This window comes from Brassica napus, chromosome A5 (genome assembly GCF_020379485.1).
Source record: "Brassica napus cultivar Da-Ae chromosome A5, Da-Ae, whole genome shotgun sequence".
Classification (NCBI taxonomy): domain Eukaryota; kingdom Viridiplantae; phylum Streptophyta; class Magnoliopsida; order Brassicales; family Brassicaceae; genus Brassica; species Brassica napus.
The window spans coordinates 11,413,424-11,471,223 of record NC_063438.1 but is presented as its reverse complement, the minus strand read 5'-3'; the positions used below and the strand labels follow the sequence as shown (position 1 = coordinate 11,471,223).

The following is a 57,800-nucleotide window of genomic DNA, read 5'->3' as shown; positions in this document are numbered from 1 at the left end:
TGAAAATAGAAACAAAAACTTAACTAAATAAAGTCCAGTAGCAGTTCCAATGTCCAGTAAGACATGGGCTACCAGTCCAGTAGCAGTTCCAATGTCATGGGCTACCAGTCCAGTAGCAGTTCGAATGTCACACCTATACGTAAGCAGCTCCTGTAAACCGAAGTAAACTGGGTACAAACAAAAACCCTAGAATCCATGCGGCTGCAACTGTCCTCAAGTCGTGTCTTCGTTTCTTCTGGAGATCCTGTTCGCTGCCTTAAACAACAGGTGTCTCGAGCTCTCCCGGTCTGTTGAAACCACTCCAACGTCAACCACAAGAAGACGATGCGGAGCGAGACCCAAAGAAGAGACCCAAAGAAGCCTCCTATGAACCTCGCCGGAACTGTAGAGGTTATCGGGACAAACCACCTCCACTGGCTAAACTTAACGCGCCGTGCATACCCACCATGACCAACGAACCGAGACCATGAACCTTGAAATCTGCAACAACCGAAAGATCCAGATCTGACCAAACTTCCTCAACTCTCACCGTCCTCTAGCGAGATCTGGAAGAGAAGAAGCCGGATCTGCCATCCACTTCTGGGAGCATACATCTAACCGTCATGGCCTCTCGGTCTCCACACCACGCACAACCGGAGAAGGAGAGTGAGCTTCGGTGACCACATGTAACAACAACCGCATAAAGGATTCGCCGGAAAACAAAGAAAGAAAAAGGACAGAGCCCTCTCACACCACCGACGTGGAGGTCGGACTGCGGAGAGGAAAGATCGAAGCTTTTTTAAAGAGAGAGGTTGGAGAGAAAAGTTTTAGAGAGAGAGTCACATGTGTTTTTCGTGTTGTTCTTTTCTTTCATGCCTCATATTTGTAGATTTGTCATCTAACACCCGATTTGAATCGTATAAAAATAAAAAAAATAGATGTCACCGATTTGTAACATTTGTTACCCGAATATGGCATTATAATCTAAATGCAATTCTTATCTTTTATATCGGCTTCAAAGTCGAGCCCAAACTTTCTAATTCATATTTCCATTTTATCCTTGTTATGTCCTAAATCCATCGTCTTAGCTGATTACAAATCCTTAATTTTTCTCACGGAAACTATTGCCATGTCCAATTCATTTTCTTATGTATATTCGTATTCTTCTTTTTTACTCTGTTTTTCAGAGATTTGTTTCATAAAAGAATTTTTTTTTATGGTTCATCGATGAAAAAAAAAGCAAAAAGATCTTTGATTTTCTTTTTAGATCAAAATCTATGTATCTGTTGCTAATTGATTTGATTTTGTTAGAATTGGACAAAAAATGCCAAGTGTTGGAGTTCAGTAAACTGAGGGTAATTATGGTATAACACATAAAAATTGTTTCATTATTATGTAATTAAAAAGGAGAATTCGGCCAAAAAAATCTCAACTTTGCACGAATTGCCAAAAGAAACATGAACTTTTTGGCTGACCAAAAAAACACCAAACTTTCATTGACTTTAGAATTAATTAACAATGTTTTCGATGACTTGCCAGTTTAGCACGCCGTCAATAAATTTAACATAAATATTTGACGTCGTTTATTGTTGGCGTAAATGAAACGACGTCGTTTTCAAATGAGATGAAACGACGTCGTTTTACATAATTTGAAACTAAAAATACGTAAACCCCTGGATTCGACCCAGGTTGGTTGGTCAAATGGCAAGGCATTTTACCACTGGGCTACTGACACTTTCAATGTACTTACTAACATGTTCAATTTTATTTGGTACATATTAAATATAAAAAATTCTCTAAAAACTTAATAAGATCTTTAAAATTCCAAAAAAATTAAAAAATAAAGAAGATTTTTATAAAATAAATTTAGAAATTAAAATTAAAAATAATATTTTGTTTTTCTTTATAAAAAATAAAAACTCTTCCAAAATTTTCTAAAAACTTAAAAAGATCTTTAAAATTCCAAAAAATTGAAAAAATAATTTTTTTTTATAAAATTAATTTTGAAATTAAAATAGAAAATAAAATTTTATTTTTTCTTTTCAAAAAATAAAAAATCTTCCAAAATTTTCAATTTTTTTAATACATTTGCTAAAAGTTGTAATTAATTATACACACATAAAAATTTGATAATTGTAACTTTAATTTTTTGCATTTTATTATAATTTTTAAAAAAATTGGATTTTTTTTTAAAAAAAGAAAATTTTGGAAATTTTTTGATTTTTTAAAGAAAAAAAAGTATTTTAATTTTAATTCAAAATTAATTTTATGAAAATTTTGGAAGATTTTTTTTTTTTTAAGAAAAGTAAAATTTTATTTTTTAAAATAAAAATAAAATTTTATTTTCAATTTTAATTTCAAAATTAATTTTATAAAAAATTTCTTTAGTTTTTCAATTTTTTGGAATTTAAAGATCGTTTTAATTTTTTAGAAAATTTTAGAAGAGTTTTTATTTTTTAAAAAGAAAATAAAATTTATTTTCAATTTTAATTTCAAAATTAATTTTATAAAAAATTTCTTATTTTTCAATTTTTTGGAATTTTGAAAATCTTTTTAAGTTTTTAGAGAATATTTTTATATTCAGTCAGTACCAAATAAAAGTAAACATGTTAGTAAGTACATTGAAAGTTTCACTAGCTTAGTGGTAAAAGACCTTGTCATTTGAACCAATCAACCCGAGTTCGAGTCCAGGGGTTTATATGATTATTTTTTCAAATCAGTCGTTTTCAAATGAGATGAAACGACGTCGTTTCACTTAACCCCAACATTTAACGTCTAGTTAACACTGTCTTGAGTTTATTAATAAACCAAAAAAGTCAACAAAAGTAAATGATTTTTTTGATCAGGCTCGAGTACAGGTTTCTTTGGCAATTCGTGAAAAGTTCGTGTTTTTTTTGGCCGAATTCTCAATTAAAAATCAAAATTATGTGTAGTTTTTTCCTAGAAGAATGTATTGCTCCGTCCAAAATTTCAATAAAAATTGATATAAATCAAAAATTAATAATTTTTAATTAATATTTACCTCTGCAAATAAATAAATAAAAACATTATGTGCTGGACTCGGTTTAGTATCATCTCCTAGAATTATGAGACAATAATCGTAAGAAAATGAACTAAAAAACAGAAAGCAAGCACCTCACACTTGAGAGCAAGAGTGGCAAAACATAATATATCCAAACACTCGCAAACTTAAGTCAGCTTCAATAAGTTCACACCACACGAGTTCAGTAGAGACATAAGAGTCGCAAAAGCAAACAATTTATTTGGCGACAAGAGTCTTAATAGCTCATACAGTCATACGAGATTAAATAAAAGAGAGAGATAGATAGAGCTGAATCGAATCAGCAGTAGAACATCACGCGCTTCACATTATCTTTCAGAGGTGGGAGTGGTCTCACTGCAGCGTTCACGTGTGGCCCACCACGTGTGTTTCTACCACCCATACCACCTCCTCGTGCCATGCTCCCGCTAGCCATCGAACCACTGTCTGACGTCTCTGGCTCCATGTAGAACCGAGCCCTGAACGCTGCTAGATGAGCATAGTACGCGGGCGGCACTACAAAATCCCAGCAACAAGAAAGAAACTCATTACTTGTCTTTCAAAAACTCCAAATCAAAAAAGTATACCATTAAAATCCAAAGAAAAACTCACCAATGGATACAGAACGAGTACATCTCGCATACCTACACAGCTCAAACAAGTTATGTTTGTATGAGTTTACGTCTGTTTCATATCTTACAATTACACAGACATTTACCAAAAGAGAAATGGATCTTACGTGTAACATAAGTTATTGGTCAGAGACTGGAGTCCATCTGCAGAGAAGTTGTTCTCATCCCAAAGAACGTGGTAATGAGCAGGTCGGGAAGTGCCCTGTTCATGGAATTATAAGTTTTGAACACTTGAAAGAAAATCTAAGCCACACAAACATCTTTTCCATATATAGACTTACCTGAATACCAGCATGGCTACAGAGGTAAAAGTCGAACTCAGTGGGGTGACAGATTTTGGAATCCACGACGGTTCCTGCAAACAAATTACCCAAAGTGTTGCAAAAAAATTCAAAGGATGACAGCTAATTTAGTCATACGTGAAATCCAAACCAATCCAAATTTGTCTTACCTGGTAATATGTTTCCACTTCTGTCCACTGAATTGCGGTCATTGTGATTATGAGCAAATAGTCTTGTGTGATGGCGCTTCTGCACCACCACAAACGTCACTGGTGGCTGATAACCTGCTTCCAGCGAAGCACATGCCTGAAGTGGTTCAAATAAAATCATATTTAGACATAAGATAACTATCCACAGAATCAAACACAAGTCATTTGCTAGTTGTAACTCTTACCTTGCGGATGGCATCAAGCTCATAGAGCAAAACCTGATAAAACTGTCCTTCACTGACTCCATCCCTACGGAATTGTACCATACAATAATAACATATGCCTTTATAAAAGGGAAGATGTACAGTGTTAGTTAAGTATACGCCAAAAAAACAAACATACCTGTAGAATATGATCCTTAACGGCTTATGACCAGTTGATCTACGGAAGGCGATAAGTAACTCCCTGTTGCAAAGTAAGGAGAAAGAGGCAAGGGTCTTATACAAAGAGCAATATGAAGCGAAAAAGACTGATTCAGAGTAGAGTTCAAAATATCGAGACGCGTACTTAATCATGCCACCGGTCACTACCCCTTTCTGCGGGTCCTTCCATTCTTTGAAGAGATCCTGAATGAGCTCCTGTCTATGCGCTTGAGCACAAACCAAGCCAGCATATTTCGTAATTTCAGGCCAGTCTTGGGAAGCGACGACCTGAAAGAAAATCAAATATCATTTTAAATTTTAGAGTAATTACATCAGACCAAGGTTATCGAGGGAAAATAAAATATTCATTCCCAGAACAAGATGTTGAGAAAGAGACTTACGGCAGCAATGGACGGGCTTGAGTCCTCTCCAGGATGAGGATGTGTTACATCAGCACCAAAGATTATGGTGGGGCGATCACTGACCAGAGGAATTCGCCTAGATAAGGCATCAACGAGTACAGTATTCCTTCCTCCAACTTTGACATTAATTTTCAAAGCCACGTTAGCCATATACTGTTTGCTCATCTTAAAGACATGCTTAGTCAGGCAGCACTGAGACACAATGCCGAGTTCGGTCTCACAGATGCGCTTCAGATCACCTGCGATGGGAAATTAGAAGGGAATGACGATTAGAGAGCTCGCTTAAATGGAAAAGCAGACAATGAATGGTACTAAGACATGGCCCATACCATATAAGGATCCATTATTGTCTGGGAGAATGACAATAAGGAGATCAATCTCTTTTCCTTTAGAGAGCTTGGCCATGGCATCATGATATCGAGTTTTCAATACTTTCTCCACTTGCTCAGGGCGAGCACTGACTGGTGGAAGGACTGGTTCCGGATTAAATGCCTGAAGGTGAAAAATAATACACATCAAGGTGGGAAAGGTTAAGAAGGCGATAAAAGTTGTGCTTTACAAAAATTACCATCCCAGAGGTGTGGCACATCTGAGCAAGTTCCTGACAGAAAGTACGTGCCAAATTGTCGGGAACTTGCCTAGAGAAGTTGACGCAGATCCAGTTGCTCACTGTACCGCCATTTATCATTTTCTGCATACACACCCACAACCATATCAAGAGAACAGAATTATATGAAAAAGCGCTAGGCAGACAGATGGATAACTATTTCATCTAGTTTACCTTATTCATCATATTCCACTGTCCAACTTGCGGCAGACAAGTCCCTTCCCTTCCAGAATCATGATACTTGAGCTGCAGCATAGAAAATTTAAATCATATTACCACTCTGTAGTAAGCTTAAGAGTGACAGAAAGAAAATTGAAAGGGAAATTAATATACCCATGGAGGAGGCAGAATTCGAGCCTCAACAGAAGCAAGGGATGCGCTTATCTTGATTCCAAACTCCTTAGCATAGGGATCGTGATCATAATCATTGAGCCCTACCGTCTACGCAATCAGAAAACATCAACACATATCAGAGATATATACAACAGAGTCTACAACAGCATATAGGATAAAATATCTACAAGCAAAATATAGAGGAATGCTATTTTTTCCTCTATAAATAGAGGAGAAAATAGCAATCTCTATTTTAGAGAAAAAAATAGAGATGGGTTGAAGTGATTTTGCCTCTAAATGCTATTATAGAGGCAAAAATAGGGGTGGGTTGGAGATGCACTCAATAATCATGAACTAAAAAGGCTAGAAAGAAAAGCAAGAAGAAACATACTGTAAAATATACAATTCATAACCAGCCTTTGCTCAACCAAATGTATATGATTTTTAAAACAATTTAAAGAGATAGACAGCAATAATGAACTAGGCATCTAAGTGAAAAGGAGAATATAATATCCAAAAAAAGAAATACCCGCAAGATATCTTTTTCACGTTCTTGGGGGCGCTGACAAGTCACCTTCAGAAGAGCAGTGATCTGTCTCTCGTTCAACCTTTTTGAGTACCTCTGTCCCTCAACAATCTTGCAGACCTGTACAGCAACAGAAAATTAGCATATGAAGTATTGGTCAGCTAACAGTAATTGATGACGAACTTCCAGGTTACCTCCATTGGTAAATAATTTGGCCTGTTAGAATTCCCAACTTGCAAGCATGGTAGCTGCGTGTGCTGAATGCGAAAGCCATATGTTTCGTAGAAGTATTCAACAACAGATTTCTGGGTATTTCTTTCATCCACAGGAAATCTGAAAGTACAATACAAAAAAAAATAGAAACATAAACTTCTCCGGGTTCAGCATTCACGAAATCGTAATTCGCAAAGCTAAACAAACACTTACGTCAGTTCTCGAGTGGCCACAGCGGTCAGCCCCGAAATGCGGTACTTTCGGCGCATGTTTCCTCTATGGGTCACTTCAACCTTCACACCTCTAAGCGCCTTTTTTATCTGGTACAGAACAAGATTCAAAGTCAGTAAACACAGGAAGGTTAAGATGCACCATTTCACTTCGGTTATGGAAAATGACAGTTGAACCAGACCTTGACACGATCAGCATCGGATAAAGGCCGGGATCTAATATCCCTATTCAGCAACTCGCAGACAAATTCGGTAACAGGAAGTGCCTCTATGAATGCTGTAGATGACATATCTACAAAAAAAACAAGATTGCATCACAAGCATGAGCTGGGACAATAATATAAAATTTATTATTGAAAGTTTAGTGAACGTAATGCAGAAAGCCATCGCACCAATGTTGAGGGACAAGCCCATCTGTGTAGGACGAATGCTTTGATAGAATCCACGCCAGCTCTCCAGGCCATCCCCCAATGATTGCTTTCTTCCTATATCCGGAGAATAAAATGACCGGCCCACAGGAGTATACCTCTCTCTAACATGTTAGCAAAACTAAAAGAGCTGAGCCATGTAAGCATAGTAGTTTTGAGCAAAAGCATCCACTAGATGAGTGAACCTACTTTGAAGTTGGCAGCTCACGAAGAACAATGTCAAGAACCTGAAGAGCCTCCTGCGGGGCATCAGCTTGCTTCCCCTGTAAAAACAATCCTAGGTGATGTAGATCAGCACGGGCAGCTAGCTTGATCACAACTTTGAACTCCCTTTCTCGTCTGTAAAAGAAAAATATTTTTTTACTCCGAAAATTCCTTAAAAGGATAAAGATAATAACTATATATGAACTAACCTTTGTCCCCCAGCCCCTTCTTCCTCGTCCTGAAGTAAGATTCTGAATTCTTTCGAAACAAACGGAAGCGGTCCAGCAGTGTACAGACTTTTTCGCCCATCATATGCAGGAAGACGCCTTCCAAGATGTGTTTCACGATACAAGTCAACCAACTGTTTCATCACAGCACGATTGACACCCCTTGATGTAACTTCTGGAGTAATGGTTACCTGCAAACACAAAAAACAAGACATCATTAGATGCACTGTAGCTAAAGTATAACAAGGGAACAAGCACATCAAAAACTTACGTCATACTGGTGCAAATCTTTATCAGGTAACTCGGCAAAGAAGTGGTTGGCCTTTACAATGCATCGCTTGCCAAACTGTCCTTTACCAGGCCTCAGTGGAAACTTACAAGCTTTGCTGGAAGATGGAATGGGCTGGATTGCTTGGCTGGGAGCTCCTTGCTCAATAGAGAGCTGTTCAAATTCTTGTACCGGAGCAGGAGGATCCGGCATCTGAGTAGGACTCACCTCAGCCGGTGTAGGCTGAGAAGACACCGCTTGATAAGTTGGTAAGGTAGCTTGATGCAGCTCGGGAACTGATTGTCTCTGCGGCAGTCCAGCAGAGGATGCACCTCCACGGCCACCACCACGAGGAGGTCCTCCTCTTGGTCCACCGTACTGTTGGTGCTGCTGTTGTGGTGGCTGGCTTTCTCTTGGTCCACCATACTGTTGCTGTGATGGTGGCTGGCCTCCTCTTGGTCCACTGTACTGCTGCTGTTGTGGTGGTTGACCTCCTCTTGGTCCACCGTACTGCTGCTGTTGTGGTGGTTGGCCACCTCTTGGTCCACCGTACTGCTGCTGCTGCTGCTGTTGTGGTGGATGGCCTTCTCTAGGACCACCGAACTGCTGCTGTTGTGGTTGGCCATATCCACGACCACCACCACGACCTCCCTGTTGAGACTGAGGACTATAGCCTCTTCCCCCTTGCTGCTGTCCTCCTCCGCCTCCTCCTCTCCCCTGCTGATAACCACCACGTCCACCACCTGAGGCTGGAGCAGCATCACGGGAACCAGACCCTTCACCTCCTTCAGATGGACCATCAGTTCTCTTCTTCCTCACCATAATGAATCCTGAGAAAACAAACACTGAGTCGCAAAAACATAGAAAATCCACCTTCAGAAACCAATAAAACTACACTCATAAAAATAAATTTCTGAATGTTAAAGGAAATACAGGAAACACAATACATGTTACTTAGCAAGTAAATCAAGCAGGAAACACATTCAGAAGCCGCTCAACATGTTACTTACAAAAAGATCAAATTTCGAAATTATTCCTAACAAATTCAACCATTTGAGAGAAAGAAACATAGTACAATTGCTGTAAACTATCAACATTTTACCCCTCAAAAAAAAAAAAAAACTATCAACACCAGCACAAACCCTTAAAAATAAAAAACGAACGAACACACACGCACAAAGACCGCTACTAGATCCGATCAACGAAATCCACTAACATCTCAACTAATCATAACCAAAAATTAAGCAGATCCACCCAATCGAGTGGAAAACCTAATTATTTAGACAGATCGAAGATAGAAGCAGTGACGAACAAGCACGTTAGGACCTTGATTACCGGAAAAACGGCTATCTCACACCGGGGATGCAACGATTGACCAACCCTACTTCTCTCTCTCTCTCTCTCTCTCTCTCTCTCTCTCACCTCCAAACAAAAGAGATAACAATTTTACTGCTGCACTATATATCCCATCTCTTTTTTTGCTTAACGAGAGAGCAAACCAAGGGTTATCTGCTATGTCTTAATTTACGATACTACCCTCATCGTAATTAGCTGGCGTATAATGGCGTGTCAAGTCAGGGTTGGTCTTTCGTATGCTGACCCAAGGTCGTGCCTCGTGCGACGCGACTCGTACGTGTGCAGTAGTAGCCTGTCTACCTTTTACATTGTTTTTTATAATGCGCATCTGACGTGGAATTACATTAATAATGTTTTAATCCTAAAAGAAGCTTCTCGAAAACAACAAGACGAAACACTTTTGTCGTTTTATATACCTAATCGTTTTTTATTAGTAGTACAATTAACATATTTTAATCTCAACTGGTTTAATACGTTTTCATAACATACCTCGACTAATCTTTAACATTTTGCATTAATCTATTATTTTTGCAGTAGATACTCAGAGAGCATTGAAACATACAGACCAGTCATGCATCTATATATAATCATTAAACTTATTAATTATGAATCTATATTAGTTGATATGGTCATCCTTAAAAAGAAAAACTGATATGGTCTTATTTTTAATCTGGTTTACTTAAACATGCAGATGAAGTCAAAGAGGTTGACTAGTGCTAATGTTTTTCTGGTTAAAATATTGAAAATTTATACCATCATCAATACTATTAAAATGGAAAGAGTAATAAAAAATCTACCTACCAAAACTGTTTGGACCCTTTTTTTTAATTCATTATTTTTTTGTCTTACCTTAAACTTAGACTAACAATATATTACCATATATTTCTCTGATAATAATTTATTCAAATACCACTCCTAAATCTTAATCATTACTATTACTATATTTACCATTTTGACTTTTAATCGTAAAAGCATTGAAACTAATGTTTTATATTATCATTTTTATCATATAATATATAATTTAAAGCAAGAGAATATATGTGTACATATAACTTCCTTTTTCCTTTATAATAACGTAATCATATCATATATAAAATTTCCCACTAAAATCTCATATTATATACTAAACTTTCAACCGTCTATAGTTTGATAGATATTTTCATATTTAAAAATGAGTTTTCTAAAAATATTTCATCAACCATGTTTTTGTACGATAACGTTAAAAATCTATATCAAAAGGTTGTTGGATCCGATATAGACGTAATGGGTCCACATCTGTTCGGGTATTTAGGATCCTAAAAAGATTCGAAATATCTAAAAAATCTGAAAAATATCTGAAATACGAAAAGTACTTGAAACTCTAAACAATTACCCACAAAATTCAAATACCTAAAAGTTCAAAATCTTATTCAAAATCTTACACTGAATTAAAAATACCCAAAATTTTATCCAAATACCTAAATTTTTTTTAATTTAAAAATTTACCTGAAATCAAAAACTATAATCGTAAACCAAAAACCTAAAAAAATATCCATAATGCCGGAAACAAATTCGAAATATCCAAATATACCTAATAAACACAACATATTTATGATCGGATCTAGGGTAGGACCCGGAGTCAAACAAAGACCTGCGGGTCCAAAAAAACCCCCAATAGGTTATCTTCTCTCGACCTGAACTAAACCTATATTTCCGGGTCGGTTCGGTTTGTTTTTTTGATCCAGGTATAATTCTCATGCCTAAAAAAACTTACGTAAAAGTGTACATATAAAATATCAAATAAACTAATTCGTAGATTATATAACTGCTAAAAATTATATTTTTCGATATAAAAAGACTTTGTATTATAAAATAATCCAAAAAAACCCGCGCTTTCCAAGCGCGGATCAAAATCTAGTAAAAAGTTTATAATGTTGTCTTCGGTAATTTATTACAGTGCATAAGAAACTAAAACAACCCCAAATCAAGTGAAAACAAAGAAACTCAAACAGTAAAGTATAAGAAAATCATCGGTAAGAGGTTGATTAATGTTAAATATCCTTGTAACCAAACCATTATCAATTAATACATCTTAGTTATCCGTATAGTTTTCGTGCACTCAGTTACCTTATGTTCATTTTCTGAATATTTATAACTTCACTTTTTATTTTCGGTCTTCCTAAATTCTACTCTGTTATGAACCGATTTGTGAATGTCATAACCAAATAGGCATATTTCCTTTCTACTTAGACAGTTTTCTTTTCCTTGTATGCTTAGGATTTCCTTTTCCTAATCACTTTAGGATTTGTATACTTTCCATTTATCTATGACGGTCTATTGTAATTCTCTATATATATAAAGGGTTCCATAATAATGAGAAATAGACAATCTCTTTCTCCCATTAATTTACAACACGTTATCAGCACGAAGCTCTCTAATTCTCTGAGTTCTAAAAACGACCAGAAACCCTATTTTCCTTTTCTTTCTTGTTTTGAAACCTTGATCATCATAAACCTTAATTTTTCTTTCTCTCTCTGCGGTTACCCTCTCATCCGATAAAGCCATCCGATACGACTAGTCAATCCGACGACCCGATAGAAGCTCAGTCGATCCGACGATCCGATAAGCACCCGACTAGACGATCTGTTCGCATCCGATAGACGATCCGACTGACGATCACGACTGCTCTTCGCGACCCGACGATCCGGTCCGGCACGTACCAGCTCGCGAAGTTCCTCTCGATTCTCGGTGGTCTGTTCAACCCGTTTGGAGGTTAAGGTAAACATCTAAACCCTAACCTTATATCTATAAACCCTAAATAATATAAGTATCAGAATTAATTATACTATAATTATCAAATCACATATTAAAACCCTAATCGAATATTTTTTGAAATCAAAACTGTTTTCGCTTTTGATCATTGAGGTTTTAAATCTGATTGAATCTGATGCTATGTTGCTAGAATTGTTTGACCGTTAAGTTGCTAGATTTATTATTTTCATCTTGCTAGTTTAATAATTTCGATCTGTTTAAGTCTTGATTAAATTCGACCTGCTTGTTTTTATTAATGCTTTAATCACAATTAGGATTGATAGATTTATTTTCTCATCCTGCTTGGTTAATTGTTCATCTGATTTAAAAATTGTTTAAACCGACCAGCCTGTTAAAACATTAATTGAATCCGATAGGTTGCTAGCTTGCTTTGCTTATATAATCCCGATAGGTTGATAGATTGATTGAGGTTTACTTGTTTAAAATCCGAATGATCTGATTTCATGATTCTTGAGGTTTAATATCATCTGCTAGGATTGATAGTTTTGTAATCCTGATCTGTTTTAAATAGAAACCCTAAATAATCCGTATGATAGGTTATATTGATCTGATTTGGATGTCTTTGAGAATAGAGAATCCGTATGCTAGGTTGATAGATTCGTGATAAAATCTAATGTCTTGAAGTTTACGATTGTATGCTAGGTTCGATTTTATTGATTGATCTGATTAGAAATCATGAAACACTAATTCTAGTCCTAACCTTAATCCGCATATCTGAAACTTGAAACCTTAATTCATTATGCTTATGAGTTCTATTAAATTGATTGATCTGATTATATGTTTTTGAGGTTTGATAAATTCGGATACTAGATAGATTATTTACACACGGTTTATGCTAAATACAAATCAACCTTGAAACTGATTCATTGAAATTCATGCTTGAAATCTATATTCTTGTATTGCTAAAATCAGCCTTGAAACTCATTGAGTGATTAATAAATCTTTTTACTAGTCTTGCTAAAATCCATTGATTGTTAAACCCTAATTACATGATTAATTGAATCCGTTTTTGCTAGTCTTGATAAACCATAATATTATGAGCACATAGAAATAGTATTGCTGAGACTTGCTAGAAATTGACTGATTGATTAAATGCCTTTAAGATTGATAGTTTCATTGTCCTCACAAGATTGAAATCCGAATTGATTGTTTTTAAGAGTAAGGCCGCATGAAAATTATACCTAAATATTGAGTGATATATGATTTGCGATGTCGAAAATCAACCTAGATTTTGCTGCCCTAAATCTCTCTGGAGATAATTATTTACGGTGGGCATTGGATACAAAGATTATCCTAAAGTCAAAAAACTTGGTGAATGTATCATAGAAGGCAATAATGCCAAAGAGAAAGATTGATACAGGGCAATATTAATTATTCGCCATCATCTTTTTGAGAGTCTCAAAGATCAGTATTTGACAATTGAGAATCCTCTAGACCTTTGGACATAATTCAAATTGAGATATGATCACCAAAGAAAGATGTTATTACCAAAAGCTATGGAGGAATCTCAGAATCCAGGACTACAAGTCCGTGGATGAGTTTATTGCTAGCTAATAAGAAACAATGAATTGAGACCTCCTGGATCAACCCCATTACCTGAAGCCAATAAGGCCGCAAAGGAAAAGAAAGAATCCACATAATCTAACCACGTCCAGGATGATAGACCACACGGCCATGGCCGTGGAGGGTAGAAAGGACGTGGCCATGGCCACTATTATACATTTGGCCGTGGGAACCACTATGGCAAAGGCCCTGGGTATCAACCTAATTTGAGTCATGGTCGAGGCAGAAACCGTGGTATATCCTTTAAGCCACAAAGCTCGACCAAATCAGTGTGCCATAGATGTGGAATGGGGAACCATTGGGCTAAGATATGTAGGACTCCCAAACATCTTTGTGACCTCTATCAAGAGAGTCTGAAAGGGAAGAATCCTGAAGCCCACTTGGTATATAAAGATGGTAAAGATGATTTTTGATCATGAAAGAGATGATCCTACGAAATATGAAACTTCTGATTGCCTAAAAGAATAATGTTGATTTCGACTTCTGTGTTTGTTTTGTTTTTATATTTGCTTTGTTTTATCACTGAATTTATTTTATTGCTTTGTTTGCTCTGAACTTAATAAAAGGAATGAATAATTTTTCAAATATATAAGTTTATAAGAAATATAGTTGTGGGTATAGCCATTCTCATGATAGGCTATGGCGAGACTAAAGAGATCTAATGATTTATATTCACTCATAGAAGCCCATTGAGTTTAAAAGATATAAGAGTGGTTTCCATATTGAAACAATGGGCAAAGGAAATAAAAAGTTCCTTTTAGATATATAAAATTCGCCCAAGACCATAGAAAAATGGTCGAGACTATACATGCATTCTCTACTGGTCTTTACTATGTCAAGATTAGGATGATAGAGGCTAAACTCAATTCGGATCAATATCATGCGATTTAGGGTTTTAAGGCCCTTAGGGACTCAAATTCGGTATTTAGGGTTTCAGATTCAATATGCAATTAATCTAGCAGACTTAACTCATAATTAATAGAATCAATCAAGCAAGCAAGCCTTATGGCTAAGATTTTATGCCTCTCGGCCAAGTAGAAGCCACACGGCCATGAGTGTACGCCAGATGGCCAAAATAAGAAAACAAGCCGCACGGCAAATGATTCAGATCAATGCATATAGTTTGTTGTGTAATTGCAATCCTAGTATAGATGAATTCTACAAGTTCATACAATGCAATCAAACAAACAAACACACATGGCCAAGTAAAGAACAAATCATGCGGCCACTTGATTTTAGTTTCAATACAATCCTAACATTATATTCTTTTTTTTTTGGTCAAAATCCTAACATTATATTCTAAGTTCAATTGCAATCAGTCAGTAGTGATCAGGTTCAGATATGAATGCAACAAGGCCACACGGCCACAAAATATGATCTAGAACAATTAACCTAGAATGTATCAAGGCCACACGGCCACAACTCCAAATTCAATTTCTAGATTATTAGGGTTTCAGTTTAAACAAGATTAGCAATTCAGATTCAAGTTTAAAACAATCATAATCATAGTTCTAGGCGATCAATCAAACACTCAAGTTTCAAATCAAAAATTAAAACCAATTTTCCAAAATTAGGATTTAGGGGATTACGAAAACTTTGATCTTTGATCAAAGGGATTTGATTTGAGATTCAAAAACCTTTAAGGTTATGATTTTAATTGATCAATGGATCAATCTTGATTTAGTGTTTAGGGGATCGGACTTATTCGAGCTCCGATTTACTCTTTAGGGTTTGATCTATTATCTTATGGCTTTCATCTTATGGATTAGATTTTTAAGGTTTCAATCTTTACAAATAATCCAAATTCAATTCTCATGTTCTTAGAATTAGGATTACCTTTAGTTTGTAGTTTGTTGAAACCGGACCACCAAGATGAATGGATGAACCTCGAGTTGTACACGGACGGACGCGAGCTGGTTACTATCGGATCGTCGTCGGATGCGAGCTGGAACGGGATGCGTCTGCTTCGCGAGCTGGTTGATCGGGAACGCGAGCTGGCTGTGATGCGCGCGGGAAGCTGAGGTCGTCTAGGATCAGGAACACCTTAGGGCTGTAGCTGATCGGATGCTGACGAGCTGGGACGCGAGTAAAAACGGATTAGGGTTCGTCGGGTTCGGATTAGGGTTCCAAAGCAAATCGGCGCGCACTGTATCGGGCGTGAGGGCGCATCGGTGGTCAGATCGACAAACGGTTTGCACTGACTGATTCGTATTGGCAAGAGCTTCGATTTGATATCTTGATCATTTTCTGGGTCCTCACGGTTTGGGAAAACGACCCCTTTGAATTTCCGAGGTAGAATACTTTTCATTTAGGGTTTTAGGGGTTTGGTTTTAGGCTCAGAGTGTTAGAGACTATCATGCTAATAACGTGTTGTAAAACGAAAGTTTTTAGGTCTGAATATTTCTGTCTTTTTATTTAATGAATAAGAGATCCCTTTATATAAGGGGTTACATAAGAGATAAATAGAAATACATTAATGGAAAGATTACAAATTATAAACCAACAAGAAATAGGAAAACTAGAAGAATGGAAACTCCTTGGCCGCCAATCTCTTTCTCGCTCCAAGTCATGGCCGCCTCTCTCTAGGGTTTGGGCCGTCTCTCTCTCTCTCTCTCTCTAGGTTTAGGCCGGTTATGGACATCCACTAAATGCTTCTCCTTTGATATAAAGGGAATATCATTTAGGGCAAATCTCCAAAATAGCACATTTCTAAGTTTATGTCACAAAAATAGCTTTCAAAAACTAAAATGACCAAAATATCATTTTATCTTTTGAAAAATTTAATTTTTATTTTATTTTTTAAAATTTGAAATCTTATCCCCAAAACTCAATTTCCCAACTCTAAACCCTAAAACCTAAACTCTAAACCCTAAATTCTAAACCCTAAACCCTAAATCCTAAACCCCACCCCTTAACTCTAAACCCTAATATCCAAATTAATTTACCATTGAAGTATAAATACATATTTATCTTTTTTGATAAAACATTAAATGCTATTTTGGTCATTTTTATTCTTAGAAGTTATATTTGTGACAAAAACTTTTTTAGTGTATATAGTCATTTTCTCTATCATCATTTTAGTGTTCATTTCTTTACTCGATAATCTTTTAAAGAACAGTCTCAAATTTATTTTCGGTAAACAATATCCATAATGTTGAATCGTTCAGCGACTTAACATAGGTATTGATGAATCTAAGTACTGAGAGAACAACAAATACAAGTTGGTCCGTGCATATATTACAAAGAAAACCCACCAAAGCCTCCCAGAGAAACTACAGTATCACCAAACAGAGTCAATTTCAGTTGAGTACGAAGTGATACCTTGAATCTACATGACTCTCCACATCCCAGAGGAACGAACCGAAGGTCACAGCCTCCAGCACAAGCCTCTTCAGTCCCTTGAAACTGATCTTTATGTGCTCGTCCTTGGACGAATCAATGCCTTGCGGTGTTATCATAATCTCTGGCCTCCCAAACAACGCCTCTGTGTGCTTCTCGATGATCCCAACTGCTTCTCTTGATCTGATTGTAGCGTATCTCTGAAGGGTTTCTCCATCAAAGGACATGACGTATGTCTTTAACCGGGATTGTTTCGTTTCGCTGCTGGAACCACCACTGGCATTGATCCCTCCAACTTCTTGGTTTGAGGAGACAGCTTGATAAGTCTCTTCCGCTTCTTCATAGAAGCTTCTCTCTGTTTCCCTCCCTGCTTGCTCAATGCTAGTCTCACCTTCATCAGACCCACCAGGAAGAATCTTCATCGTCTTCTCAAGCTGAAACCTTTGGTCGATCCGCTTCAGGAAATAGCCATACATCACAGAAGCAGCATATACCTGTCCAACTCCGAGCTTGCTTATCTGTGCTACAGTTGACAGATCACCCTCACGGTTTTTAAGAATGATGGAAAGATGATTCTGAATCATCTCGTAAACCTCAGGGGAGTGAAGTTGCTCGAGTTCCCCGTCTTGAGTGGGCCAAGTATCAACTCTCCCAGATGATGAGGTTATGGATGGCACAAGTGAAACATTAGCGTCCATGAACCTCTGAACAACTAATGCATATAAAATCTCTTCCAAAGCCTTCCTTCTCTCTTTCTCCTTAACCTCAGCTATTCTCCTAAACCCACAATAAATAGCAAAATTTAATTCAAGAAGAAAACCATCACAAGGGAGAAACAAACCTGTAAAGAACAATGTCTGTTCCAGGAAGGGAGGAGGATGAATCTTTGATCTGTTCCTCAGCTTCTCGGTCGGTTTGAAGCTGTTCAAGCTGCTGCTCAACAGCTGCTGGGACAAGATGAGGATGGCTCACGAGTATCTGCGACAGAAACTGCCCCACCGGAGACTTCAACTCAAGTGGCGCAATTGAGTCAGAAGCTGAAGATTTAACCACAAAGCTTCTCCGAGACTTAAGAGAAATTGTTCTGCTTTGCGATGGTCTCGAGAGTTTAAGACAAGTGCTGTGCTGCATAGCAGAGAGAGAAAGGATTTTCAAATCAAAAAGTTGAGACAATGAATGTTCGTAGAGAATATGAGAAAACTCGATTGGAGACATACTCTGTGGCGAAATTGAGGACCGGAGCTGAATCGGATGAATCCAGGGGAGCTTGCCGTCAGGAGAATCGACCCAGAGGCGTTTCGACGCAGAAAGGAGGGAGATTGAGCGAAACTCGCTGCCATGATTACGCTCTCTGAGGGAAGCAATGGAGAAGGATAATGAGAGCTTTAGGGGGGAGAGAGATGAACCCTAGAATTAATGTAAAGAGATAAACCGGATACTGTCGTTGATGGTTTGCGACTTATCCTTTTTTTCTTTGTCGACGCGACTTAAACCGGATACTGTGGTCTGCGAAAGACCGGATACAGTGGTTTGCGACTTAATTATCTCTATTGAGTGGATTAAACTAAAATACAGTAAAAATTCTATAAATTAATAATGTTGGTATTATAGCATTTTCTTAATTTATTAAAAAATATTTTATACTTTTCTATTTGAGGATATATATTTTTATAAAATAAAAAATAACTGATTTTACCATATATACATTATATAAATTTTAGAAAATTGACTTTTATATTTTTATTATATGATTTCGGTGTATTTGAATATGTTTCATCTAATTTAAATTTGGTTAAGATAAAATTTTAATACATTATCAAAATATATTGAGGTGTAAGAAAATATAGAAATGAACTCTATTAATGTGGTAAATTTATTGATAATGTATTAAAATTATATATATATATATATATATTAAAATTATATATTATCTATAATACCACATTAATATATATATATATATATATATATATATATAATGTGGTAAATTTATTGATAATGTATTAAAATTATCTATTAATATATATTATCTATAATACCACATTAATTTTTACACTTTATCTATTAATATATATTATCTAAAATTACACTTTATCTATTAATAGATATATAATGAACTCTATTAATAGAGTTCATTATATATATATATATATATTAATGTGGTATTATAGATAATTTTAATACATTATCAAAATATATTGAAGTGTAAAAATTAATGTGGTATTATTGATAATCTTAAATATAATTTTAATACATTATCAAAATATATTGAAGTGTAAAAATTTACCACATTAATATATATCATTATATATATATATTAATGTGATAAATTTTTTTAGGAACGTTAGGGAATGCATTATCTTCATTGTTACCAACTATATGATATTAAATAAAGAAAAATGACTATTTATTACATATTATATCCTTAGTAAAACCTACGTAATTACCTAATATGATTATGATATATATAGTAATTAATGATTTTTAATAATAAAGATTTGCTAAAAATTTGAATGCGTTTTATCATTTTTGTTTAATTATTTACTATTAAGATAAATTACACAATTATATTTATCATATATTAAAATTTTAAATTTTTTGTATATGTTGTATTTTGAATTTTTTAAAAACGAGTATAAATTACTAAAACTGTTAAAAGTCTCACATAAACTTTTGTGATCAATGTTTAAATTTTTTCTATAATAAGATACAAGGATCATAAAATCATATAAATAAATTATTTTATTTTAATAGGTGTTTTTATTAATATATATATATATATATATATACTTCATATCATTTAAATTTAATTATATATCATATATGATATATAAGATTGATTGTTTTAATTTATTTATTCTAAAATGATTACGAATAAACAAGAAAGGTCATTTGACTTATATGTGCAAGCCAATTAATTACATAATAGTAACTGAATTTTTAGTTATTTAATATATAATTATTATTTTATTATTTCATAATATGCAGAAAAATATAAAATAAGTATTTATTCTGCACAAGGCGCATATCCTAACCTAAGTATGTATCTCTTTAATAATTTTGAATCTTAATCATTTTATAAATCTCATGCCAAAATAAAAGAAAGAAATGAGAATGAACTCAGAAATCAATATTTATGTCGAGCAATAACCAAAATAACACAAAAATGAGAAAACTATCGATGATAGATAGGACTGGTACGTGAATGTAAACTTCTCATAACCATAATTAACTTTTAAATTGCTAAATCATGATATAAAACCGAGCTGCCATAGTTTAATTCAAACCAAATAGTAGTCATGAGATTCTTTGGTTTAAACGTTAGGTTTTTATGCGATAAATAATTTTTTGACCTAAAATATTTTAAAAAATGGGATCAGTTCATTAGCAAACAAATTATGTAATTAACAAAAAAAGTTTTAAAAAATTGTTTAAGAGCCAAATATATTAATTCGATCAATAATATAATTTTTTTTTCCATACGATATTTTTTAAATAATTTTCATATAAATTCACTCAAATAATTGGTCTTATCCTAGTTAACTATTATTGTTCTTCATTCTTTCCATAAATAAAAATTACGGAATTGTCTAATGTAAATAAAGTATATACAATAATTAATGATTTTGGATAATAAAGATTTGATAAAAATTAGTGTATCCTCTATCATTTTTTTTCAATTTTAGCTTATTAAAATATATTAAACAACCACATTAACCATGTAATATAAAGTTAGATTTTCCGTATATGTTATACTTTAAATTTTTTAAACGACTATAAATTACTAAAAATGTTAAAAATCTCACATTAAAAATTCCGTGAACCATGGTTTAAAATTTTGTTATGACAAAATATCCCATATATATTAAAAGAGAAACATTACAACATTTGAGGTAGTCATGTGTCATCGGCACAATGATTCTTAGAATCTCTACAGAAATAGGTTGGTCCATCTAAATATATAATAATCTTTTTATTAAACTAAGCGTAAATTAATTATTAATCTTCTTCATTCTTTCTATAAATAAAAATTACAGAATTACCTAATGTTGAAAAAATATATACGACACTTAATGATTTTGGATATATACGACACTTAATGATTTTGGATAATAAAAATTAATGTATCCTCTATCATTTTTCAATTTTAACTTATTAAATAAATTAAACAACCATATTAACCATATAATATAATGTTAGATTTTTCGTATATGTTATACTTTGATTTTTTTCAAATGACTATAAATTACTAAAACTGTTAAAATTTTCACATTAAACTTTTTGTGAACCATAGTTTAAATTTTTTGTTTTGACAAGATACAAATGACTACAAAATCATATAAGTATGAAGACTCATTTAAAAAGAATTAAGATTGAAATATATATATATATATATGTATGTATTAATAGCGTTTAAATTAACTATATACAATAATATAAAATATAAAATACATAAATATTTTAATTTTGAATTTTTTTTTGATAAAATTTTTGAACAAATATTGACAACTTAATAGTTAAATTTTAAATTTTTCATTGACTTTTTTAAAAAAATTATAAATTACAAAGCAATTAAACATCACACAATGAAAATTTTTGTTATCAATGATTCAAAATTTTTGTTATAAGAAGATACAAATGATCAAAAACAATATGAGTAGAAAAAAATATGTAATAAATATTAATATTAAAAATATACTATATATCTTTATTAATATCGTTTAAATTTAATTATAGACCATATAAAATAAAAAGTTTTTGTTTGGATTAGTAAAATTTATTTATATGTTCTCATCAATTTGATAATATACACAATAGTTACTGAATTTTTAATATTTATTATATATTTATTATTTCATAATATGTAAAAGAATATATAATACATAAAATAATTTATATATAATGTTCATCTCGCACAAGACACAGATCTTAACCTAGTTAATTTATTATTTTAGTAGGACCATGTATTTATATTTTGGAATGAACTAAAAAAGCACATTAATTTGTTTTAGATAGCTGAAACAGATCAATTGGTATCAAACTATTGATTGTTGAGAGCAATCAACAAAAAACATTGAATTTAATTATGAAATGTATCGTGAATACAATCAAAGTTCCATATTAAAATTTTTGACAAATAATGTTTATTATATACAAAATTTTTTAATTTTGATTAATATAAGATCTTTTGGAAAAGAGCGCAAGAACAAAATATATGCGAGCTTTGTTAAATGGACCCAAAATAGACAGTATCATACTAATTGATTTAGGAAGAGTTAGACATGAGACTGAAAAACTCAACAATTGAATTAGAGCCGGGACGACAAAAAACATGCAAAAAGACCAAAATACTTTTCAAGTTCGAAGTTGATGATCATCTGGGAAGCGGGGGCTATGTCACTATGTGGCAGAGAAAAGTCAAAAATATCTTGGATGTTTGGTAGCGGGAAAAGCGTTGTCACGGTCACCTTACAAATAAAGATACCAGAAACCTGTGTACTAACGAGAATAAAGAAAATTAATTAGATAATTCCGATGGCTGCATGGATTACGTGGTGATGTCATAATGGTGCTGCAAAGTTTAAGTGAATAACCCTAATGGTTTAGTAAGGGTTGGTGAACACATGTTGGTAACTATGACTGTACAAAATGTGTGTCAAGTTTTGCTAGGTTGGATGTCAAGGGTTTGTGTGGCACTTTACTTGAGAGAAAGATTGTTGTGAATGCAATCAATCAAAGTACCACATTAGAAATCTAAACAAATAATATTTAATACATAAAAAAATATCCTACTCTGGCTAGTACAATGTGTTTTTGGAAAGGACTCAAGAACATGGATTTTGCTAATCAGATCCTAAATAGACAATATCATACTTACTAAAGGTTTTGGAAGAGTTAGGCATGGCTTACAAAAAATCTAATAAAATGTGTTAAATAAAAATTTGTACATAAAATGATAACCATGTAACTTTTACATCAAAAAAGAACATATACTTTTTATCTTTTTTTTGTCGAATTTTTACTCAAAATCCAAAGATAAACGAGGTACACGAAAAAGCCCAAATACAACATTTTCTTTGTCCATTCCTCACACTATTAAAAAGATAAGGTTTATTTGTTAACACACGTGGAGATATATCAATAGTAACATGGACATGTGGTCTTCATGCGTTGCTTGCAAAGCATCACACCGGAATTATCATCATTAATTTCTACGGCCTACGACAACTCTCACTGTTTCAAGACTTCATCCTTCGTCAAGAAAAATCTTCCCTTTTTCCGGAAGACTAAAAATTTATTCAACTTTGTGTAACTCAAGCGATCTCTTTTCTTCATCCAAATTCTGCAAATCAATATGCAATCATTGGAACGATTAGAACAAGATAAAAACTGAAAACCTGACGATCTGATTTTTTATTAGGATGTTTTCATCAGAAACACCAACCCTACTAAAATCATCCCCATATTAATCAAATAATATCAACAATCTATTCCTCCTTCACACAAGTTACTTGGACTCCAAAGCCATTCTGTCAGCCATACACTAAAAAGAGTAAAATTCTCCCTTGACTGAATAAGAGAATAGACAAGAACCAGAAAATATATATGATTTCAAAACCATCAGGATTTAAGATAAACCAAAAGGAGCGTGAGAAAACAAAAGCCCGATCAAAGACCGAAAAGGCTAATCTGAAGCAGAAGGATAAGTCCGCTAATGATATCACTCAAATTATCTTAAGGATTGATTTACTCTCTCAAATAATAGGTTCAATTGTAGTACTTAGGGATCAAATCCACAAGGAGCTAAGGCACACAATAGATCTAAACAGTTTGTGATTAAGCTAGGTAAGTAATAAAAACAGTAGATTGCAAGTAACCAAACAAGGCAGTTGTTCAATTGATAGTTTTGAGGTTTTGCAAACAGTTATTATAAAGCATTAGATCTAGGGTTTCTATTCAGGTAATTGGGATTGTAGAGGTATAAAATACTTAGGTTGTCAATCCTAGAACTCGACTTATATTGTAAAGATATCCAGCTTTCGCATGTGATTCTTATGTATTGACTAAGTCCAATATCTCAGCTGTCGCTTGTTGATACGGATCAAACGTTGATCGATGTAATGGTAAGAACATTGATCGAGGTTCTCTTAGACAGGCGTTAGCGAGTTGACCGATAGGTTCACTAGTATTGTCTAAATCAGCTTCCACTTGTTTCTAGTAATACTAGCTCAAAGGAATTAGTTCTGGTGCAGAACCTACTGTCGTAGTTGTCCACAATCATAAGTTCAAGGTTCTAGTTAGCTACTATAGAACACATGCATTAACCATAATTCTTTGAAGGATATTTATCACCTTAGCAATTCTATATTTTGGGCTAATCTCTCTTAACCTATTTGAACTTAAATCTAACAAGTGAATTACTCAGACATAGCAAAACAATTCATAAGCATAAACTGAATAAAATGCATAAATAGAATAGAGTTAGAAATATTGGAGTTCCAATACAAATCTCTGAAGGAGTCTTGGATCTTCTCTCCAAATCTACTAAAAACCCTAAGTATTGTTTGATGTGAAAAGTAGAAAGTAAGAAAGCGTGTGTTGCCTAGAACAATAGCAGAGCACATAAATATTAGGTTAAAAGTGGCCAGGGGTAATTCTGTAAATATATCGTGACTTGGGATTGAAGTCGGCTGAAAACCTAGTCGTGTCTTGCGCGTTTTGCTGTAGATCGACGGCACAGTATGTGCGTTTTCACTTGTTCGATGGTCAGCTACGGGTTTTTCTCATTTTATCTCCAAAATGCACTAAAATCACCACTTTCCTTCAAAACACTCACGAATCTTTAAATACACTAAAAACTCCAAACATCATAAATAGTTCCTAAAACACCTATATACCATGGCTAAAAATGGATAAAATCGATGGTATATTAACTCTCCCAAACTTACCCTTTTGCTTGTATTCAAGCAAAACAAAGAGTAGTCTTTATGAAAGAGTTTTGAAAACAGCAGAGATTCACACAATTGAAGAACTCACTATCATAACCTCTACAATATTGCAAGCCACATCAAATCAATTCTAACTTTAGAGGTATTTTATATACCATATATCCTAGCGTAGCAACCAAATCCATCTAACCAACAACTTAGCTAATAATGTATGACTATCCCCTCTACTGATCTCATTATGTCAAACGATGAGCTCAATCTAATGGTCGGAAGGTCTACATCTATAGCTAGACATCTGACACGTCTGTGCAGTTCTGCACCTCAAAAGACTCCAAAATCACCATATTTCTCCAGAACGTACTTGAACCGGTAAATACTCTAAATAGACTCTATATAGTAGTAAATATATATTAATACACTTATAGACCATGGCTAAAAGTGGGTAAAATCCATGGTCTATCATGCGGCTGAGAGTTAGATTGATCCGTACCCCCCTCCTTCTAGCACCAAATTGTAGAAACCGAAATTTGCACTGTCGATTTCTGTTTAAATAAGAAAAGTTAGGAAAACCTTAATTTCCCAGAGGTCCCGGATATCTGCTAAACCACACGCCAAGCAATCAGAACACGAAATAAAGACGAGAAAAATAAGAAATCGAAAAGTGAGCAAAATAGATCTTATTCTGAATCCGCGTTTGAGCGTTACAACAAGGTAAGAGCCTGAGCTATAAGAGCTGTCGGTGAGATTCCTAGTTCTAAAACCTAAGACTGCAAGACCAAATTGAGTCGCAACTCGAATAAAAAAATGGAAAGTTGTCTAAAATTGCTCTAAGTGCTAAGATTGCTCTGAAAAAGTTCTCCCTTGTGCCTCTCGCCTAGGACTCCTTATATACTCCTCCAAAGTCGGTTTTAGCTTTTCCCTTCCTGCCCTTAAGCCGTCTTAAGTGAAAAATGGAGATATTCCATTATTTCCGATCTTCATGTTTATTCGCGGAAACTTAACATTTTTTCTGCGGAAACTTATCTATTATTATTATTATGTTTTTAAAATAAAAACATAAACCGTCATAATCCACAAGCTCATTCTTAAAGAATCATAAGTGGGCTTGTAGTCGCATTTTAGACCTCATTGGGTCGTCTTTCGACATGAAACGTTTGTTGCGATATTCTTTTCGACAAAAAAAAGTTTTCGCGGTTTTTATCGTAAGTATCAACGGTAACTTTGATCGGAGTGATGTGAGAAATGATATGGTTGCGGTACATGGGAGCTAGCATTGAGGAACAAACAAGAATGCACAGATTTGGGTCGTACCCGTTGATCGATGTCCGAGACAGTTTGGTCGTTACGTAGCGACCTGGTCCGCGCTGGATCGGTTGTTACGTAGCGACCGAACGAAAGGCTTCGTCGGTCGCTAAGTAACGACCGACTCGTTCGCGAATTGGTCACTATGTAGCGACCGACCGAGTGGCGACCGGCTAGTTTGCAGACTGGTTGCTATGTGGCGACCTTGTTTGGATCCTTTTCTGACGTTTTATGAACGTGTTTTTGGACTATGGGTGTTTAGTTTTGATGAATCAACAGAGATTAGTGCAAGATTTTACCGCAAAATTCTTCGTAAAAGTTTCTTTGTGAAGATTACTTTTCGTAAAAACGTTCATGCTAATTTTTACGGATATTTGGATGTTAACTTCGTCGTGTCCGTTTTTGACCCCAACAGATATTTTGGGTTGGGTTCGGATATTTAAATTTTGAAAAAATAAATAAATAAATTATTCATTGTTAAAAGAGTAAACTATTAATAGGTTAGAAAGACACTAATTTAGCTGTTATTTTGAAATTATAGATGCAAGTTTTGTTAATCCAAGAAACAAGAGCTTGATATGTATTTTACGCGAGTAGCAAATGATTTTGTCCATAATTATATGTATATTATCTAATTTTGAGCAATAAATATTTTGAATAAAATGAGAGAAGTAAACTAGAAATATAGGGTTAAGTAAACTTATGTTTGGTTATCTTCGGATATCCATTCGGGTTTGGATATTACCCGTTTGGATTCAGATAATACCCGCACTGGTGAAATAAGTAATTTGTTTTGTTGTTCTTGAATTAGATGATTTTTAGACCGAGCTGGTGAATATATACTAGACAGATATTTATATTTCGAGTCTGCACTTATATTCTATAACAACTTGATATATTAGATTTGAACACTAACCTGTTAATATAGTTTGCCGGTGATTTTTTTTAAATTTTTGATTTTTAGATATGTATCTGAAGTGAAACTAATTTTTACAGATGCATATTATTTTAAATTGACACTTACGTAATTCACTGAATTCATAGAAAAATTTAAAAAATAAACTTAACTTATATAAATGAAACAAATCGAGAGTAGAAAACCTAATCCATTTTCGTCATTATACAATCGATATTGCCTATTTGGTTTTGGTGATTCATGTCAGCCGCAAAACTTAATTTCCTTTTGTGCATATGAAATCTTAAAAATAATTAAAATGAGATTTAATACGTTAATTATTCAACAATGATAATATATTTAAGAGACCAACATTTCTATTCATCATTTTATAATCGATAAAAATTGTAGTGTTGTAAAACCATTTAATAAATAAACAAAGTTTTTAGCAATTTGGATATTGATCCAAGAGAAACACTTCAAAAGGCAGAATTGGAATCATCACTCTGGGCTGAGGTAAAGGTAGCAAATAATCCAACGAGAGAACAACAGGTACAAACCAGTTCTACACTAGTGACTCAGGGACGATGGTGCTTTATAGATGGATCATAGAAGGATAAGGAAATATTTTCCGGACAAGGCTGGTATAGTACACTACCGGGGTTTGATGGCTTATTAGAGGTAAGGAATGTCAGAGCATGTCTTTCACCCCTGCATTCGGAGGTGGAAGCACTCATATGGGCAATGGAATGTATGAAGAATTTAAGACAGTTTCAGGTCACATTTGCAACGGATTGTTCGCAACTGGTGAAGATGGTTTCGGAACCAGAAGAATGACCAGCATTTGAAAGCTATCTGGAAGATATTAGGCTTTTGAAAAGAAGTTTCCACAACTCAGACATCATTCATGTACCCAGAACGGAGAATATACAGGCGGATAGCTTAGCACGCAGTGCTAGGAAACAAACGTCCTTCGTCATTCACATGGATGCGGAGTTACCGATCTGGTTTACAGTCAATATGAGTTTGTAAATGCTTGCTGTAAAAGAAAAAACATTACTATAAAAATTCGCCCCGCGCATGCACACAATTTATGATCTAAGTGTATACGTAAAGATGATGCATATTATAATCATAACATAAACTCTTTATCTAGTATTTTGGCTTTGCAGTTTATTATATAACTAGGAGTTTTACCTGCATATGCGGGCATAGTTATTTAATAAATATGTTAAAAGTTTAAAGATCAAAAAAATTAAATAAAACATTAAATTTATACTATTTTATGAGTGTTTCAATTTCTTAATTTCTTTATTTTTATTGATTTAAAAATATTATTTTGGATAACAACACTAATATCTTGTAAATATGTTGTTATCTTGAACGAATTTTTATTATATTAATTTCTAAACAATGATATAATTACATAAAAAAATATATAATTGTTAATATAAAGTGATGTTATTATACCAAATTCTAAGAATTAGCATAAACTGCAAAATATCAAAATAAATCAAAACCACAAAAATGTTAAACCAAACTCAGCTTTACATATTATATTAGTCAAAGTAAATAAGAATATTGATATATCCCCTATATATTATTTGAGAAACATTGCAACATTTTTTGTAGCCACGTGTCATCACTAGAATGATTCTTAAAATTCTTAGAAAAATAGGTTGGTCCATCTAAATATATAATAAGCTTTTTATTAAACCACAATAAATACATTATTAATGTGCTTCATTATTTCCTTAAATAAGAGTACGGAATTGCCTAATGTGGCTAAAGTATATATGACAATTAATGATTTTGAATAATAAAGATTTGATAAAAATAAGTGTGTATTATAATTATTTTTTTTAATTTTAAGCTATTAAAATAAATTAAAAAATCATAGTAACCATATAATAAAAATTAAAAAAACATTTAAATATTATATTTTGAATTTTTAAAAACGAGTATAAATTACTAAAACTGTTAAAAGTTTTACATTCAAATTTTGTGATCTATGATTTAAAACTTTTGTTATGACATGATACAAATAATCAAAAAATACTATAAGTTGAAAGGCTCATTTAATAAATATCAAAAATAAAAGATATATAAATATATGTATCATTTTTAATTAAATTATATGCCATATAAAAATACATAAATATCTTAATTTTGAAATTTACTTTGAACATTTTTTTGATAAAAAATTTGAAAAAATATTGAAAACTTAATTTCTTAAAATATTATAAATTACTTAAACTATTAATCCCACAGTAAAAATTTTGTTATCACTAATTTAGACTTTTTTCTATAACAGATACAAATGATAAAAAATAAATATGAGCAAAAAACATCATCTAATAAATATTAATATTAAAATATATCATATATATGTTACTATCATTTAAATTTAATTATATATCATATCAAATAGAAAAAATATTTTTTTGATTTATAAAATTTATTTATATGTTCGCACCAATTTAATTATATAAGTAGTAGATAATGACTTTTTAATTATTCAATATATATTTATTATTTCATAATAAACATATAATATATAAAATAATTTATATATATAATGTTCATTCCGCGCAAGGCGCGGATCTTATCCTAGTGTATAATTATAGGGGTTTTTGCAAAATTGACCTACAACTTAAAGTCAAACACAAAACTAACCTCCTTTTTTTTTTGAAAATTGGTTTTGCCCTATTCACCCCACAAGTTCATATAATTTACGAAAATGCCATCAATTTTTTTTTTCTTTTCGAAAATGACATTTTTACTCTCTCGCCCTCATCATCTTCAAGTAATTACAAGATTGCCATTGTCATCAATACCACAACCACCATGAACAACCAATTTGAAGCTCTTAATGCTCCCAAAATCGATTTACCCTTCTTCTTTTTCCATTCTTGTGAACTAAACACAACATATCTCTCACTTTCTCTCCACAATGAGCTAAAAAAACCCAAGATTTTGATTCTAAAATTTTTATGGTTCATAGAGTCATAGAAGCTAACGATTATGGGTGGGTGACTTTCGTTTGTGATTCTGTGTGCTTGGAGAAGCCTTATGTATGCTAAGGAACTTATCTCACCAATTTAAGGTATAACATCGAGTTTTTTTCCAGATCTGTTCGTCAGACGACTTACTTGGGAAGTCGTCTGGCTGTAGACGACTTACCTGGAAGTCGTCTGGCTGTAGACGACTTACCTGGAAGTCGTCTGGTCAACGCAGAGGTTATTTTTGCAATTGACTTTGAAATCTGTAACCTGAGACGACTGAAAGTTAAGTCGTCTACTATTGTTTGGTTTCAAACAAAATTCCAAAGAACCTAGACGACTTACATTTCAGTCGTCATAGGTTAGTTTTGTATTTAACTGGATAATTTCAGAAGTTTGACTTCCCTAGATGACTTACATTTCAGTCGTCTGGCAAAAATTAAAATAATAAAAAAAAATTTAAAGTAAACGACTTACAATTAAGTAGTCATAGGTTAGTTTTGCAATTGAAAAAAAAAACTTCAAGATTTAATTATACACAGACGACTTATAATTCAGTCGTCCACCAGACGACTTAATTGTAAGTCGTCCAGGATTTTTTTCCGAGATTCTGGTCAAACCTCGTAAATCCTGGACGACTTACATTTCAGTCGTCTCGTGGACGACTGAATTATAAGTCGTCTGTATATAATTAAATCTTGAAGTTTTTTTTTTCAATTGCAAAACTAACCTGTGACGACTTAACTGTAAGTCGTCTACTTTTAAAAAAATAATATTATTTTAATTTTCACTAGACGACTGAAATGTAAGTCGTCCAAAAAGTCAAACTTCTGAAATAATCCAGTCAAATGCAAAACTAACCTCTGACGACTGAAATGTAAGTCGTCTAGCTTTTTTGGAGTTTTTTTTAACCAAACAATAGTATACGACTTAACTTTCAGTCGTCCGAAATAATAGATTTCAAAGTCAATTGCAAAAATAACCTCTGCGTTGACCAGACGACATATAGTTTAGTCGTCTAGACAACTTAGATTGAAGTCGTCCGCGTCTTCTCCACTAGTTTTTAAGTCTTCTACGTTAGTTTTTGAATAACTTGTATTTTTAAGAGTAATAAGTAACTTCAAGATATGTAAAACTCATATTTACAAAATATGTTCTCTCCCTTAGTTTTACTAAATTTGACTAAGCTTTTCAATGCAAACTTATAAAAAATATGATATGCTTTGACTAGTTACTAAGCTTTTCAATGCAAACTTATAAAAAATATGATATGCTTTGACTTGTTTATTAAGATGAGAAAAATGCCATTGGAGTTTATTATTGCATATGAGAGATCCAAAGATAAGAAAAAGGCTACTGAAGTCTATTATTTCATTGATTTGTAAATGTGTAAACACATTGTTAACACATTTAATACATCTTGGAAAACATTATTACTGATTTTACAAAAAATTCACAACTAAAAGAGTATACATGCAATTCACAAAACAGACCACAAACAAAACTATTATAGATCATTCATCTACAAAGACAAGCTTGGATTCCACTTGAGTAGACAAGACCAGACGACTTTTAAGAAGTCCAGACGACTTCTAAGAAGTCCAGACGACTTCCAGGAAGTTCAGACGGCTTTGTCAGAAGACTTTTAGGAAGTCAGACGACTTTCAGACGACTTTACAAGAAGTCCAGACGACTTTTAGGAAGTCCAGACGACTTCCAGACGACTAACAAGTAAGTCGTCCCAGAAGTCTTCCAGATCTGAAAAACCTGCATATTAAATCCAGATCTGAAAAACCTGCATATTCAAAAACGTTCAAATGGCTTAAAAACAGAAAAAAATGAGTGGAAGATTAGATAAATCTACCTTTACAGAACACACAAAAATACATATCTAAAAATAATAGATCTACCTTTAAATTAGTGGAAGATAAGTACCATCTAATTAAAAACCTGCAAAAAAAATAGATTAGTAAGAAAGACATGAGACAAAATTGAAAAATTCATATAAAGTTTGGTGTTTTCAAGTCAAAGAGATTAGAGTGGGTTTGGAGAGTTTTAGTTTGGGAAAAAAGTAAGAACTTTATACAACAAGAAGTTACCAAATGAAGAAAAATGAGACATAAGAACTTACCAAAACGCTCAGAAAAATCCAGACGACTTCCTGGAAGTCCAGACGACTTCCTGGAAGTCCAGACGACTTCCTGGAAGTCCAGATGACTTTGTCAGAAGACTTCCAAGAAGTCCAGACGACTTCCAGACGACTAACAGGTAAGTCGTCCCAGAAGTCTTTCAGATCTGAAAAACCTGCACATCAAATCCAGATATGAAAAACCTGCATATCCAAAAACGTTCAAATGACTTAAAAATAGAGAAAATGAGTGGAAGATTAGATAAATCTACATTTATAGAACACACAAAAATACATATCTAAAATTAATAGATCTACCTCTAAATTAGTGGAAGATGAGTATCATTTGATTAAAAACCTGCAAAAGAGATAGATTAGTAAGAAATACATGAGACAAAACTGAAAAATTCATATAAAGTTTGGTGTTTTCAAGTCAAAGAGATTATAGAGAGGTTGGAGAGTTTTAGAATGATGAACATTACATTTTTGTTGCAGCCATTTGAGAGGAGGAGAGAGAATGTGTAAATTTTTCTTTATATAGGGAGACAAAAAATCCAATTAGGTTAAATATTTTTGACTCAGACGACTTCCTGACGACTTACATTTCAGTCGTCTCGTGAAGAAATTAAAACAGACGACTTACATGTAAATCGTCCAGAAGAGTTTAATATTTTTAGCGGGAAATTAAATATTTTTAGTGGGAAACTAAAATAGAAGACTTTCCAGACGACTTACAAGTAAGTCGTCTGGTTTAAATTATTTAAGCGGGAAAATAATTTTTTAAAAAAATGTTAGGCGGGAATATTTGGACGACTTACATGTAAGTCGTCTGTTTTAATTTCTTCACCAGACGACTGAAATGTAAGTCGTCCGAGTAAAATGATCCGGTTAGGTTAAAACGTACATTGGTAAAATATAAGGTTCGGTACGATGTGGACGACTGAAATATACGTCGTCCGGGTAAATTATTCAACAGACGACTGAAATATAAGTCGTCCACACCCTAAACATAACCCCTAAACTTAATTATCTAATTAAACACTTCATAAAACCAAATCAAACTTGAAAAGTGTTTACTATACACAGAAATAAACACATATAGGTGAAAACTAATTTTTGAAAAAAACATTTTAGTTTTCCAAAATCTAACCCTAACAATACATACAATACTACAACATATGTTTGCCAAACTCCTAAACCAAAGTATTTCATGATTCACTACTTCCACTCATCTATCTTCAAAACAAATCAATTTTATCAAATCTTAATTTATATCAGTTAAAACTGTTTATAATTACTTGATTTTTATTTTTTACGCATCAAAATATTTTTTTACAAGATTTATAAATTATTTTTAAAATAAACTGGTACCAGACGACTTACACTTCAGTCGTCCAGACGACTTCCAACATCTCAGACGACTCAGACGATTTACTGGGGCTATATTCGTAAAAATGGCTTCTAATTTTTTGTTTGGTCACAAGGGGCTGAGCTGTAATTTCACTAGGCTTTTAGGTTAGTTTTGCATTTGATTCAAGTTTGGGATTAAAATCAAGTTGTGGGTTAGTTTTGGCAAAAACCCCATAATTATATTGTGAAATACTTCCTATAATAATTGAATAAACACTAACTATGTTGACAAACAAAACATTAATATGTAATGTATATTTGAGGAAATTGTAATTCAAACAAAGTTATAATTCTTTAAAACTCTTGAAAAATTAAATGTAAATAAAATAAATTTTAAATTTTCATAAATATAAGGTACTTGTTGTAAAAAAATATTTTGAAAATATTACAACTTGATGATAACAATAAATATTTAGTAAAACTAAAAACAAAGAAATATTAAAATTTAAACTTAAATAACAAGTACAAGTTATTTTTGCAACTAAATGATAAGAATAAAAATGAAAATATCACGAAAATCACGTTAACAAACAAATACAAGTACATATGGGTGGAGAAGTATTACATCAGCTAGATCTCTGGTTAATAAAGGGCTAATCAAAAGAGTGGGAACTTGTTCAAGCATTTCAGTCTGGAATGAACCTTGGATCCCTGCTCCTCGCCCGAGGTCAGCAATACCAAAATGTTCGAATCAATATTTGAATCCATTACTTAAGGTGGAGGATTTAATTAATCCAGTCGATCTCTCTTGGAATCTGGATTTGCTCAAAGTGTATATTCACCAGGACGATGTGGATATTATACGGAGTTTAGCTATTAGTCGTAACCCAAAACCAGATTCATATGGATGGCATTTTACGGACCATGGTCGATATACGGTTAAATCAGGTTACCGTACGGATAAATTATTTCCGGATATGGGATCTTATGATAGAGTTTTGGGACCATATATTAAGCCACTGTTGGCTCATTCTTGGAAGCTTCAATGTTCACCAAAGCTGAAACATTTTGTTTGGCAGATACTTTCGGGTAGTCTACCGGTAACCAAGAATCTTCATTCACGAGGGATAAAATGTGATGTGCAATGTCAAATATGTGGTGCAGAGGAAGAATATATTAATCATGTTCTGTTTGAGTGTCCATTAGCACTACAAACGTGGGCTTTATCTAATATTCCCTCATGCCCAGGTGTTTTTCCCACCCCGTCACTTTTCACAAATATGGACTATCTTTTCTGGCGGTTACCTAAGGAACCAGATTTGAATTATTGTCCATGGATACTGTGGTATATTTGGAAGAATAGAAACGCTAAAGTTTTTAAGAATCAGATAAAAACCCCTTTTGATATTCTTCGAATGGCGAAAATCGAAGGTGTTTTGTGGGCTGAAGCCCAGACAAAGGAACCTATAAACCGTGAATCTCTACATATTGCAGAGCCCCATTTTCCACATGGAGTTAATAAGTGTTATATAGATGGAGCATGGAAGGAAAATGATATTTATACAGGGCAGGGATGGGTCTACAGAAATGATGGATCAACTGATACTATGATGGGTGCAATGTCTATTCGCAGGAGTCTATCACCTTTACATGCTGAATGTGAAGCTTTGATATGGGCGATGGAGTGCATGAAGACCCTACAAGTCTCAGAGGTGGTGTTTGCAACAGACTGTTCTCAATTGGTGAGGATGGTGTCTACACCGAAAGAATGGCCGGCGTTCACTACACACATGGAGGAGTTTCTCCGATGTAAGGAATTCTTTCTCAACTTTAATATTCAGCATATACCAAGGGCGCAAAATACTCTGGCGGACAAGCTGGCACGAGGTGCTAGAACTTCGCCATCTGCTAGGGTTTATGTTGACTCAGTTCCTCCGAGGTGGTTCACGGATCAGGAATCTTCTTAGTTTCTTAGCTTTTTGTCGTAAAAAAAAAACAAATACAAATCAAATTTATTGTTATTGTTTGTATAAAACTAAAAAAAATTTAATATTTTTTGAAAATATGCCATGACATATTATGTTTACAAACAAACTAGGTGTTTTGCCCGCATATGCGGGCATAAACTTCTTATGAATACTTAGTTTATGTTTTATTAATCTAAAACTAGCATAATAAATTATTATTTATAGTTTTAAATAGTTAAATCAAACATCAAAGTATTTATATATGTCAAATATTTTTTTTATCAAAATATATACTTACTATTGTGTTAATTTTTTTAAAACACTCATATCTTATAAATAGTTTAGAAAATATCTTTATATAATTTTTTTGCTTGACTAATATTTAATTATCAATTGTTTTTTATCTTAACTTTTTTAACTTTTATAGTAAAATATTATTTTCAGATAGCAACACAATATATATAAGAATAATCTTATTTTTTATAATTCTATTATATTATTTTATAATCAATTATTTAATGTAACATATAACATATAAACTTTATACTATTAAAATAAAATTCATTTTTATTATATATAAAATTCAGTAAAGATATTGTTTAAAATTTGTTTTTCATATAACATATAAATTTAATATTATTAACATTTGTTTTTACTTATATACAAGATTCATTAAGGATAATTTTAAATTAATATATTAATGACTCAACTAATAACAAATAACAAATCAATGATTTAGCTAAAACCTAATAAAAACACGACAAGTAAGCAAAATTACTTAAAATCATGGAAACATGACAAATAAGCAAAATCACTTCATAAATAATAGTATAGATATAAATCAATTTTTGTTATTTTGTATAAAACTATTTATAATACTAGGTGTTTTACCCACATATGCGGGCATAATCATCTTACGAATACTTATTATTTTATGTATTATTAATCCAAAAATCGACATATTAAAACTCTAATTGGTGAACATGTTGAAAGAAAAAAATTATGGTGAATTCTTTGTTTCTCAAAATTTATACCAGTTATGTTGAAATTTTAGATCCACTTTTTTTCTTACAAATTCCCCATGGAGAAATGAATTTATAAGAAAACATTTCCCTATGCAATTTTGATAAGGAACAAATTGAACAAAAATTCATTTTTTTAATTTTTTCAATTCCTCAAATGAAATTTTATTTTTTATTTATTTTTATTTTTTTCATTCTTCTAATGGTCACCAAATGAAGATATATTGTTTCACGGATTAAACCTAAACTGGTTTAAAGTAAAACTAAGAAAATTTATTTTGAACTCAGTCACAAGTTAAGTTATTATTTATGATTTTAAATAGTTCAATCAAACATCAAATTATTTATATATGTCGAAAACCGTTTATCAAACTATGTACTTATTATTGTGCTAAAAGTTTTAAAAGACTCATATATTAGAAATATTTTAAAAAATATTTTTATATAAATATTTTTATTTGACTAATATTTATATAAATTGTTTTATATCTTAATTTTTTAACTTTATAATAAAAAATATTGTTTTCAGATAGCAACACAATACATCTAAGAATTCTCTTAATTTTTAAATATATTTTCACAATTTTATTATATTAGTTTATAATTAATTATTTAATATAACATATAAATTTAATTTTATTAAAATAAAAGTTGTGGTTTATTATATATAAAATTCATTACGGATTTTGTGAAAATTAATAAATACTCAGTTAAAAACTAATAATAAATCAATGACCTATATAAAAACTTAAAACCTAAAACAAATAAAACCTAATGATTGAAAGCGGCGAGGGCGACGGTGACTCCCAAAACTCCCAAGCGCGTGACAAGGCGGACAAGGCGGACGCATCGGATCTGGAATCTGGACGAGATGGCTCTCCTTAGATTGATGATTCCTCTATGGTGGAGAAGGGTGATTCTGTTTCTCTCCCAGTGGAGAAGATTGGTTCACAGGCCCCTCTCAACCCTGAAGTGGCAGGGAAAAATTGAATGGAGGTTTCCTATTCTAATGTTCTTATTGATGGATCCTCTTTGGTAGAGGAGTCTCCTGATTTTGAGGTGAAGGATGGTGTTGCTGAAGTAACCATTCCGGCGGCATTGATGGAAGAGGCGGAACCGCTATGGAGTTGTTACGCTGTGGGTTATTTTATCCATGATGCTCCACATATTGGCTCCATTCATGCTACTGTGAATCGAATTTGGGCGTCTCCGTTGAAGAAGAGTAAGATTGATGTTCAGTTCATCGGGAAGACAACGGTACTGTTTAGAATTGAAGATGCGGGGATTCGTAGCAGAGTCATTAAGAGGAAGTTCTGGCATATCTCGGATGTGCCTCTGATGGTGGGGGAATGGACTCCAGAGACAGCTCGTGCTCCTCCTGATCTCTCAGCCATGCCCTTGTGGGTGGATCTGCTGAATGTACCGGGGTATCTCTACTCTAAGAAAGGGTTAAGCTTTCTGTCCCGAACTGCTGGGAAATTTATTAAGCTTCACACGAACACTGAGCGGTGTGTGAGGTTGGATTTAGCTCGTGTTCTGGTAGAGGTGGACTTGACCAAACCACTGCCAAACAAGATAAGTTTCAAAGGCAGAGAGGGTACAGAAGTGGTGGTCTCGATTAGTTACCCGTGGCTCCCTCCCCGGTGCAGTCTTTGCTCTAAGTGGGGTCACAACTTAAAGGATTGCCATTCAAAGGGTAAGGAATCCGAGAGATCAGTCAAGGATAGCTCGGTTCTGGAGAAGGTTGTAGCAGGGAATGATTATGTAGTGATGGAAGGGTTTTCAACAAAGGATGCTTCAGAGAAATCTGCTTCTGAGATTGTCAATAAACTAATGGAGGAGCTTGAAACCATGTCAGGGAAGGCGAGTCTCTCTGGAGATAGCAACACTGCAAGCGCAGTGGGTCTGGTGGAATCATCTCACAGTGTGGCTCCTGAAAATGAGTCTTGGGCCTTAGTGCCTATTACTAATCACGGCTCTTCTTCCCCTTCGCGAGCCATACGTACTGTTGGTTGTGCTTCTCCAAATGGCTTCCAGGTCCTTCAGGATATTAGAGAAGAGGGGGAAATTGATGAGGAGGACAATGATAAAAAAGATGCAGATGAGACTGGCATTCTTACGAACTCGATGGGTGAATCTTCGGCAATGGTAGAGACGGCAGTTAACTTCTCTGAAGGTGAAGTAGCCGCAGGATCCACTCTCAAGCAGGGCTCTATTCAGCGTGGTAAAGGCAAGGGGTCGAAACGAGTTATACTGAACTCCAGAGACCTTGTTCATGCAGTGGCTCAGCAACAGAAGGTGCAACATCAAAAGAAAGCTTCCTTTAGGAGGCACTGATGTCGTCGATCTTCGCTTGGAACATGTGTGGGTTCAACATGCCACGTAAACAAAAGGCAGTTAGACATTGGGTTACCGCTGCGAAGCTATCGGTTGGATGTTTGTTGGAAACTAGAGTTCAGGAGGAAAATTTTACTAAAGTTTTTGATGCTACCTTTCCGGGTTGGAGTTGTTTACATAACTACTCCAGTCATTGGTTAGGAAGGATATGGGTTTGTTGGTCTGATGCGGTGGAGATTGTTCCAGTTTCTACGTCTGCGCAGATGATTACGGTGTGGGTGAGATACAAAGCTATAGGTGATACTTTCCTGTGCTCCTTTGCTTATGCTTCTAATTGCATGATTGAAAGAAGAGAGCTAAGGAGGGAGATGGAAACTATATCGGAGACAGTGGTGGGAGATGTAAATGCTTGGATCATACAAGGCGATTTCAACGTTGCTCTCTCTTCGTTGGAGCACTCTAGCCTTATGGAATCTGCAGCAGATAGAAGTGCAATCAGAGAGTTTCAGAATGTAGTCCGAAACTGCGATATGAAAGACCTGGCTCAGGTAGGGCCTTCATTTACTTGGTCAAATAGTCAGGATGAGAATCCTATCAGCAAGAAGTTGGATCGGGTTATGATCAATAGTTGCTGGATTGGTGGGTTTCCGAATTCTTTTGTCTCGTTCGAGTCTGGTGGCGTGTCGGATCATCTGAGAATGCACATTCAGCTTCGCGAGGCACCTCAGGGAAACTCGAAACCGTTTAAATTCTTTAACCATACAGCTTCTCATCCTCGGTTTCTTGAAGCAATGAGTCGAGTCTGGAATGAAACGGCCCCTCTCTTCCATTCTCACTCTGCGTTGCGTAGATTCCAGGATAAGTTGAAAGCGCTAAAGTCAGAAATGCGAGCTTTGAATCGTGACATGTTTGGTGATCTGCCAGGGAGAGTTAAACAGGCTTATGCCGACCTGTGTGCTAAGCAAACTGAGGCAATGCAGAACCCTCAAACCTCCACCTTTGAAGCGGCTTCTGATGCATGGGAACACTGGCACCACATATCTGGAATTGAAGAGCAATTCTATTATCAGAAGTCCAGGGTTCAGTGGTTGGGCTTAGGAGATAGGAATTCTTGATTTTTTCACAAGGTTACACAGAGTAGGAATGCGTGGAATACTATAAGGCGCATTATGACAGCAGATGGTAGAATTCTCACATCTCCTGCTGACATAAAACTTGAAGCTGCTGCTCATTTTGAAAGCTTCTTGAACAGCACACCTCAGGTTCTTTCCGAGTTTCCGCTAGAAGAGCTTACAGAATTGGTTGATTACCGGTGCTCAAATGAAGCCAAAGCACTACTTATGAAACCGGTGGAGGAGGCTGAAATCGCAGAAACTCTCTTCTCTATGCCTGCCAACAAAGCGCCAGGGCCAGATGGTTATCCAATGGAGTTTTATCGAGCGGCATGTTTAGTGATCAGGAAGGATTTCGTTATAGCAGTACAGTCCTTCTTTCACTTTGGGTTCATGCCACATAGCATTAACGCCACCTTGTTGTCCCTGGTTCCTAAGACTACAGATGCTGCGAAGCTGTCTGATTTTCACCCAATTGCTTGCTGCAATGTCATATACAAGGTTATCTCCAAGATACTAGCGAGGAGGCTTAAAGCCACGCTTCCGGCAGCAATAGAGATGAATCAATGTGCTTTCGTGGATGGTAGGCTGCTGCTGGAAAATGTTCTGTTAGCCACTGAGATTGTTAAGGATTACCACAAGTCTTCAGTCTCTTCAAGGTCAGCCATGAAGTTGGATATCTCAAAAGCTTTTGATACAGTAAGTTGGTCCTTCATTGAGAACACCTTGCGAGCTATGAACTACCCAGATCTGTTTGTCACCTGGATAATGACATGTATAAGTACAGCAGCCTTCTCTTACTCCGTCAATGGGGAATTAGAAGGCTTCTTCACTAGCTGCAGAGGCATAAGGGAGGGATGCTCACTGTCCCCATACCTCTATGTTATTGTTAGTAACGTGCTTTCAAAGCTCCTTAATAAAGCGATGTTAGAGGGGAGAATTGGGTTTCATCCTAATGCAAGGAGGTGAATCTCTCCCACTTGAGTTTCGCTGACGATATCATGGTCTTTACGGATGGTACGCCAGAATCTCTTCATGGTACTCTTCAAGTCTTCGATGACTTTGCTGCAATGTCGGGGTTGCGGATTAATGTAGCGAAGTCAACTGTTTTCTCTGCTGGGAGAGGGAAGCAGGTACTAGATGCGGCTGCAGCGACTTCGGGTCTCTCCATATCTGCTCTACCTATCAAGTATCTTGGGCTTCCCCTCACAACTAAAATCATGACCAGAAGTGATTATGAACCGCTTATAGCAAAGATCAGGAACCGGCTCCTCGCTTGGTCTAGTAAATCCTTGTCCTATGCAGGAAGACTGGTGCTTATAAAGTCAGTTATTGCCAGTATCACTACCTTCTGGTGTGCTGCGTTCTGTCTTCCGCAAGGCTGTATCGACGAAATTGAGAGTATGTGTTCTGCCTTTCTCTGGAGTGGGTCACCTAACATCACAACGAGGGCCAAAGTCTCCTGGGAGGAGGTATGTTGTCCGTATGATGAAGGTGGGTTGGGTATTCGTTGGGTGGCAGATGTAAGTCTGGTTTTTCAGTTGAAGCTCATTTGGCGTCTTTTTGCCAACGCCTCTTCACTTTGGGTTCAGTGGGTCAAGCAGTACTTGCTTCGGGATGAGACGCTCTGGGATGCAAGAGACACAGGTCTAGGGTCGTGGCTATGGCGCAAGCTATTGCGTGTTCGATCTAGAGCGCAAGAGTTCTTACGCTTTGAGGTTAAGGATGGAAATACAACTAGGTTCTGGACGGACCTTTGGCACCCGCTGGGCAGGCTTATTGAGTTTGTTGGCGAGATTGGCACGCAGAGGCTGGGGCTCAGTAGAGATGTGAGGATCCGTGAGGTACTACGTGATGGTGTGTGGAGATTTCGGAGATGTCGAGACCCCTTGATTCGCTCAATGATTGACGAGATTGAAGCTTTCAATCTTATATTAACTGATGGAAGAGATGAGGTGTTATGGAAACGTGGGGTTGATGATTTTGGTTCAAAGTTTGTGTCATCTGCAACTTGGAATCAAATCAGACAGCCCAAAGCTAGAGTAGCTTGGAGTAAGCTGATATGGTTCTCACAAAGGGTTCCTCGCTATGCATTCATTACCTGGCTTGCCATTCGAGATAGGTTGTCTACTTGACATCGTACGAGTTGTTGGGGCCAACCGCAGTGCTGCATGTTCTGTGGCGAACCTGATGAGACTAGGGATCACCTTTTCTTTGCTTGCACATACACTTTTATGGTCTGGCTGAAGTTGGCAGGAAATCTATTTGGCTTGGAACCTGACCCGGATTGGGAGACGACGCTGTCTAGGCTTCTTACGGGTTCGTATGATCGCCTGACTTTCATTCTTTTGAGACTGGCCCTGCAAGCCACCATATATTTTATCTGGCGCGAGCGAAATGAGAGGAAGCACAACTCCAGTAACAAGTCGGTGGATCAGCTAGCAAGGCTAATTGACAAGGGTGTGAGGAATCGCATCTCCTCCACATATTATGTGATCAATCCCAAGCTACATGGTCTGATGATACGTTGGTTTGAAGCTCATTCTAGTGCAATTTAGGCTTTTGGCTATTTCAAATTTCATTTTCTAATCTCTAAAAACTCATTATAGTTGTACATATACTATTCTTTTGCGATGATCAATAAATTTAACATTTCATCAAAAAATAAAACTTAAAACCTAATAAAATATGACAAATAAGAAAATAAGAATTTTAATATAACATATAGATTTAAATATTATTAAATCAAAACTCGTTTTCAATTATATATACAATTCATTACGGATATGTTTTTAAATTAATAAATTAGTGATTCATCTAAAAATTATTAATAAATCAATGACTAAATTAAAACCTAATAAAAATATGACAAATAAGCAAAATTGACTAAAATCATGAAAAACATGACAAATAAGCATAATCAAAATAATTATATATCTAATTACAAATTTTATAGTTATATTATTTAAATTAATAAATTATGGATTCAGTTAGAAACTATTAATAAATTAATGACTCAGCTTAAACCTAATTAAAACATGACAAATAAACAAAATTACCTAAAATCATGGAAATCATGACAAATAAGCTAAATCACTTCATAAATAATAGTACAGATTTTAGTATAATGATAAATCTAATTATCATATGTGTATATATAATACTAATTATAAAAATAAATAAATAAGAAATAAAGATGTAGATAAACACAAAATAAATACATGGAATTATCTTTTCTTTTTTCAAAAACGTTTTCCATTTAGGGGAAATTATATGTTTACCACTTTTATGGTACCACTTTTCATTTTTACCACCACTAAAGAGACATTTTCAAAAATACCTTCTTCATTAAGTGGCAAAAGACTCTTATGACCTTGTTATTTATATATATAATAAATCATTATTTAAATTAAAAAATAATAATAATAAAAAATTAAAAAAAGAAAAAAAAAGTAAATTTTTTTTATGTTTTCGAATTATACTTTGTCAAATTCAAACTTTTTTTAATTTTTTTTTTGAAATTTTTTTTTCCGAATTGTTTTTTATTTTTTTTTTAATTTCTTTTTGAAAAACGAAAATTATGTTTGAAACTATTTTTAAATTTTTTTTAATATTTTTTAAGTATTTATTTATATATTTATTAGAATCCTAAATTTCACATTCCAAAAACCATACCTCACCCCTTAACTCTAAACTCTAAGTCTAGATTAGTTAATCCTAATGGTATAATTGTTTTTTACCCTTCAGTAAAAGTGAGGGTAAAAGTGGTTAGTATAAACATAAAAAGTGGTTTTATGAATGTGCTAGTTGTGGCAATTTCCCTTCCATTTATTTTTGAGATATTTTTATAATATTAGTTTGTAATCAGTTAAATAATGAATTACATAATTTATTTATTAGATTTTAAACATTTATTAGTCAAATTAAAATTAAAATTATTTAATGAATAAGCCTAAAATCATAGAGAATATGGCAAATAAGCAAATTCTCAAACAATAATATAGATAACTTTAAAATTTCTGTAGGCCCATTAAATTAAATGGGTTTATATAGACCGGCTCTGCTCAAGAAAACATAAAGAGCCCACCAGCATACGACCCAAGATAATTAGGGTTTTCATATCTCGCTCCATCCTAGTTGTCAACTGGTGTGTAAGAAGAATGTAGCCGTCTCTATCTTTTCTTACGTTTAATGAGGGATTTTTTGTTATGTATTTTCTCCCGCATTATATATTCTTGTTCTGTGATTTGGAATTTATGATATAATTGTGAAAGTTTTCAGTCTTAATATTTTTTCAATAAAGAAAGTGGCGATGATGAAAAAAAGGCCGGACTTACGGCTGCTACCACTCTCTTACGGATGTTTAAGTGGGTGTTGTAGTAGAATGATGCTAAAGTTTCCAAAGGTTACTTCGCTGAGCCTCCTCTCTTCTCTTTCTGAAAATTATTAGCCCATTTTTATTCTTCCGTAGTTTTTTTTTTCTAAATCAAAAGCAAAAATGCATAATGAAATTATTAGTGAATATATAGACTTGTTTTATACAACATAATAAGTCAGACTAATTTACTTGAGTCGAGGCCATGTCATATGTTCTTCTCGATCTTAATCAAAGCAATCTGATAATTAATATGCTCGAGCTGGGGAAAATCTTTTTCGGTTAATCGGGTTCATTCTTGTGGGTTTTGGCCTCTGTTGTTGATATCGTCATTGATTCTTATCTAGTTCAATAAATATTCCACTATTCACTTTAAGTGTTACCAATCATGAATCATAGAAACAAAGTCTAATGGCTATCTTAATGGTGTTATGTTTTTAACTGTAGCCTTTTGCTCAGATGTATTTGATTTTGAGATTTTTTTATAGGTTTAGAACTTGAATTTCTGATGTTTTGCAGTAAAGATTCCTTTTACTGGTGTTTGCTTTTAGACAGCATTTTTGCCGGCCTGTGACTGACCGAGTGCAGAAGCCGTACTTCGGCTTTAGCTCAAAAGATGGGGTCTAATCAATGGACTGAGGATACCTTATGACTGCGTTCTCGTCATGGTTTTAAAAGTTGTGGTTTCCTTGGTTGCTGTTTACATGACTTGAACAGAGGCTCATATTTATGATGAAAGATGCGTCAACAACGGTGCAAATTACAGGGCGAGGAGTTGCGCTCGTTGGTTTGTTGTTCTGTGTCTATGGTAGCTTATCACTTGTCTAATGCGCCTCGTTACTTCGAGGACTATAGCTGAAAACTACTACATGAAGAGTGTTAGTGAATGTTACATGTAAAGCCAAAGCCTTTATGCTTTTAATTTCTTTTGCTTGTTCATTTCAGGATTTACGGGTTTTGTTGTGTTGATTACGTGTAGCCGTAGGACATTTGGTTGGTCATGACTCATTTCTTATGTTCGGCCTTTGGTCTGTGCCACTGATACGTGTCTCTGACAGTGACGCACAGTTTCACCAATGTGTCGACTATTCTGCTTATCTTCTCTGCATGATGCATCTGTTGTTACTTGTTGGTTGTTACACTGTTCAATAATGCACAAATCTTGATCTCTGTTAGTTTCCCATTAACCTTGTAAACAAATTTGTTCATCTGGTCATATAGAAAAAGTTGACTTCATAAACGAAATGATCTTTTTTTTTTTTGCAAAACTTCCAATTTCATTAATAGGTGTGATGTTAATATACACTTGAAGAATAAAAAACGTGCAACTGTTCAACGATTATTGCTCGGAAAGAAATAAAATAGGATCTAATGATAATTATTAGCCGCTTCTAAAAAAAGAACACTCAAGGTAAGAGAGCCAAATCTCTGTCTGGTTATTCCCTCCTCTTCCTTCCTATCTTAAGAAAGATAAAAATCATGGCTAGAGTCTCTCCACTCTCAAATCTCCTAAACCTAGATCTCTCAGACTCCAAGAAAATTATCGCTGAATACATATGGTTCCATCCTATCTCTTCTTTCTAATCATCTCTATGTGTTTTGTTACTAGACAACCATGCATGTCATATTGTCATATAGATTCTTCGACCTTTGCTTGCATGTCTCTGTTTACAAACATAATTGTTTTCTCACGTTACTCTGTTTTGGTAAGAACAGGATCGGTGCATGGACATTAGAAGCAAAGGCAGAGTAATAATAATAGTAGTTTACACATCGTCTTAGGGGGGTTATTGGTTTAAGAATTCTAAAGGAGTTAATAAATTTTGAGAATCCATTGTTATTGGTTTACAGATTTAAAAAGTCTTATCAAAATCTATTGTTATTGGTTTAAAGACTTTTAAATTCCATTCAAATCTTTTGTTATTCATAAAGTTTAGTTATTATGGATTTTATCATTCTATTGAAGTTTATTGTTATTGGGAGGTGAATTCCTTATGTTTTTACTCATAAAACTAGATTTTAAAAATATCATCTATTCTCATAAGATTTTTGAAATCTAGTGTAATAAGAAAAATATGCACATGTTGCAACTAAACTCACGTGAACACACCAAATCAAACTCACATGATCTATAATTCATTATATTTTTTATAGTTTCTTATTTGATAAAACAACCGTTTGATTCAATAATGATGAAGAAACCAAACTCACATTGATAACAAGAATGGTGTTTCAAAAAAATCACAAATCACAAAAGTCAAAGACTGATTATTATCATAAGAAAACTAAAAGAAGAAGAACACACCAAACATAACACAAAGTACCATAAAATTTATGTGTCTACGTGAACACACCAAACCATAATATCAATAAATAAATTAGCATCACCATCACCATTGACTTCCATTTCCTGCTGCATCGGCCCACATATTAGAAGCTATCATATTTCTCCAGTTATTAGCATACTCTCGTTGCTGAGATTCAAGAATACCTACTTCTTCAGTGCCCAGTTCTCCATATTCTTCTTCTTCTTCTTCACAGTTTTCATTGATCACTTCTTCTGGAAAAGCATCTAATCGGCACTCTTTACGTAAGAAGTTATGCAATCCAGCACATGCCAAAACTAACTCCGCTTGTGTCTTAAAAGAGAAAGGAGGAGCAGATTTAAAATCAGAAACCGAGATTTGAAGATACCAAATATTCTCTCGATCACATTTCTTAAAGACGCATGCCGCAAGTTAAATAACTCGTTCTGGTTACTGGGATCACGACCTTCGCCTGTAAAATCCTGTAGATGATACCGAGTACTTCTAAATGGAGCTAAAAACTTCTGACGGTTGGCAAACCCACAATCTGCTAAATAAAATTTTCCTACAGAATTTAAACATTACAAAATAAGTTGTATATACATAGAACATTCTAATAATATGAACTAAAAAATTTGTCACCCATACCTTCTGGAACTTCTAGTTTGCAAGTGCTTCTTGTTAGAGCATCACTTAATATTTTTGAATCATGGGCTGAACCTTCCCACCCACTAAGAACATACATGAATTCTAGATCAAAATTGCAAGTTGCAAGAACATTTTGTGATACAAATCCTTTGCGATTACGATAGCTTGGCACATCAGATTTTGGCACCATTGCAAATATATGTGTGCCATCTATTGCTCCGATGCAATCCTGTAATAATAAAAAATTCATATGTCAAATAAAAAAAATATTGAAAGAAACTTTTATTAATAATACTTTAGACAAAATCAGAACTATGTACCTTGAAGTAAGGATAAAACCTTGTGCTCTCTCTTATCTTTGCACATGTTGTCACTCCAGGCTTCGCCATCAGGTCTGGCGCTAAAGTATTCAGTGATTTTAGAACCTTATGGAAGTTCTCACTAGTGGCAAATACTGATCTCTTGAACGTGTCTATTGTGTAACAATATTTTTAACTCTGGCCAATAGTTAAGAGAAATGTAGCCACCATCTCTTCGACGCATATATTGCGAGTATCTCGCAGACAAGTTTTCACCCTAATAAGATCACACAGCTTGAGAAATGAGCTTGGATACATACGATATAAAGATCGAAAGTGTGCCGGTTCTTCCTTCAATGCTTTTTGAATGTAATCATAACCAATGTTCTTGATTGGCCGACGAAGAGGACGTTCAATGCGATTCATATGGGTTGTAGAGGCTCTTGCTAGGTTATCCAGCATTACGAGCATGATATCCAAATCTGTTTCGTCATCTTCCATATTGTTTGCTTCTTCTTCTATGATCACTACCATGACAACACACCTACATACATGTAATAATATTATTAGAGTAATGGCTTAGAGATAAAGACGTAGCATAACGTAAAGAACTTACGACTTTTGTAAACAAGTGAAACATGCAGTTATAAATCATGACATCACACAACAAAAAGCTGTTAAATCAAACAAACAACTATTATGCTGAAACGAGAAAACCACATCAGGGAGAACCGATTTATCAAAATCTATATTATTATTAATCAAGCAAATTCAAAAAAAGTCTCAAATATCATTAAAAACAAATAAATATAAAATTAAAACAAGGATCACTTGTAGCTGAAGCAATGATCAGTTCTAGCTAAGATTGGTTTGGATCCAACCAAAGCGTTCTTCTACCGACATTTCTGCAAAAACATCTTTCATCCCCAAGGAATAGATAAGAGTCACAGCTTTAAATTTGGTACGCTGGTCCAAATTAGTGATCTCTTTCATGGCATCCCAAACATTGTTTTTCTTTTTTTCAGCTTCTTGTTGCTCAGCTTCCAATCTGAGTTTCTCCTCTCTTTTTTCAGCTTCTTTTTGTTGTCTCTCTTCCCTTTGTTGTATGATATTAAGGATCTTATTGCTCACAGCAACAATGGAATCATTGTCATCATTCTTCAGCTCCTCTGAATTGTAGCATGCGTCAGTTCTGGACCTCTTTCTTGGGATCAGTTTTTCTCTATGACCTTTCAGACTTTGTTTTGAAACAAAAGCCACATCAGTAACATCATCACTGCTTTCACCAAACTTTTCTTTCACTTGATAATCACCAACAAGGTAAGTACTAGCATCAGTAGTATCACTTAATCCAAGTGAATTGCCACCATTGGCAGTTGTACCATCAAAGATTATCTTCAAATCTTCAAACTGTTCATGTGAGTCATAGCGCATATACTGGTGGTTTGGATGTGCCTGTGTTATAAACATACATAAGAAATACAATAATGAGTTTCTACAATATCAAAACTTATGTAAAAAAAAAAAAAAATACCTTCAAATATCCTTGCCACACTTCTTCAGAAGCTGTAAACCTTTTTGTTTCAAAATCCCATCCAAATCCAGAGCTATTACGTTGAAGATCAACATAGCTATTGTATAGGTTTTTCAAAAACTTTATCCTACTTTGATAATGCTTGTGGAGTTTCTGGCATCCAACTCTTTCATTGAGGACTGGTAGTATTTTATTTTCTACCGTTGCCTTGTTTATTATACCACTAGAATCACGCCATCCACGTTTAATTCCCTCCACAAGCAATTCAATCAATACTTTCGTTTCATCCTGAGTCCAGGAATTATATTTACCTTTTTCCTTATCCTCCATTGTAATCTTATTCAAGAACTAACTATAGTTAGTATAAATAATTAACAATCGAATAAAAAACATTCGAACTGAAGACAAAAACACAGGCTAGCAAAAATCAAATGAGGAAAGTCACAAAAAGAAGTCAAAACACAAAGCAATACGTAGAATAATAATACACAATGGTCAACAATGGTGGCTGGAAAATAATTTTATTCTACTGAATATAAAAAGAGCTAGAAATAGATACCTGTATGTAGCTGGACAGGAGAAGAAGAAGGAGAAAAGGAGAAGGAGAAGAGAAGAAGATATGGGCATGTTTGTATATGGTTTACTCGAGATTTTATTTTTGGAAATGTTCTGAAGAGATTATTATACATTGCCTTATAAGAAGAAATATTTTGAAAATAATATATTATGCAAATCCATAAAAATCAATAAAATCTATCAAAGTCAATTCAAAGTATTTGATAGAAATTTGGAGAATATTTGTTAACTCTACTTAACTTGTAAGAATCTGTCAATTTTTAAAATCACTTAACTTGTAAGAATATTAGTTTCCTTTATTAAACCAAAAAATAATTAATAACTTTTCTTTTTTTGAAAAGAAAATAATTAATAACTTTCTGCATTTTTTCTCTGACAGACGTTGCCAGGACCAGTAAGCGATCCATCTAAACTTCCAATATAGAATCACGATGGATCCAGCACCAATCAAGAAGCCGCAGGAGATGACAGTGAAGTCATTCTTTAGTAATCTTCTTCTTCTTCATCACCCATTTACATATTTCTTTGCACATTGTTTTAAGTAAAAATAAATTCAGAATAATTATCCTAAAATGTATTTTATTTTGTTATTAAAAAGCCCTCAGGCGATATTCAAAGACCCCTTCAGGAAAGGGAACCTATGTTACATGGAAACGGAAGCGGATACGTGGAAGCGCAAGCGTAAGCGTAAGGAAACGCAAAAATGAGAATTTTTAAAATATTAGGAAGCGGTATATTTTGGAAGCGTATATCCATATATAAATATATATATATATATATATAAATTAGGACTAAAAATTATATGATTTAAATTTGAAATTAAGCATTTATTCATTTATAATAATTTTGGAATGATTTTATATTAAAACTGTAAAAATACACATAAATTAAGTTTACAAAAATAATATTATATTAATTATTTTTAATACTTCATAAATAAGTGACACAATATATTTCAATATGTGCTATATCTTTAATAAAAATCTCAATGCATAAAGATAATTTATAGTATTATTTTTAATAATTGTATATTTATAACTAAATATTCATTACTATTAATTTATTTTATATAGATTAAAACTATGGTTTTATATTTTATTGATATACATTGCATTTTAAGAAAAAAACGGAAGCGTGATTCCAAAACGGAATCATAAGCTTCCAATTTTAGAAACGTTTTGGAAGCGAGATTCCGCAAGATTCCACAAGGTTCCGATTCCAATTTCGGTTCTGAAGCGGGAAACGGACGTCCGATGAAGATTTCGTGCAACGTAGAAGGGAACAACATTCTGGTAAAAGCTCATCTCAATTTTTAGCAAAAGATTCATCTAATTGTGTGTGTACTTTGATTAATTAGTATATTTAAATTCAAAATTTCTTGAATATTACTACAAAACCAGGTGATGTGTGATGCTTACACACCTAAAGGAGATCCAATTCCGACCAACAATAGGAACAAAGCCGTGAAAATCTTCGATCATCCCAATGTGAAGGCTGAAGAGCCTTGGTGCTATTAAGGAACTTCTCCTATCGTTGAATGGTTTGTACAAAACCGGTTTTGAGCCGGTTAAGTTTTAACTTTCAGTTTAGTGTGAAACATACCGGTTTAGGAATAAATTTCGGTTTGATATTTTGATGTGTTATTTATTAGATTTGGGATAGAGCAAGAATACACATTACTTCAAAAAGACGTCAAGTGGCCATTAGGTTGGCCTCTTGGTGGCTTTCCTGGTCCTCAGGTGAACTTATAAACTTCATACAATAAAGTCTAAATATCAAGAACATGGTTCTTAGTGTCTCGACTCTCCCTTTCTCTTGTATTTGATGAAAACAGGGACCGTACTATTGTGCGGTTGGTGCAGACAAAGCCTTTGGTCGTGACATTGTGGATGCACACTATAAAGCTTGTGTTTACGCCGGTTTAAGCATAGGTGCCAATGGTGGAAGTGATGCCTGGACAGTGGGAGTTTCAAATCAGTCCTACTGTTGGTATTGGTGCTGGTGATCAGTTATGGGTTGCTCGTTACATTCTCGAGGTGAATAAACCACCGATATATTGTTTCTTTGCACTAACTAGCATAGGTGTTTAATTTTTTTCCCATGGATCATTATGTGTGTGTTTGGCAGAGGATCACTGAGATCTGCGGCGTGATTGTCTCATTCGATCCAAAACCAATCGAGGTGATTCAGGACTCTACTTTTTTTGTAGTTAATGGCATAATTTTTTTTGAGTTGAGGTTGTTTGATTAGGGTGATTGGAATGGAGCAGCAGCACATACAAACTTCAGCACAAAATCGATGAGGAAAGGAGGGTTGGATTTGATAAAGAAATCAATAGGGAAGCTTGAAGTGAGCATAAACAACACATTGCAGCTTATGGTGAAGGCAACGAGAGGCGTCTCACCGGGAACCATGAAACCGCAGACATCAACAAATTCTCTTGGGTATGAGATCAAATTAATAGTATGTGGTATAGTGATATGTATATACAAGCTTCTTGATATGATTCGATTTTGTTGAGAGTAGCGAGTGGCGGATCGTGGAGCATCAGTGAGAGTGGAAAGAGATACGGAGAAGGAAGGAAAAGGGTACTTTGAGGATGGAAGGCCTTCATCTAATATGGATCCTTATCTTGTTACCTCCATAATAGCTGAGACCACCATCCTTGGCTAAACTTTTTGTTGTTGTGTTGTTGCATGTGTTGTTTTTACTTCTTCATGTTTCGGTTGCGAATAATTCATGGGATGTTCTATGACATGTCCGATTTTTTTTTTTTCGACACGGTTCTTGATCAAGCTTTTAATCTGAAGGGTATGTACGGATTCGATGGTATCCCCTTGTTATTAAAACAGAAGCATTTAAAAAAAGTAACCTTTATTTAGTATTATATTCACAATTTTGCCTTTTTTACTGAGGTGTCATCACCGTACCCTCTGTCAATATCCATTTTTAATAGACCAACATTTACTAGAGGAATTACATAATATGCCATTGATGAATATATAATAGGGAAAACTGTTTTTTTAATGCAAAAAAATAGTAACTATGTCCCTTTAGACTAATCTATATTTTGTGTCATATTTTCCTATAATACCCTTTAATATTTATGAAAATAATTTTAATAAATAGTTTTACAAACAAAAAAAATTTGGAAAAATAGTAACATTTGTTAAAATACCTATATGAACTTAATGGTATATTTTCCAGTTATAAAAAAGTTAAAATTATAAATTTCAGATTATGTTCTAAAAAAAGTAGAAATGACATTCTACGAAGTAGAAAACGAAATCTACTTTTTTCATTGAATCTACAATGTTTAGAATACGTGATCTACGTAAATAGGAGTATTCTACAAATATGTAGAATACACATTCCGCGCTTAACCTACCATTCTAAAATTCTTAGAAATCAAAATCTACACATTAATCTAATTCTAAAACATGTAGAAACCGACTTCTACAGATTTACTATAAATCTAAAACATGTAGAAATCAAATTCTAAACATTACTATAATTCTAAAAAACTGTAGAAATTGATTTCTACATATTAGTTGTATTCTACGGATAAGAAATCAGTTCCTAAAAATATGGAAACAAAATATTTGAGAATATTCACTTTTATATTTTTTTTAAAAATCGATTTAAAAAAAAAAAAAACGAAAAAGAACAAAAAAAAGCGACAAAAAAAAACCTTGGCAACCTTCTTCGCCGTCTTCTATATTCCATTGATTGTTCACAAAATTTTCACATTATTTCTACCATGATTCATGTCTATGCTTCATGTGGTGTTTGGGAATTGGTTGTATCTTAAGGTTGGAGTTTTAATGTTGATAAAAAGAAAAGGGGAAGGTTACTTGCTTTGGAATTGAAGTCTTCTCTGGAAGAGTTACAGAAAAACGTTATAGAGGATTTTGGTTTTGAAGAAACGTTATTAATCTTCTTAACCTGAGGTTCCAATCCCTCACCGTATAAACGATTAGGCAACTCCAACTCCATACCTGAAAATTGAAAACAATACAACATATTTCTATTAATAACAAAAACCTAAAATTCCTAAATCTATCCCAAAAATATGATTTAAGCCATGATTGTGTACAAAATCTTCTCTAATCATCACCTTAACACATGATTGAAGCCTAAATATCTTAACTAACTCAAAAAATTTACCTTTTACCTTTCTATTTTCAAACTCTAAAAAGAAGTGGAGATAGAGTTTCATACCTTTGCAGAACGAACTAAAGAGTGATAGATTCGTAAAAAGCTCACGAAATCGTATGAGTTAGGTCAAATAATCGTCCAAATCAGAGAATTGAGTGAGTTAGGGTTAATGAACTTTGGGTGAGAATTTGATTTTCTCCCCCTTTGTTCGTGAATGGGAAATTATGGGTTTCGTCCCAGAGAAATCGAGCTTAAAGAGTTGAAATCATGCTTGGTCGGTTCAAATCAAGTGGGAATCAACCCGGATATAATCATACAAAACCAAAAAAATCGATTTGGGATTCTTTCCTGGGCACGGGATCGATCGATCTATCTTTACAGATCGGTCGATCTGTAAGGAATCGATCTTCGCCGATCGAGTGAAATGGACCAGGTCGATCAGTATATATTTCGCGTTTTTTTGTTCTGAATAATGATCGGGATCGATCGATCCACTGTAACTTGTAAAGCGGGATCGATCGATCCGGCTTGTCGAACTCATTATTTATCTTTTTAAAAAAATTACAATTTTAAGGGCATTACTGCCATTTTCGAAAAAATTAGTCTAATAGGACATAAAGTAGTATAGATTAGTCTAAAGGGACATAGTTACCTTTTTTTTGCTCTAAAAAATAGATTTCCCTATATAATATTAGGTAATAATCTGCACCTTGCACGGAATGTGATTATTAGTTTCGTTATTTTTTTAATAAGGAGACATTAATCTGTTTAATTTGGATATCAGTTCGGTTTTAGGTTGTTTTTTAGTTTTTAATCTCCTAAAATATAACTATCATTTTAAATCAATATTTATTTGGTTTGTTCGGTTAAAATATTTGATGTTTTTGTTTTTATTTCCTCTGATAATAAAAAATTACTATTATTTGTTTATTTTCATGTTATGAACCTTAGATAGTCGTGATGTAGAACCAATGGTTTCATATTATAGTTTCTAAGCGGATAATAGTTATAAAAAAAATTTGTTTGAGACAAATAATTTTACTACAATTTGGTCGATCGTGAAAGAAACATTAAGAAAAATAATATTTTAACTTCCAAAAAAATTAGATATTTCAGTTGTGGTAAATACTTAGTTATAAGGTGCTCACGTCAATATGCACATGTATGTGTATGTAAAAGTATATAAAAATGGTTGATAAATATATGAAGATACTGTTAATTAATATTAAATGACTTTTTTAAAAATAATACATGAAAATTAAAAAAATTAAAATGAAATTATTTAAAAACAAAAATATTTTAAAATTTATATATATAATATATAACTTATATATAATTCTTTAAGTATATATATGCATATAACGGATCAAATTGGATATACGTTCCTATAAATATTGATATTTGTGATTTGCTTTTTTTATGGATATTACATTTTAATATTTGATTTACTTCGTAAATTAATGGATATACGTATTTTTTGGTTCGAATCAAAACGGATAAAGAATTAAATGAAAATTTGTGAATAATTTGTTCAGCTCTATTCGTAAATACTAAAAATAACGTAAAGAAAAACCATGCATGTGAGTTTTTTATTAAGAAAACGTAAAGTACATAGTGTGAACATATTTATGTAGAGTTTGACTGAAAAGCTCTCTATATGTAACATGTGTCCGCATTTATTACAATATTTCTATACGTGATATGTGTCCAGTTTAGTGTGAATGTATTTATTACAATATTTATCCTTTAATATATAAGGGATAAGACAGATAAATAATATTAAAACACACATGACAGTTTTTTAAAGAATGTCGTGTATTCATTCATAGACGCTAATTAGATATTTAATAGACGCTAATTAGATATTTAAAAAACTGTCATGTGTGATGTGTGTAGCCTTTTTAAACAAACCCCATCTCTTGCATGCATGTAACCTTTTTTTTTCTTCCATTGAAACGCCTGCGATAAAATAGAAAACAAACTTCACTGAGTAAGAAAACCATATGTAACTCATCTCTGCATTCTAAGTCATTCACATTCTTATAAAAATGATCCAATGATTTAACTTGCGGCCAAATATGATTATCTTAAGAACAATCGAATGAACAGCATGGAAAAATATCTGTTTCAACATATAGTTCAGACATGAGTATCTTAGAAATGTCCATTGTTCCATTCTTCTTAAACGGCTGACACAGTAATAACCTAAACAAGTAAACATGATCATCCTAGTCCCTAGAATGGTTATATATTTGTTTCAGCATAAATTGCAGACACACCAATATGTTCTAAATGTACATTGTTCCATTATTCTAAAAACACTCAGACAATAATAACCTAAACATGATCAACGAACAAGATAGTAAGGTTTAATGTTCCGAGCAATATATCTTTAAGAACGAAAGCTATGTTGTATAATGTTCAATCTTTATTCATATAGCGTTCTAATATATCATGATGATAAAATATCATGATGATCATTAGGAAGATCATCAACGAAATAGAAAAATCATTGTTCCATTGTTTAAATTGGAGACATACGAACCATTAATATTAATGTTCATGCTAAATCTGTTTGATGATATTTTTTAATAATATGCTTCTATATATTCTGTGTGTCCATAGGGTAATTCGTTGTCTTTTGCTCAGTCTGGAGCATTTAATTCGTGTTCCAGGGGTTCAAGACCATTGAAGTTCAAATGAAGATGAAGACAGTTTTTAAATATCTAATTAGCGTCTATTAATAATAATAACTAAGGAATATTACAAAAGAATCAAATATGGATGCAATTTATTGGTCCAACTATCTAGAAATTGATTCTTTCAATAGTTAATGTGATCGTATATTCAAAAATATGAAATTCAATCAAATATAGAAGAACTTTAAATGCTAAATTTTTTAAAAAAATGATCAACTTCGTTTGCACGCTTAATTGAAACTCGACTTATTTTTCTATAATTCTATTCATATTTGGTAAGCTCTTCGTGTGTGCATCAAGACAAAGTTTAATGTTCTCTACATTTGCCAAACTTTTAGGCTTAATTGTGGGAACTATTCTCCTCATATCTTACATTCACTACCTAAATATTATTATTAATGATAGTTATAATTTTTATTGAGTCTAAGACTTCATACGACTACTATTTAAACAAATCTTTTAAGGTTTATTTTTCATATACTCTCAACACACAGTGTTTAGCAAATACACCAATTTTGTTTCTTGATTTTGTTCTATAATAGATGACTTTATAAATAACAATTTATATTTTCAGAACTCCAATCACTACAAGAAAACATATTTTTTACGAGAGCAATATACGTTGTAAATTCGTCGTAAACAGGGTGTTACGACGAATTAACCTCGAAAGACGTTTCATCGTAAAACATCCGTCGTAACGGAGGTTTCGTCGTAAATGACTTGTTACGTTTACGACGAAATATATTCCTCGTAAAGCGCAGGGCATCGTTTCGTCGTAAACGAGACGTAATATTTCGTGGTAAACTCCACGTAACGGTTTCGATGTAAAGCAGAAGTAAATACTTTCATTGTAAAGAACACGTAAACTTTTCGATGTAAAACCCTCGTAAATCTTTCGATGTTATATAATCGTAAACATTTACGTGGAGTTTACATCGATTCTTATTAATATATAATAAATTTGAATATTTTTTTAACCTCAAATATAAATTTAAATTTATTTAAAATTCAGAATTTAAAATAATTTTAATTTTAAAACGAAATATGAAAATAAAAAAACATATTTTAAAAAAGCATTTTAAAGTCATACAATAATATTTAAATTCATAAT

The 57,800-nt window shown here is 33.6% G+C and overlaps 3 protein-coding genes, 1 non-coding gene and 1 pseudogene across 8 annotated transcripts; 2 read left to right on the top strand and 3 right to left on the bottom strand.

Moving 5' to 3' along the window:
• Positions 1–3,132: 3,132 nt before the first annotated feature.
• On the bottom strand, positions 3,133–9,449 carry LOC111215636 (protein argonaute 1). Of its 5 annotated transcripts, XM_022719468.2 has the most exons (22): positions 9,297–9,441; positions 7,965–8,806; positions 7,676–7,884; positions 7,452–7,601; positions 7,227–7,366; positions 7,017–7,126; positions 6,818–6,924; positions 6,586–6,724; positions 6,395–6,511; positions 5,866–5,973; positions 5,707–5,778; positions 5,494–5,616; positions 5,255–5,417; positions 4,905–5,164; positions 4,649–4,791; positions 4,484–4,546; positions 4,327–4,390; positions 4,103–4,238; positions 3,933–4,006; positions 3,759–3,853; positions 3,632–3,663; positions 3,133–3,535 (listed from the first exon to the last, which is right to left on the bottom strand). In XM_022719468.2, exons 2-22 carry the CDS (start codon positions 8,781–8,783, stop codon positions 3,321–3,323), a joined length of 3,339 nt encoding a protein of 1,112 aa, XP_022575189.1. In that variant the 5' UTR covers positions 8,784–8,806; positions 9,297–9,441; the 3' UTR covers positions 3,133–3,320. The 5 variants fall into 5 exon arrangements, with proteins under 5 accessions (XP_022575189.1, XP_022575185.1, XP_022575184.1 ...); XM_022719464.2 differs by having other exon boundaries at positions 4,327–4,546; positions 7,965–8,791; positions 9,297–9,449; XM_022719463.2 differs by having other exon boundaries at positions 4,327–4,546; positions 9,297–9,442.
• A 7,347-nt stretch (positions 9,450–16,796) lies between these two features.
• Positions 16,797–18,503, bottom strand: LOC125608947 (UV-B-induced protein At3g17800, chloroplastic-like). Its single transcript, XM_048779610.1, has 3 exons — positions 18,248–18,503; positions 17,872–18,155; positions 16,797–17,807 (listed from the first exon to the last, which is right to left on the bottom strand). The coding sequence occupies exons 1-3, from the start codon at positions 18,368–18,370 to the stop codon at positions 16,991–16,993; spliced, it is 1,224 nt and encodes a 407-aa protein (XP_048635567.1). The 5' UTR covers positions 18,371–18,503; the 3' UTR covers positions 16,797–16,990.
• Positions 18,504–43,777: 25,274 nt separating this feature from the next.
• On the top strand, positions 43,778–52,563 carry LOC125608946 (annotated as a pseudogene).
• LOC125609710 lies at positions 44,402–44,517 on the top strand. Its single transcript, XR_007339859.1, has one exon. It is a non-coding gene; the product is annotated as a small nucleolar RNA snoR113 (small nucleolar RNA).
• On the bottom strand, positions 47,703–50,073 carry LOC106359747 (uncharacterized protein At2g29880-like). Its single transcript, XM_013799394.3, has 2 exons — positions 49,257–50,073; positions 47,703–49,177 (listed from the first exon to the last, which is right to left on the bottom strand). Exons 1-2 carry the CDS (start codon positions 49,584–49,586, stop codon positions 48,578–48,580), a joined length of 930 nt encoding a protein of 309 aa, XP_013654848.2. The 5' UTR covers positions 49,587–50,073; the 3' UTR covers positions 47,703–48,577.
• Positions 52,564–57,800: the final 5,237 nt, after the last annotated feature.

What these genes read in the sequence shown, in the direction of transcription:
- LOC106359747 (XM_013799394.3), bottom strand. Translation starts at nt 49,586, where the DNA reads ATGGAGGATAAGGAAAAAGGTAAATATAATTCCTGGACTCAGGATGAA. An exon ending in TGTGGCAAGGATATTTGAAG is followed by an intron (nt 49,178 to 49,256) that starts GTATTTTTTTTT and finishes TTTATAACACAG; the next exon opens with GCACATCCAAACCACCAGTA.
- LOC111215636 (XM_022719464.2), bottom strand. Translation starts at nt 8,783, where the DNA reads ATGGTGAGGAAGAAGAGAACTGATGGTCCATCTGAAGGAGGTGAAGGG. An exon ending in CGTGAGCTGCCAACTTCAAA is followed by an intron (nt 7,367 to 7,451) that starts GTAGGTTCACTC and finishes CTAACATGTTAG; the next exon opens with AGAGAGGTATACTCCTGTGG. An exon ending in GTGGCCACTCGAGAACTGAC is followed by an intron (nt 6,725 to 6,817) that starts GTAAGTGTTTGT and finishes TTGTACTTTCAG; the next exon opens with ATTTCCTGTGGATGAAAGAA.
- LOC125608947 (XM_048779610.1), bottom strand. Translation starts at nt 18,370, where the DNA reads ATGGCAGCGAGTTTCGCTCAATCTCCCTCCTTTCTGCGTCGAAACGCC. An exon ending in GTCCTCAATTTCGCCACAGA is followed by an intron (nt 18,156 to 18,247) that starts GTATGTCTCCAA and finishes TCTGCTATGCAG; the next exon opens with CACAGCACTTGTCTTAAACT. An exon ending in ACAGACATTGTTCTTTACAG is followed by an intron (nt 17,808 to 17,871) that starts GTTTGTTTCTCC and finishes TTGTGGGTTTAG; the next exon opens with GAGAATAGCTGAGGTTAAGG.